General features: G+C 39.3%; 3 protein-coding genes across 7 annotated transcripts; 2 read left to right on the top strand and 1 right to left on the bottom strand.

The window, feature by feature from the left end:
- Positions 1 to 14,936: 14,936 nt before the first annotated feature.
- LOC143863407 (microtubule-associated protein 70-5-like) lies at positions 14,937 to 27,704 on the top strand. 3 transcript variants are annotated; one of them, XM_077374075.1, is made up of 12 exons: positions 14,937 to 15,252; positions 17,162 to 17,210; positions 18,459 to 18,544; positions 18,719 to 18,784; positions 18,886 to 19,056; positions 19,414 to 19,584; positions 19,680 to 19,835; positions 19,964 to 20,110; positions 20,564 to 20,635; positions 20,742 to 21,353; positions 21,473 to 21,624; positions 27,484 to 27,704. In XM_077374075.1, the coding sequence occupies exons 1-12, from the start codon at positions 15,049 to 15,051 to the stop codon at positions 27,524 to 27,526; spliced, it is 1,929 nt and encodes a 642-aa protein (XP_077230190.1). In that variant the 5' UTR covers positions 14,937 to 15,048; the 3' UTR covers positions 27,527 to 27,704. The 3 variants fall into 3 exon arrangements, with proteins under 3 accessions (XP_077230190.1, XP_077230194.1, XP_077230198.1); XM_077374079.1 differs by lacking the exon at positions 17,162 to 17,210; XM_077374083.1 differs by lacking the exon at positions 20,564 to 20,635.
- Positions 27,705 to 31,692: 3,988 nt separating this feature from the next.
- LOC143856068 (Pyridoxal-5'-phosphate-dependent enzyme family protein) lies at positions 31,693 to 60,352 on the top strand. 3 transcript variants are annotated; one of them, XM_077366122.1, is made up of 7 exons: positions 31,693 to 32,027; positions 32,314 to 32,388; positions 39,133 to 39,276; positions 58,024 to 58,413; positions 59,034 to 59,269; positions 59,341 to 59,574; positions 59,694 to 60,350. In XM_077366122.1, the coding sequence occupies exons 1-6, from the start codon at positions 31,818 to 31,820 to the stop codon at positions 59,561 to 59,563; spliced, it is 1,278 nt and encodes a 425-aa protein (XP_077222237.1). In that variant the 5' UTR covers positions 31,693 to 31,817; the 3' UTR covers positions 59,564 to 59,574; positions 59,694 to 60,350. The 3 variants fall into 3 exon arrangements, with proteins under 3 accessions (XP_077222237.1, XP_077222230.1, XP_077222221.1); XM_077366115.1 differs by having other exon boundaries at positions 59,670 to 60,350; XM_077366106.1 differs by having other exon boundaries at positions 59,341 to 60,352.
- A 2,322-nt stretch (positions 60,353 to 62,674) lies between these two features.
- On the bottom strand, positions 62,675 to 65,013 carry LOC143856062 (uncharacterized). Its single transcript, XM_077366101.1, has 4 exons — positions 64,882 to 65,013; positions 64,500 to 64,795; positions 63,475 to 63,514; positions 62,675 to 63,148 (listed from the first exon to the last, which is right to left on the bottom strand). Exons 2-4 carry the CDS (start codon positions 64,509 to 64,511, stop codon positions 62,772 to 62,774), a joined length of 429 nt encoding a protein of 142 aa, XP_077222216.1. The 5' UTR covers positions 64,512 to 64,795; positions 64,882 to 65,013; the 3' UTR covers positions 62,675 to 62,771.
- Positions 65,014 to 72,089: the final 7,076 nt, after the last annotated feature.

The raw sequence follows: 72,089 nt of genomic DNA, 5'->3' as shown, positions 1-72,089 counted from the left end.
TAGTAGAGGATGTCGGCGGAGCTCCCATTGTCGACCAGGATCTTCTTCATTTCCCAATTCGCCACTAGCATGGCGACGACCAGGGCATCATCATGCGGGAGGATCAGGCCGTCAAGATCTGCTTCTGAAAAGGATATCTCGTTTTCCGGCTTGGCCTTCTTACTGCAGGCATGGACGGCGTTGACCTGCCGGGCATAAGTCCTGCGGGCCGATGAAGAGGTCCCTCCCGCGGTCGGCCCTCCTGAAATGGTACCAATAACACCATGAGGTTGAGGTTGAGGTTGAGGTACCTGAGGAGGGAGAACGGCCGGGGCAGGGGCTTGGATGCAGTCGCCCAGAGGTTGGGCGTCTCGGGGGCTTCTGTCTCTGGGCCTCGGGTTGTCCTGGCGCTCCCTTCTGTTGTCATTATTTTTTAAGTACCTCCCGAGGTACCCTCTGCTTATCGGCTGCTCGATCTCCTCCTTGAGATGAATGCAGGCATTGGTGTCATGGCCGTGACTCTTATGGAACCGGCAGTACCTGGACATATCTTGCGTGCCCGCCTCTGATGTCTGCTTCTTCGGCCATCGGATGAAATCTTCCTTCCGAATGGCTGCCAAGATTTGGGCCCTGGATGCGGTGAGCGGCGTGTAGCGCTCCCTCGTCGGGGGGCTCCTCTCCTTTCTGGGCCGGGAGGAGCTCCTATCCTTCCGGGGCGGGCTGCTCTCCTTCCTCTGAGGTCTATCATCCCTACGTTGCTTGGCAGGGTTCTTCTCCTCTGGTCTTCTCTTGCTGACGGAATCCAGGGCGGCAAGAGTTTCCTCGACGGAAATGTACTCTTCCGCCCCGGTCATCAGATCTGCCAGGGACTGCGGATTGCGCCGGGCGACTGCTCTTCTAAAGTCAGTGGACCGGGCTCCGGCCAGAAGAGCATTCGTTGCCGCGGAGGGATCCAGGTTGGGTACCTGCAGGGCCTCCCTGTTGAACCGGCCAACGAATGCTTTTAAGGCCTCACCGTCTTCCTGTCTCAGGGCCATCAGTGAAGCTGTTGTCTTTCGAGGTCTTCTACTGCTCATGAAATGTCGGGCCAGGTCATCCCCGAAGTCGTCGAAATTGTCCACAGACTTGGGCTTCAGCTGCGAGTACCAGTCTCTTGCGGCTCCAGTTAATGTGGTGGGGAGTGCCCTGCAGAGGAACCCGTCCGACGCCCCGTGGAGAAGCATCGTGGTTCTGAAATTCTGCAGATGATCCACGGGGTCGGTGGTCCCATCGTACTGCGGGATCTGCGGCATCTTGAAGCCCATGGGGACTGCCGCACCGAGTACTCTGTCTGTGAAAGGAGGATTGCTACTGAAGATCCTTGAAGCAGGGCGGCCATGATCTCTGGCCAGCTCTTCGATTCTATTGTCGATCTTCTGGATCCTTAGTAACATTGGATCATCCCTCTGCTCGGCCTAACGAGCAGGTCTGCTCCTCATTGCTGATGGGCTTATTGCCGATCCGGACTGGCTGAGCGGACTCCTGCGCCGGTGCCGCGATCCCTCTCCGTGCATAGGGTCTCTCTTGCTGCCACGCTTCTGCACGGAGGGAGATCGTGACCGGTGATGCTGTCGAGGCTCGGGGCGCACGTTCCTGTCCCGCGAGCGGTGGTCTCTTCTTGTGGAGTGTCGAGTCTGATCCCGGGGTGGAGACACGCGTTCTCTGCGGGAGCTCTCTCCCCTCTGAACGGGTCGAGAAGCCTCGACTGGGTGTGGCTGGAGTGCGGGGGCCGCGTTCCTGAACTGCGCAACTACAGCAGTCATTTCTTGAAAAAGGGCTCGCATCTCCCTCGGGGTCGGGGTAGGGTCTGAGCGGTCCGAGTGAGGCGAAGTCCGCTCCACGGCCGCCCCGACCTCTACCTGCGAGGCCAGCCGCTCACTTCTCCCTTCGCGGGGGGCCGTAGCCCGGGTAGCCCGAGAAGTTGGAGGTGCTCGCTTGCCGGTCTGTCCTACCATTGTTTCTTAAGTAAGATGTCGAACAGCTTTTTGTTGCGGCGGTCCCACGGATGGCGCCAAATCTGTTAGGTCTAAAATTGGTAACAGGTTATGGTAGGGCTGGATGGTCCGAGCTAACAAGTCACGACTGAAGGGCTGGTTGAGTCCTGCACTGCACAAAGGTACAGACAAGAAAGAAAAGGGTCAGAGGACCAACCCGGAGTGATACTCCGGACGGGCGCTTCGACACTCAAGTCAGTATGAGCAGGAGTGCAGAGCAATGTCAGAGCAAAAGCTTAGAGTTTTGATTCTCAGATTTCAGGACCCCCACCTTAGTACAAGTGAAGGCTATTTATAGTGATTCTGAGCCACCTGTCTGGGACAGGTGGTAATTCTGAGCCACTTGTCCAAGACAGGTGGTGGGCTCTGTATGGACCAGGTCTCATACCTAAGGAAGGCAGGTGGAAGTCCCTGATTGGTCCAGGTGCCACACCTAGTAGTGGGGACAGGTGTTGGCCTTCCAACGGTCCTTGTGGAGGCCACGTGCCAGCAGCCAATTGGATGCTGAGTTCGGACCCATCGGTGCTGAGTCCGGATTCCCTCAGCGCTGAGTCCGGACCCCATCAGGATGATTTGCGCCCCTTTTTACATTTAAAAAAGCGTTAAAGTCTGGCAAAATTCACGTTAACAGTGGTGCGAATCATCTTACACGGGGTGCGAATTTATCATGCCAAAACGTTAAATGGGGGACATTGATCTAATGATCGTAACGCATGTACGATCTGAATTCAATAGAATAACAAAACAACTGATCATGTCAGCTCCTTCGAAAATAAGGCTTTTGAGTTTTTTTTTGGGATGATGATAAATTCGCACCCCATGTAGGATAATGCACACCCTTGTAAAGGAGGGTATGTCCGCAGGCTTTAATGCTTTTTTACAGTTACAGGGGTGCGAATTTTTACAGTTAAATGTTAGTCATTTTGCAAGCCATTGTTGAATGGTTAAGAGTAGACCTAGCAAGCTGGCCGAGTTTCACCGAACCTGTACAGGTCCGGGTGGTACGGGTCGGGTTACAAATGACCCAGAATCTTACGGGTCACTATTTGGTGAACTTGGATCCCACCTGTATGGGCTGGGTGGTCCCGCGGGTCACCCAATGTTTTTTTTCTGTTTTTAGTCCCACGCTATTATAGGATCATCCAAACTGTGCCATAACATAAATAGGTTGTGCCCAAAAAATCATTTCCGTAGGATGATTCTAGCCCTCCGATCTATAGAGGTTTCCATAAATAATAATATGCACTCCACGATAGATCATAGGGCTAGGATCATCCTATGGAAATGATTTTAGGGCACATCCTATTTACGTTGTGTTCCATCACATGGACAGTGTAGATCATCCTATGATATGGTAAGTACTTTCTGAAAAATACAGGACTGTAATGGCTTTCACCATATAAAATCTCGATCATTTGGGTTTTTAAGGGCACCCGCGGGTAGACCTGGCAAGAATTGACCCGGACCCGCGGGTCGACCCGGCCCGCCCTTAATTTCCGAGTCCGGGTTAACATTTTGTGATCCGTTTCTAAGTTGGCCGCGGGTCAACCCTGCCCATCAAAACCGGGCGAGTCCGGGTGGACCTGCGGTACCGTAGAGGTGACACAAAGTAGCTTCCGTAATTGTCATATTTATATACCTCTTCTTTGTAGTTTTTTCTATAATTGTCATATAAAGGTACCATTTTCGGTACTTTTTTCCATAATTTTTCTACTTTATAGCACTTTTTCCGTAACTTTCCTCCAAAACTTTAGTACCTTATGGTTTTTATTGCTAGCTTCTTTTGCGTACTTATTATTGCTAGTCACCTTTCCAAAATAGTATTTCCCTGTAGTTTTCACCACTTCTAATAAGACAAATCTTTAAACACATACAATTGCAAAGGATGGGCGAGAAGTAGCATTTGAAGAAGTGGCTAGCAAATACCTATAAAAACAAAAACAAAAAACAAAAATTTACTAAAAACAAGGGTTACCGGCTGGGCGACCCGGCATGTACGGGCCGGATGTTGGTCCAAGATTCGTGACCCGTAAAATTTTCCGGATCATTTTGACTCGGCCTGTTTGACTCGGCCTATTTGACTCAGCCCGTTTGACCGGTACCAATCGGGTCAAACCTTGCCCAGCCCACCCGTTTACCAGGTCTACCCGCAGGTCAGCCTGGCCGAGCCCAATTTTGATGGGACCCGTACGGACTGGGTCATTTTTCAATGGGTCACTAAATTAGTGGCCCGGACCAGTAAATTGAGGGAGCACCGGGTGGACCCACAGGTCAAGGTCACTTTTTGCCAAGTCTAGTTAAAAAAGGATTGCTTCACTAGGGCCCACCACATTTTAGTACGATAAGGCATGCCTAGTACGTAGTGGGCACCACGAATCATATCAATAGTGCGAAAATCATGTCAATGGGACAGTCTTAATATCCGAAATGAATAATGATATGGAAACCGATTTGGAGACAGAAAGTAGAACTGAACAAATAGGCTGTTCACACGTTACAAATCATCTTCTTTTGGTTCTTAAAATGACAAAACTAGGCCTCTCATGCCAGGTGGCATGTGAGGATTTGTCCGATTCCATTCTACGTGAACAAAACTTAGCTCAATAACACATTGGGAGAACTCCCTCCATAACGAAAGTAAAGAAAAAGAGAGGCTACTATTAGCACTGCCATGTTTTGATACCTACACAAGCTCATCTTGTTTTTTGCTTTTTAATTGGCTTCCTGGACCATTTTGGGAACTATAATGACCTTTGAAAGCTATTTAAATGGTAAAAAAACAACAGAGTTTGTGCAATTATTAAAACATGGTAGTGCTAATAAATGCACTAACTCGGCTTGTCTTTTCCTTCTTTATTGGCAGAGTAAAAAAATAAGGAGGGAAATCTATTCCTTATTTGTTATTTATTTAGGGAAACGATATCAACGCAACCATGTTTTAATAAATGCACTAACTCTTTTTATTTTTTCTTTCTTAATTGGCTTGTAGAGCTTTTTGGGAACCGTAATAACCTTTGACCGTCTTTAAATAATAAAAGACAAGAAAAGTTAGTGCAATTATGAAAACATGGGTCGCATAGGCATAGCCGAACCACGTAAAACCTTATCCCGTTCGATCTTATGTGTGTGTTTTCATGGTATCAGACCATGATCCACTCCTTTCCACAGATCAGATTTTTTTGTTGATGATTAAATACTGGGGCTTGGATTGAAGAGGCGTGAAATCAGTGGCGAATCTCAGACTTCACCGCCCAACGTATCAGACCTGAAGCCAAACAAAACCCACTTGCTTTCAAGTGGAGTCTTCGCTGCTCAGTTATCTCTGTCCTCGGCACCACCCATTTTTTCCTTTCCGCTGGCTCTATTGCCGTCCTCAAGAAGCTCTCTGTTGTACCAAATATCAACGTGACAAGCAAGAGTAAGGCATATCTGTGATGTGGGTTAGAAGGTGAAAGAACAAAAGGGAGGGGCTGCAGTTTCTATTGCACTTTATCCCCAAGTTAATTTATCTCTTTCATCAAGAGAAGTTCTTGTTTTCACAAACCCCAAGTTATCTAATCCCTTTTCACGTAGACAGCTACTTCAGAACCACCCTCTCGTTAACTCTCATTTTATTTGTGAAACATGGGTGATAAATCTAAGTGTAAAGCCATTGTTCATGAATATGAATACAATACTCGGATAAAACTTACCTTGGTCCCCCCTCCACCTCAATGGGCTAAATTATATTCCATGGTCTAGGACTACATCTTTAGCCCTTTCTGGGAGATTGAAGTCAGATTTTATAAATGAAAAAATAGGAAACACCTAAAATCACTTATCCCAATTTTGATGAATGGCAAACCAATGACCAACAACTAGTGATGTCTTGGATCTTAAATTCTATGGATCCAGCTATAGCCGAAACTTTCAAACAGAGAATGCTAAAGAACTTTGGGTCTCCATTAAAGAGATTTACAGACACCAAGATAATTTTGCTAGAATATTTCAGCTAAAGTAAGAAATATCTCAAGTCAATCAAGAAAATAGGACTATAACTGAACTTCTTGCCACGTTGAAACCTATGTTGGATGAATTAAATATTAATTGTCCGCTTACCACTAAAACCATGCTAAGTTAAAAAAAGAGGGTTGAACAAGAGAAAATTTTCAACTGTTGCGTGCTTTAAAACCTTAATATGAGTAGGTTAAGAGCCAAATCATTCTTTCTTCAGAATTTCCAGGTTTGTCTAATGTGTGTGCCACCTTAATAAGGGAAGAAACTAAAAAAAAAAGGTTATGAGTATTGAAACAAAGTTTGAATCTGAGGCAAGTGAAAAATCTGCCTTTGTTTCAACTAAGGCAAACTCTAAGCACAACAAAAGGGGTAAAAATAATGTCCCTGAAAAGGGAGAATATGATGGAAATAGTGTCTATGGAAAAAGTAAAGGCAACAGGCATCCTCTGCGTTATAATCACTATGAAAAAACTAAGCACACTATTGATAGATGTTGGCAGAAGTACCCTCACTTAAAATCCAATCATAATAGAATAAGTGAATCTTCATAGGCTCAAACTGCTGAAACTAAAGTTACTATTGAAAAATTGGTTCAGCTCCTTGAAAATTATGGGAAAAATGCCTCTTCTTCCACATAGGATGGTACTCGTAAAATGAGTAATCTTTGTGCTCTCCAATCAAGTGTCTCTTCTAATAATAATTGGATCATTGATTCAGGGGCTACAAACAATATGACTGGAACTAAAAATTCCTTAAGTTCTTATCAAGATTTGTCTAATAACACCCATGTTTCGATCGCAAAGGGTTCTCTTGTTCGAGTTAAAGGGATTGGAAGAACTAATTTCTATTCAAAAAATACAAATTATGATGTCCTTTTTATGTCATTTCCCTCAAATCTTTTGTCTGTCAGCAAGCTTACCCATAATATGAACTGTAATTTATTTTTTTATCCATCTATCGTCTCCTTTCAGGATCGGGTCACGGGAAAGATGATTGGTGAAGGAAGAATGTCTCGAGGGCTCTACTATCTTGATTAGAAGAACGACGCTCTGATAGTTAATAATGATGACCTAAGTAAGACTCGGCATTCTCAGCTTGGTCATCCTGCTAATAAGGTCCTACATTACTTGAAACCTGAATTAGCTTTAGACTTTTCTAATTGCGATGTGTATCATTTTTTTAAGCAGTCAAGACTTCCTTTTCAATTCTCTGAAAATAAGGCTAAAAAATCTTTTGAACTTATTCATTCTGATGTTTGGGGACCAGCCCCTGTTGAGTCCTATAAAGGACTTCGATATTTTGTGTTGTTCAAGTTTTCAAATCAAGTTAAAACTCAATATAATTCTAAAATAAAGATTTTACCTCAAATAATGGAATCGAGTATAAAATAAAAAAATTCATGAATATCTCAAGTTATTATTCACCAAACCTCATACATATCTACACCTCAACAAAATGGTGGGTTTGAAAGAAAAAACAAGCACATGTTAGAAGTTGCTCCTTCCATTATGTTTGAGAAGAGTTTTCCGAATTTTTTTGGTCTGACGCCATTTTAATTGTTTGTTATTTGATTAATTGGCTCGATCCCAAGCAAGATTCTTGGAAATAAGTCTCCACTTGAAATTTTGAAAGGTAGAAAGATTGATTTATCACATTTACATATTTCTAGATCTGTTTGCTTTGTTTATAATAATTCTAAAATGCAAGATAAATTGGATCCAGTTCTATTAAATGTGTTTTCTTAGGATACTCCTCCGCAAAGAAGGGATATAAGTGTTATGATCCTAAGAATAAGAAATTTTATATCTCTCGATATGCACAATTTAATGAAGATGAGCCCTTTTTCCAAGAGCACAATGCAAATAAACCTGAAAAAAGGACTCAGGGGAGTATTCCGAGATGGTTCCTAAAACGAATAGTGACAATAAGAAAATTGTTGTTCAAATTCAAGAAGATCAAGAAAGACCTATAAATAATGATGAAGAAAGTAGAGATCACGTAAGACATATCGACCAGGAACAAGAACCTATGGCCCGATCCCCTGAAGATGTTCATCCTCTTGATTCTCCTCCCTACATAGGTATGATCGTATTTCTCATCCTCCTCCTCAATTGAATGATTTTTTTACATATCATGCGAGTTTGTATCGTCCCAGCCAAAATCATCTATCTTATTGCAATGTGTCTGCCACACTCTGTTTATCTTTCAAAAATTTCTGACAAAGTTGAACTCGCATTCTTTCATGACTCTAATTCCCAACCTGTGTGGAGGAGGTCCATGAAAGAAGAAACTTTCTACATTGGATAGAAATCATATATAGGATACAGTCCAATTACGAGTTGGAGAAAAACTTGTTGGGTGTAAGTGGGTTTATAAATAAATTTCAACAAAGTAAAAAATTGGAACGTAAAGAGAAAGGATAAATATGATATTTTATATTTTTTTGTGTATTTTAAATACTTTTATGCAAGAGAGAGAGAGAGAGTCAACATTAAAAACATATAAGTTTTACAAAATTAAAACAATCAAATTGTAAATTCGACATTATTGAAATGCTTAAAAAATTTATATGATTCGTTCAAGAATTGGGTTATTGAAATGCTTAAAAAAATTATATTATTCATCCTAAAATTGGCTTTGTAATCAACAATTACAAATGAAAAAAAAAAAAAAAAAACCTAGTAAGTTTCTATTACAAAACTACATTCAAATAGCAATTATAATACTTGTATATCTTTCTTAGTTAATGTCTTCCAAAGTGGCCTTCTTGTCCCATATGCAATATAAGATTAACTTAAAAGAATCTTACTTGCAAATAAGGATTGATTTTGGTGGTATCCAAAGTGGCCCTAAGTTTCTTAATTAAAACCTAAGTAGTGCTTAATCCCTTTCTCATTAACGGGGTTATTTACCATGGGGATAGCACGCTGGGGTTTATTTTATCCTTGGATAGACTTGCTAACCTCTGTTCACGTCGACCCTTATTCTTAGAATAAAATATTATGAAAACAAAATTGGCGAACAACAGACAAGATAATTTGAAGATAAACGTATTCAAGGATAGCCAATCCCAAGAACAGCCTATCCAAGGATTTCTATCCACTGGTGAGCAGTTCCATCCTGCTATCCAAATACAATTATGCCATTCCAATGTCACTTGTTCATAAAAACATCCATTCATAAATCTCTTGCATGTTTCCAAAATCAACCTTTAGACCACTATAAAGAGAAAGGAACCAAATGCTTTGATACTAAAGCTAAACATGATTCAGCATTTTACTCATGAAGCAAAACAATGTGACCAAGGGATGATCTAGTTCTAGTGTAGCACATACACTGGATCATAGGTGTATAAAAGAATGACCACTATTCTAGTATTCTGAGATGATGTAGTTCTAGTGTAGCACATACATTGGATCATCGGTGTATAGCAGAATGATCACTATTCCTTGCAAATCTATTGGCAATCATTTATACTGAGAACCCACCAATTTTCTATAGACTTAGGAGATCCGTCTGGCAAGTATGTATCCATAGTAGGTAATGGTCTCATCCAGTTTATCCCTATCAAATCGTGATTAGACGGAGATCATTATTCTAATACATTGTTTCATGTATCATTCTTCGCAGTGATGAGGATGCCATTATTGAAATTTGAAATATTTTATATTCTATGTTCTTGAGTTCAAATCTTCTTGGCCGATTTTGATGTCCTTAACTCTAGTTTCCACACTGAAAACAAGAGCAGCCACTTAATTATAAAAGGAATTAACTTGATATTAGCTTTATATCATTGTCGTTAACTCAGAATGTTCAATGCTAGAAATTATATCAGTGGCCCACCATACTAATCTCTTTCCCTTTAGTGTTTTGATGTATATATACTTTTGTGGTGTTTTTTGGGTTATAAGGGGGTGGTGGTTTTGGTGGGTGTTGTTGTCTTTTGTTTGTCAAAGCTTTAGAAGACCACATGGCAAGAAAAGTGAGAGAGAATTTCATATTTCAATCATACTTCCAAGCAAATATAGGGACTAGTTTTGTTTGTTCTTTCAAGCCACTTCAACCTCATCCAAAATCCCAACTCCCACTTTCTAGTTTTTCTCCTGGAATGACTATCCATTGCTCATAAAATGCATAGTTTGAGGAGGGTTTCTTGTTTAAGCAATCGATTAAACCAAACAAGAAGTTTTCATTTGAGAAAGTGACCCCCCACCAACACCCAAATTTTTGGTTGTGGAATGTAATTTGTAAGGACCCTTTAAGATTTCTTTGTTACTGAGAGAATTGACTCAAACCTACTTAAATTACCATATTAGACTTCCAAAGTTGCACTCTTAACCTTTTGAATTGACCCCTTGCACTATTTTTCCTTTCTTATAAAAAACTAGCATGGCATATTTGATCATTTTGAAATTGGTTTTGTTTCACCTCTAAGGCTTAATTTTTACATTTGGGGAAATGACTAGCTCTCCATTTGAATTCATAGAAGGGTGGTTTCAAAACCACTTAGGCACCAGAGTAACGGGTAAAAATGGTCATTTTCCCTCTCTTTAAGTGATTCTAGTACCTAAATTAACCGTCCCACATAAATTTGGCTGCTTGAGGGGTAAATATAACAGTGTTATCCCCATAGATTCTCGTTATTTCATGAGATTTGCTAATTCCTAGTAGATATTCAAGTACCCATATTTGGTAAGTTCCCATATTTCATGAAAGATGGACATTTTCCCTTTCTTATGGATTGTTTGGTTGCCACATGCCTAGCATCCTCAAGGATTTCCCAAGCAAAAAAATACACTTTTGCTAACTTTATGGTGTTTGATTGCCAATTTAGCATCCAAATCCCTAAAGATTAGCATACAAGTTTCAGAGGTAATAATTGCATGACTGGTGATGTGGCATCAATGTCCCCTCCTTATACTATTGTTAATGTATAACAGATTAAATAACACCTTCTCCAACAGCTTAAGCTTTTGGAGTAACAGGTTATTTCACATGGTATCAGCGCCAACGGTCCCGAGCAAACCTCCTTGATAGCAAAAATCCACATGCAATGGCCGAACCCAATAGAGGGGTCACATGTGCCAAGTGTAGTCTAACCCTAAAAAGAGGGGCCACACATGTGGGGAAGTGTTAAAGCATAAAAGATTAAATAACGCCTTTTCCAACAGCTTAAGATTTTGGAGTAACTAGTTGTTTCATAGCTTTCAAAGTCAAATTTGCCAAAAAAAAAGAGAAATTTGGCATGGAAACTCTCTCTCTCTCTCTCTCTCTCTCTCTCTCTCTATATATATATATATATATATATATATACTACTACTACTACTACTACTAGTAATGACACCCTCTCCCACTCCTCTATGAGGTTGGCTACCAAACACTACTTTTCACTATTCAACAAGATAAATCCTAGGTAAATCAAATGTTTGTCTCCTCCCTATTGACTACTTATATCACTAATCTACCAGGTAACTACCTATATCCAAACATATTACAACATAAGTAACACCCAGAGTTTTTTTTAGCATTTTTCATAAATTGATACACATAGCATTAAATAGTTCTTGAAGTTAAAAAGCTAGTTTTAGACAAAGGAGGAACATACAATGCGAGACTGAGATAGAAATCAGCTGCTATAACGTAGAAGTCTTGAAGCGAGCAATCAAAGAACATCTTTTATTTATTTTTTGGGCAGTGATAAATCGACCCCCATATAGGGCAGTGCTGAGAGAGAGAGAGACGTGGGGGTCAATTTATTACTGCCCTATTTTTTGGGGAAATGATATATGTGCCCTTTTTTCTACTTGGGACATCCCTATCTAGTGTGAAAGAGTAGCCAATTTAAATAACATGGGCTAGGATCAACCCCTCTAATGTCCAGTCCCTCTATAGATCAGAGGTTTAGGATCAACCTATGGACCGTTTGGATCATCATATAAGGCCTTTCATCATATAAAAACTCAGCCATAAATAAACTAAAGGGGGGTGTCCCAAGTACAAAAAGGGGCGAATAAATCACTTTCCCTTCTTTTTTTTAATCTGTTTTGGGCAAAAGTTATTACAGTTTTTATGCATTTTGACTGGCTCTGTTCACTTCTTTTCCTCGGAAAGGAAAGGAAAGGATTTCGTTTTCCTTTCCTTTCGAGGTGACATGGCAGAAGGAAAAAGAATCCAGGGAAACTGTCAAGCTCTATTCACTTCTTTTCCCCGGAAACGAAAGGAAAGGAGTTCGTTTTCCTTTCCTTTCCAGGTGACATGGCAGAAGGGAAGGAATGAAGAGGAAAAGGTTTCGTTTTCCATGGAAAGCCTTTTTCCGATATATTTAATCGGAAAGCAAATCTCAAGTAACAGGGAAAAAGTCAATTTCCACGTCCTTTTTAGCCTTTAAATAAGAAATTCCACATCTGATAATAGTTTTCCCTAGAAAAGAAGTGAACACATAAATTCTGTCTTGTCAAGGTCTTGTCAGGGGAAAAAGAGATTATTTTCCAGGGAAAACAGCACCAGGGAAAAGAAGTGAACAGAGCCTCAAGGAAAAGGTTTCGTTTTCCTTGGAAAGCCTCTTTCCGATATATTTAATCGGAAACCAAATCTCAAGTAACAGGGAAAAAGTCAATTTTCACGTCATTTTCAGCTTTTAAATAAGAAATTCCACATCTGATAATATTTTTCTCTGGAAAAGAAGTGAACATAGAAATTCTGTCTTGTCAGGGAAAAACAAAGGCTGTTTTCCAAGGAAAACAGGACCAGGGAAAAGAAGTGAACAGAGCCTAAAGAGAGTTCCCTGAAAATATTAAAAAAAAACCCCTAAAATGGACTAATTTTTCAGAACCGTTGGAAAGAGGGTCCATACTACTTAGACCTGGCAAACGGGTGGGTCGGGCCAGGTCAACCCGCTGGTGATGCGGGTCACACGGGTCGGGTGAGGAAATGACCCGTATTTTTGCGGGTCAGAATTAGGGCTGGCAATTTCACCCGGAAAAGCCGGGATCCGCCCCGCCCCGCTTGGGGAGGGGATTCCCCTATTTGAGTGGGGAAGGGGATTTAAAAAATTCCCCGGTGCGGGGAAGGGGAGGAGAAGGGGATGGAGTTGGCCCCGCCCCGCCCCGCATTAGTGCCATTTTTTTCTTGTATTTTTTTAAGTGTTTTGTTTTTTTGGGAAAACTACTAGAAACCCCTTGGATCAAAACATATCTACAAGATTCTCCCAAAATTTTCATAATTTCCATTAGTACAGTTTTGTCCCTGAAATAGCTTTTTATGTTTTCTTTTACCCATAATCCATTGGGCATTGTCCCTCATTATATTACTATATTACCCTTAGAAATCCCTAAAATCTCTCCATCGAACCATCACTGTAAGGCAACATTAAATTCTTTGAAAATCTCCCTCCTCCAAATAAAGGTAACATCTCTCTGATGAGTGATGAGATTTTATATGGTGTGCGCTCGTATAGTCCATTATTTTTCAAAAAGTAGTGTATGGGCTACACCATAGGATGATCCAAACCATCCATTTGATAGGCTACAATATAAAAGTACTTTACATGCCGCACCATAGATCATCCAAACCGTCCATTTGATGGGCCACAACGTAAATAGATTGCGGCCCAAAAATCATTTCCATAGGATGATTGCAACCCTCCGATCTATAGAAGGTACCATAATATGCAATTCCTCTATAGATCAGAGGGTTGGGATTATCCTATGGAAATGATTTTTGGGCCACAACCTATTTACGTTGTGGCCCATCAAATGGACAATTTGGATTATCCTACAATGTGCCCATCAAGTGGAAGGTTTGGATCATCCTATGCCTATGGTAGTATGGTGTGCCCATCAAATGGACGGTTTGGATCTTCCTATGGTGTGGCACGTACAGTACTTTTTGGCAAGTGGGATTGGGAATTAGGGATATACTAGGGACTATTGATCAATTAAATGAATCTGAGAGCAACCACCTTTGTCCCCATGTTAATAAAATGAATAAGACAAAATATTAGCCTATGTGGGTTGTGTGGCTACTCTCACATGCAACAGCCAAGCCGCATGCCTGAAGTGATTGTCCCTAGCAAATCTTTAGTTTTAAACCTAACATTTAACAAAGTAAAGTGAGAAAGTAAAGTGATTGTCCCCGAAGGATGCGGGGCGGGGAAGGAGAGGGGATGGGGATTAGATATTCCCCGTGGGGAGGCGAGGGGGATTCCCCACCATCCCCGCAGTGGGGAGGGGAAGGGGAGGGGGAAAATTCCCCGCAGAGGGGAAGGAGTAGGGGACCCCAACATCCGTCCCCGACCCGCCCCATTGCTAGCCCTAGTCAGAATTTAGGTGACCCGAGCGGCTCGCGGGTCACCCGCAAATTCAAACAGTTGCTTATTTTGGGAAATGTTATCACTGGATTTTGATGAGGACGGTATGGCCGGCACCGTGGGATGATCCAAACCGTCCATTAGATGGCCCACAGGCTAAATAGGTGTTGCCCCAAAAATCATTTCAATAGGTTGATCCTAACCCTCCGATCTATAGAGGGTTAGGATCAAGTGATCAACCCTCTAACATTCAAATCGGAGGGTTGGGATCAACCTATGGTGCTAGCCATAACCTATTCAGGCATCAAACCCTTAAAAAATAGATTAGCATGACAAAATCACCATCCTTGGCATTAGAAAAAAAAGCCATCTAACTAGATTAGCATAACAAAATCACCACGCTTAAAAAAGCGAGTGCCCGCGGGTTGACCCGACCCGACCCGTGTTTTTGCGGGTTGGGTCACCCGTGGGTTAGTTTTAACGGGTCACAAAAACTCAGAACAGTGCCCGCAAATTTGCGCGTGGGGCACGGGTCGCTTTTGCCAGGTCTAAAACTACTCCTTAGATATCCTTTTTAATATTTAGTTTCAGATAGAATATATTCATTCTGCTAATGACAATATTACAGTGAGTATCAGAGAAGCCGGCTAGCCGGCCACTGATTTGTGCTTTTCGTTTTCGCTTCAGAGCAAGGGAACACTCTCCTTCTCTTTGCGGTCATTTTCTTACAAAATGGGTTGTTTCCCACAAGACCCATGTCTTATATTCCTCCAAAAACCAAGTTTTTTGTTATTGGTTTGGTTTGTTCATTTGGCCAGAGGAGTTTTAGACACAAAAAAATGGTGGGTTTTGAGGAATATGTTGAGGGGGAACTCTATTTTTCTTCCTCAGACCCAGTTGTGGTTGAACTCAACCATTTGCAGAATCAGCTCAAAGGTAGATATCTATGCTCATTCTTTCAAGTACTTTGAATGTTTTTGTATTTGTCAGCTAGACTTCTTTATGCTATGCTGTGAGTGTAGCAATTGGGATTCTCTTATACTTTTCTTTTTTCACTTTTACTCAAGGAACTAATGTGGGTTTTTTTGCACAGTTTTATTGTGGCTCTAATGCTTGTGTAAATTTTTATGTGTTGGTTATATTAATAGATTGTAGCAATTGGGATTCTCTTATGCTTTTTTTTCTCCCTTTTAGTCAAGGAACTAGTCTGGGTTTTTTGCACGGTTTTATTGTGTCTCTAATGCTTGTGTAAATTTTAATGTGTTGGTTATATTAATAGAAAGCAAGGAAGAAGATTTTCAGTACACTAGATAAGTGCTCTTTCATGTTGTTTGTTTGTTCTTTTTTTTTTTCTTGTGTGCTCTTTTTTATACATTAAGTAGAAGTTGGGTTTCTCTTTTCTCTTTTGCTTGTTTTGGTCTTGAAATTTAATTGGGTTTTGAATATGTTTTGCTCTATGGTCTGTTGGTGGCTTTATTTCTGAGAGTATATAATTTTCAGTATAACAGGCAGCGGATTTCTTATTTCATTTTCTTTGCGTGTTTCTTATGTCTTTCTTTTATATGTTAAGTTGCAATTGGGTTTCTCCTTTTCTCTTTGGCTTCTTTCAATTTAGGAGTTTTTCTGCAATTATGTTTTGTAATTTGGGTTGATGGTGGCTTTAGTCCTGATGTAGATTTAAAACTTTAAACGGAATATTGGGCTATCCAAATACTGAGTAAGGAAGAGTGTTCCTGTTCAAGAGGCAGAAATGCACTTCCTTTAATTTTGCTTGCATGTGTCTTTTGTTTGTTTTATAGGCAACTTAGCAATTGGGTCTCTTTCCATTGTTTGTTTCATTTTGTCATTGAATTTTACTGGATTTCCTGGTTTCATGGTGTCTTATTTCTGTATAGTTTGAGTATTTAGTTAACATCAAGTAGAGAAGAAGTACGGTGACTTAATTAATTCTGTTTGGTTTGAGTATTTATTTATCTTAACACCAAGTTGAGAACAAAACATGCATAAATTTTTGTATTTTTTTCATTGTATTTTTTTCCTGTTTTTTGTGCTTCTATTTTCTGATTGAGATTCTGGGGTCTTAAATGGCATTTTAAGTTCTTGTGAATATTTATTTACTTTCAGTTTGGTGAACTGGAATCAAGCCTTAAAATTGTGATATGAAGCAATTAGTTTGGTTGTTGTGCTATTTGTTATTTTATTTTCTTAAAACCAAGAAAAGAACATTGTTTTAAAAAAGAAAGCATTAGGATGCTTAATATATTCAAATCCACATATCTAGCAAGAGAAAGGATGCTCAATATATTCAAAGCCTATATCTGTTATATGCTACTCATTGCCAAACTAAATTCAACTCAGATTTCAAGGGAAGAATAATTTGAGGGCAGATACAAATTGAAAGCTGTCTAAGAATGTCCTTTTATGTGTGCATTTTGGTCTTCTTCATATAATCAAGGTTTAAAATTTCGGTTTCGGTACCGGTTTCGGACCTTGAAATTTCGAAATTTCGGTTGAAATCTGGTACAAAAATCGAAACAAATATTTTATTCATTATTAAATTTCAGCCGAAATTTCGGTGAAATATTAAATTAATTATAAAAAAAACAGATTTTTTGGGTCAAATTTCGGAAAAACCGAAATTCCGAAATTTCGGCCGAAAGAAATGACCATTTCGGTTTTGGGTGGTTTCGGTGTCGGTAATCTGGTATTAAAATAAAGTTTCAAAAGGACTCTTGGAAATTTTCTCACGTCATTGAGTTGATGGATACCTGTTCTATAGTTATGTAAGAAGAGACGAAAACAATAATTCAGTAATATAATTCAGTTGATCCTCGACATTGGTTAGCTGGATTATGCTGGGAAGGAACAAATCTGTGATGAGTGTCAGTTCAGCGGTACGTTCTTATTGACATTTTCTTGCACTTTTATGATAACTTATTATGTGCTGGCATAACTTGTTTATTCATTCTGCAAGATTATGTACTGATGTCTCTAGAGGGTTAGATAAATACACTAGATGGATGTTATCGTTTAAATATTTGAAGGTTTGCTGAAATATAATCCCATTTCCGAGTACCGTAATTTCATGACTCCCGCATAACTGTTGAAACATACATGATCAGTGAATTAAAAAAGGAAGGGATTTGAGAAAAAAAATAAACAAACGACTTGGTGATGAGGAGGTTGTTTTTTAATGTAAGTTTCCTAAGTCAAGAATCCTGTTCATCATATAGAGATTACAGAATGATATTTTGACAATAGAATTTCTTTTTGTGTGGCTTTTGATTTTTTACTCGCTCCTGAAGTTTCCACATGGCCTATAGCTTTTCTCTGCTTCTATTAAGGCATTTCACCAATTATTTGTAACCTGGTTACAGTTTAATCCAAGAGTAATTGAGAAAATGGTGATGTGTTGAAGATCAATAGAATTCTTAGAGTTTGTAACCTAGACACGGATGCCTGTGTCCGTGCCTGAACCGAAATGAGGTGTTAGACACAGCTAGGCCAGGAAACCTGACATACATATCTTTACAGTTATGTGATAAAATTGCAACATATATAATATATACATATACATTATGGGAAATTATCTTTAGATAAATAAAAATAATACTACGAAACAATAAAATATCATTTAGGAATTTTTCCTAATAGCTGTGTTGTCATGTGTGTCCAACCCATGTTTCCTGACATAGTAGTTTTTTCAAAAATGGAGTGTTATTGTTACCTATGTTTGACTATTTTACTTTTTATACCACACCAACTGAATTTTTTATTGAAGTTTGCTCCGTTTTAATATTAATCTTTCCATTGGCGTTTCTCATTTAAAACATTGTCTTTTTGTGTAAATTTCCAATTTACATGATCTAAAAATTGCATATCTATCACCTATCATACTTTCCTTTGACAAAATTGGAAAATAAAAGCCACTTAAATTGCCATTTTGTCAATATAGTCTCACATGTGTTTCCCTGAACCATAATGGGTAGTTGTGAAACTTTTGGTATTTGCGATCCTCTGTCACTACTTTGTTCTGAAATCATCCTGGTAAAAATGTAAGATAGTACGATCTTCATTGTGTAACATAAATAATATTCTTAATCTCATTTGGAACATTTCCATTTTGCCTTACACTATCCCAGATAAAGACAGGGAGCTTGGAATTGCCCATAGTGAAATAAAGGCCTTGAGAACAACAGAACATCTGAAAGAGAAAGCAGTTGAAGAGGTAATTAATATACACACACTCATGTATGTATGCACACACATACATACACACAGGTGCCACACACACACACACACCCACACACCCTCTTTATTGATAAAGTGTTTTGTTTCTTATATACATGTCACTTTTATTACCTATCAACCCTACCAAATTGTTTTATGATTATTTTTCCAGGTCTGCAATGAATTGAATAAAGTAGATGCGAAGCTCCGAGTATCTGAGAATCTTCTTGAACACAAGGTTCCTTGATGTGTTTATTTAGATTCTTTTGCCTTTGAAATTTTTCTCGATTGACCCAATATATAGTAGTTGTTCTCAACATCCAAATTTGATGAATGCAGAATCTTGAAATCAAGAAATTAATCAATGAGAAGAAAGAGGCATTGGCTGCACAATTTGCCGCAGAGGCAGCTCTCAGAAGGGTTCATGCAACTAAAAAATATGAGGAGTTTGTTCCAGTAGAGGCGATTATTGCACCTCTGGAATCAGACATTAAATTGTATAGAAATGAGGTACGTAGATGATAAAGTTCTGAACATGGTTTGAAATTTCAGCCGACATACCGAAATTCGGATTTCGTCCGGGACCAACACTGAAAGTACATTGAATCAGTGTCAGTCTAGATTTCGGCCGAATTTCTGAAATTTCAGCCAAATGTATTTTTAAATTTTTTTTCCAAAATTTCAAATTTCGGCCGAAATTTCAGATTGTAGAGAATTTTTTTTTTACAGAATTTCAGCCCGAGATTTCATTTTTTCGGCCGAAATTTTAAACCTTGGTTCTAAAGGCCCTTCTAAATGATACAAAAGTAGGATCGAAAGTATGATTCCTTGGATTCCTTATGTAATAGGCTCTCCCTTTTCCTTTAGATTGCAATGCTACATGAAGATAAGAAGGCTTTGGAACGTCTCAATAAGTCAAAAGAGGTGGCCCTTGTTGAAGCTGAAAAGATATTGAAAAGTGCTCTGGAACGGGCAATGATAGTAGAGGAAGTTCAAAATCAGAACTTTGAGTTAAAGAGAAAAATTGAGATCTGCCAGGTACAGTCTCAGGCTTTTAGCTGATTGTGTTTTGTACTCAAATGGATTTAGGAGTTGAGATATTTACCTATTTGAACATGTCTCTGATGGTCCAGGAAGAGAATAGAATTCTTGATAAAACTAATCGCCAAAAGGTTGTGGAGGTGGAGAAGCTTAGCCAAACCATTCACGATCTTGAGGAATCTATTCTTGCAAGTGGTGGTGCATCCAATGCCATTCGCAATTATCAGCGTCTGGTTTTTGAATTAAATGTAAGACCATCGCATGTATGATTGCTTTTTTTAATTAATTGGCTGTTCTAATAATGTTAGATCTAGCATTTCCATGGGGAGGATAATCCTTGATTGATTGTGAACCTTATTCGTGCTCGATGGTCTAGGAAGAGAAGAGGGCTCTTGAGAGGGAGTTGGCAAGAGTTAAAATTTCTGCAAATCGAGTCGCGGTTGTGGTAGCAAATGAGTGGAAGGAAGACAATGAGAAAGTCATGCCTGTTAAGCAATGGCTGGAAGAGCGAAGGTTCTTGCAGGTACTATTTCACTCAAAAACTTTTTAGCCCTCTCTAATTTTCTTCCACACAAAAATTTACCTTGTTATTTAAAAACTCAAAATACTTTTGATCTGTTCAAATTGTGGTGGTAGTCAATCGACTCAATCATCGTGCAAAAAAAAGTAGCGGGTAGTAGAAGCTTCAAACATTACACTACTGAGTAATTTTCTATTTGGCGATGATATCCCCCCCCTATAACGTTATTTGACGTCAAAAAGCGTTAAAGTTGTCCACTTTTGACGTCAAATCGCGTTATAAGGGAAGCGCATGCGTAATGCAGGGGGAGTGAAAATATCATCTCTCTTTCTTTTTTCACGAGAGATTAAATACCCATGGATTATTAAAGAAAAAATCCACTATCTTGCACAGACTTTTTCATGGGTTGGTGTGACTTCAAAAGTTTTCCGTATTTAAAATGTAATGAATCTGTAGGGGGAGATGCAACGTTTAAGGGACAAGCTAGCTTTGTCAGAGAGAACAGCTAAGGCCGAAGAACAGCTCAAAGTATGAAAAGTGAATGAATGCTATTCTCGTCATATACCTTTACTTCTATTTTTTCACCAACAATATCTTGATTTCTCCATTCATGTAAATTTTTCCTACATTTCAGGATAAACTGAGATTGAGGCTAAAGACATTGGAAGAAGGTTTAAAGCATGTATCGAGTTTCTCAGTCAATACCAATACATCTCTGAGGTCCCAACAAACTGAAATGTCCGAGCACGTCTTGGGATTCTTACCGAATAATGCAGGACAAAGGAAGAGATCAACATCTCAGCCAAGGGCTTCTCTTAGTACTAATAAAAGCTCTGTATTGAAGCAACCAAGTGTGGCGTTAAAACCTCCCAATGCCACTGGACATCTTAAACGAGTGAATAGCTTGAAAATGAAATGTGTAGCTGGAGAAAATATGGTAAGAAAGAATTTATGGGCTCCTAGAAGTAAATTTTTTGATGATATTGGAAAAGAGAATGCTGAAAGCAAAGTGAACTCAGATGTGAATGCCACTGGTTTTATTCATGGTGAAGTGGCATTTTCAGAAGAATCTAAAATCAAAGGTATGAATGACACGGGCTCTCAAAATAAGGGAAGTTTAGATTTTGAAAATGAAGATTCTGTTTCCGGGACTCTGTACGACAGGCTTCAAAAAGAGGTTATCAATTTAAGAAAATCGTCTGAGGATAAAGATAAGACTTTGAATGCTAAAGATGAAGAAATAAAGGTAATGAATTGCAATCTTTGTTCTTGAAGGATCGTTATTTTGAATAGTCTCTCCCGAGCTTGCATAATTTTGAATGGTGACGCTCTCTCATGTTATGAGCTTGTATTCGTTGTCCCCAGATGCTCGTAAGGAAGGTTGATGCGTTGACAAAGGCCATGGAAATAGAGGCGAGAAGGATGAAGAGAGAGGTGGCAGCTAAAGAAAAGGAAGTTATCTTGGCTAAGGTGGAGGATAATAAACAAAAGAGCAGAACCATGAATGTCTCTAAAAGGTATGCAAATGGTCCAGCCTTTTCTAATGCTTTAAACCATTCTTCATTCCGCTTTATTCCATGTCTTAATCGATATGCTTCTCAAAGGCGTGACAGAATGTAGCTTGTGATGCTAGTGCTTATCTTCTGGGTAAAAGATGCAAATAACATGGGCTCTTCCACTGATTTTTTTTTTTTTGGTATACCGAAAAAAATGTCGACATCTCAGTTTGCTTAAGTATTGGTTTGCTATGTCCTATCCTGATGTGGGTGCACCAAGTTGGAAGATCTTTTCTATCACAATAATTAGTGGCATTTTATCAGTTGGGAGTTAGATGCACAATGAGGAGCAAAATTGAACCCTCAATGCTTAGAACATTGTTCCAAAATTAACACATACTCTTATGATATTTTAGGCTCCCAAATTATAATCCTTATAGATCTATATTGACCGTCCCCTACAATTCAGTAGGCCCCAAAGCAACTAGTCTACTTTTGATTGAACATTGGATTTTCAAAATTCCAATAAGTACTTTGGCCCCCAATTAAGTCTCTCCTACCTTTTATGAAAATTCTCAACGGTGTAAGGAGGTGATAATTTTTTTTGAAAATTGACATATTTCATTAATATAAAGATAGCAATAGGGACCAGTAGTCCCATCCTGCAGTACAAAATATTAAGGTGGACTAGACCGATATGCCGACACCAGTCCAAAGGATAAACTAAGCAGCATCCGGACATCTATTCAAAATTCAATCACCATTCAGGTCTTCTTTTTTCCACTTCTTTTACCCAAAAACCACTTAAAGTTCCCCAAGCAATCCATCCAAAAACTATTATCCTAAAGAACCCCTTCTACTTCCTTGCCCTCTTTACATTTTCCCCAACCATTCATAAACTAATTTCCAGAACCCCGGAAAACCCCAAAAAACCGTCTATCAAGCCCCCCCCCCCCCCCTTTTAAACAAAACATCCAAACTAACTCTAACACTAGACTATCACGCACAGTCGCGCAGCTCCACCAATAGAACCCCAATGTCTAGTTCTTGCAGATAGGGGACCTCTTCTATCTGAGACATTCGGATTTTAATCAGTTCGGATATCTTTTGAATGCAAGTGTTTACTTCGCTTCCCACTTTAACCGTCTCTGGTTATTTGCGAACTCCAAACAGCCTCGAAAGAAATGAAGTTTGTAGATTGGAATACATATTTCCGTCAAATTGCAAGTACATGTCACCAGAAAGAATTCTTCGGCAATCATCCTATAGTCCTCCTGAAACTGCTTCCATTGCCTTTTAATAATACTTTTAACTTGCTCAGGGGTGGTGGGAACTACCGCCGAGGCTTTAACCTGATTGTATTTTAAGCTACGGACCCACCGGCGATGTTGGAACCACTCAGAACGTCCGGAAATTCTCTCATTAGTCTCTTGAAAGTTCGAGGTTGCGAAGGAGAAAGAGTAGCAGCCATATTCCTAAAACAAGATAAAGATTACCTTCTCTAAAGAAGACCAAGAGACCAGTTAGACTCATCTTCATTATCATTACGTCGTATAATGAAATAAACCGCCCATAACTCCATATCTTTGGGCCCACAACCAAATCTCAAAAAAGTAGTTAATACGAGACTAGGTGACTTCCCTAAGAAGGCAAAACATTAAATCGACCAAAAAGAGCCATCACCGCCCAATAAATAAAGAAACACCTGTACCAAAAACCAAGGATAATACGGCAGTGATAAGACTTATTCCTTGCCACAGACACACCTCCCTAGAGATCTGTGTTGCGTAAGCTGGAATGCAACACGAATCAGCCTTTAATAATCATAATCCAACCAAAAAGTTATATTTGGAGGGAGGAAAAGGCCTTTCTCCAAGCCTGAGGACCCATCAAGTGATGCAAAGCCTAACACATCCGAATCAGCCCATATTTTGGAGGCGAGAATGGAAAATCTTGGCCCAAGAGATTGCTCAAGAAACTTCCCATTATTTTGTTTGTTTTTGTTTTTCGTAATTTTCTGATATTCTGACTTTGATATCCCCTCTGCTGGCCTTTCATGACTATAGTAGTATCCATGATGCTTCCCCTGGGCTTGTCCTTGACTTGAGAGGTGGAGCAACCGCCTTGTTTAGGCGGTTGGATTTGAAATTTGAAATTCAACGGTAACCCAAAGGATTCACCCTGGTTAGGGTCACCCGGTTGACTCGACTTAGTTAAAGCCGCTTCCGGATAGCTCCACCATCAACCATCTTTACAATGTCTGTATCCTTGCCCAGGGTGGAAACGGATCGAATTCGAAGCGGATATGGCTATATCCGAATTCGATTATAGTATACACTATCCGAATTCGGATTCGGATTTGAATTCAACGGATATTTAATATCTATTACCAAATTCGATTCCGGTGGATATTGTTCGAATTAGGATATTATCCGTATCCGTTTATCCGGTAAATTTGAACATTTTACTGCATCACTTTATCTTTCTTCTCCTTATTACTCCATTTCCTCCCCAAAACACTTTTTTTTTTCTAAAAAGAAAATTCACTTTTCTTTTAGAAACAAAAGATAGTGTGTCATTACTAAAAATAAATATTAATGATATTATTAATAATAACTACAAATGATGTACTTCTCGGATTCGGATGTTAAACGGATCGGATATACCATTTTCCATATTCGCATCCGCTAAGAGCCGGATATCTCATAAACGGATTTGGATAATATCCGCTTGAAACGGGTTCGTATAATATTCACTTTAAACGGATTCGGATGCGGACGGTAATCGAATTTTCGAATATCCATTTACACCCCTACCCAGGCTCTGCTTCACAACAGACACCGTAGGCCAATGGTCATGAGACAAAGGTTCCAAATCCAATCGATCAACCACGGAAGAAGAATCCTTAATCAGTGAGTCCAGTCGCTTAGGAGGTCTAAGACCTACACCAATTCTGAAGTTAATGTCCTGGACACGGATATGGCCAAAAGGCTCAATCTCTTCCGATTTCGAGCGAAGGACCAATGTTGAGGCAAGGTTCATTCCTTCCAGGTTTTCTCTTAATACTTTTCCAAAAATCTGGCCTAAAGCTTCAACCGTTGATAACGCATTTACATGGAGAGGGATCCCTGTAAAATTGATCCAAACCGCCTTCTCCTCCTGATTGATAACCGGCCTCCAAGCAGAGAGGGAGGAGAGGAAATTTCCGCAAGCTTTGGCTTCCATCTCCAGGACCTTGGTAGCCATAGCTTCACTGGTAAACATGAATAATATTGTATTTAGACCAAAGAGGCCCGGTTTAGGGAGAGATGGAATTTTCCAATGAGTTTTAGCACGGTTCCAAATGTCCATCAGATTCCAAATAGCCCCTTTTGGCCTGGCAACCAAACAGGATTTGAGAAGGGTGCTACGATCCTCCACCTCCTTTCCAGAAATAGTGAGGGTTGGAATCCCTCCGATGGAACTAGATCTTATGTCCCCAGAATCCAGCCAAACCCCATCAGATCTTTCCTCCGAAGACTTTCACCAGGATTTGCCTTTCCATTTTCCAATCTTGCACCGCCTACGTCTGCTTCGCCATATGAAGTTAAGATAACCACAATCGGTGCATGTCCAGTCTCCCTTGACTACCATCTCTAACTTTAATTCTCTCCACATGTTGTTACTTCTAGAACCCACTTTTTCCTTTTCCCAACCCATCGCTCCCTCTTTCTTTCTCTCATAAGAGAGAAGAAATGTAAGGAGGCGATAATTTAATTCCATAATTCTTATAAAACCTCTATTGTACTTGATTTCCAGGTTATTCATGGTTTGACCCTTTTGAGGTTTCTAAAGTTTTAATTACCTATCTGCCCTTCCCATTTTTTGAACATAACCAACTTACGGTTTTGGATTTATGGGATCTTGAAACTTCCCAAAACCCTATAAATCCTTCCCTATGTGCTTTTATCTCTATCTATAGCCAAAACTCCCGAATCCTTAATTTCCATTTTCCTATAACCAATCCAATTGGATCAGACCCAATTGAAGGGCTCCCCATCTATGAGTCTTTCTTAAAAATCCTGTGCATTCCATGTGCTTAGTTTGTTTGAGTTAATTGTGATCCTTGAGACATAGTCCAATGGCCCAAAACTTGTAGGAGCATACCAACTAGAAACTAGCCTCCTTTTGCTTAACTGCAACCATTAAGAAATCTCCGCACAGTCCTAGCCTAGGAAGCACGGCTACTCTCTCGGGGCTCCCGTACCCGTACCCGACACGTATGGGGTATGGGTACGCCCCGGGTACGTCCTGGGTATGTACCCCAATTTTTTTTTAAAAAAAACCCCAATTTTGGTTGCTGGGTGCATGTCGGGTGCGCACCCACGCGTACCCGACACCTCCTGGTTCTCTTATCTGGTGTAAATCCTTCATGTGCTTCTTCTCTCTTGTACTTAGTATTTACATGTAAACCATTTACCATTTAAGTAAATGTCTTTACTATTTTATTGTCCATTTACTTAAAATTTATATGTAAATAACGGAATACCCCCATTTGGATTTATTAAAAATAGTTTCAAGACCCAAATCTAAAAGGAAAAAAAGTCAACTCTCCTGTTGTAGTACAAAATCTGAAGAAAAATGGTCGGGTCAAAATTTTAACTTTCTAAACTTCCAAACGGTGGGGTATTTTTCAAATTTTAAAAATTCATAAAATCTATCATGTCCAAACATTATTAAATCCCAAAAGTCCGGTATAAAAAATCTCATAATTTGGTCTCTAAAAATAATTCATCTTGTCAGGCACTGGTCAACACACTGGCGACAGACTTTTTTTCTAATGAATGATGTATTGATGCCTCATGTTATGAAATATGGAACTTAATCACTTGTGAAATGAAGAGTAATATTAGAATTTTCCATTTTGGTGATGTTATTGTTATTTGATTGCTCTCCAATTTTTTTTTTAAATTTTTATAAATATATAATAAAATATTAAAATATCTTATTATATTCGGCGTACCCGAACGTAGCCGCACCCGGTTTTTTTAGAAAATCACGTACCCACGTACCCGTGTTGTGTCGTACCCGCACCCCGTACCCGTACCCGTGCTTCATACGTCCTAGTCTTCCATGCGTTCGAATTACCTGAGGGACACCAATCCAAGTCCCTGGTTGAATTGCGTAATTACTCCAACCCATCTCCTATATCTAATAGGATCGTCTTCAACCTCTCTTCAACAAAAGAAAGGATCAAGCTCCTAAAAAACTGGAAGGTTTGATCCAGTGTTCAAGTAAAGGATTCCCCTCCTTTGGAGGATGTCTCAAAAATGCTTGCACTCCATTTCCTCTTTGTGAAAGCCTCTGTGAGCAAAGATCGAGGACACAAACCTATGATTGCATAAGAGAAGACAAAGATATGTAGTTCTTTGCAGCATTCATAAAAAATAAAAGTTTCTAATTAGACTTCCAAAGTATTTTTGTGCTCAATGTCAGGGGTGAGTGGGCAATGAAAATTTAATGGGTACAACTGAAAGGGGCTATAGTGAGTAGGAAAGGCAGGAAACTGTTTTGAATGATCATTCTTATACTATCGAGCTAGTGAAGACTATTTAGAATTCTTGCTTAATTGGTCGGAATTTCTTCCAAGAAATACCAAATTATGTTGATGTTTATAATTTACATCCATAACTTTGCAAACTTATGTCAGACTGTGAAGAGACCAACATGTAGTTCAAAGTTCTTAAACAATATCTTGAACTCAAGATGTAAGTGTTTTGCTGTTCTACAACTTTCTGACTGCTAGTTTTGAATGTGTCGAACTCCATCTTATTTAAAGTAGGATGAGAAGCCTTTAAATTGGTGTCATTTATTAATTTCCACATGGTTGCATCTCAACAGGGCTGCAAAACATCTCGAAGCCTCTGTAAATTCAAGAAGTTAAGGATAGACTTCATCACCTGTATCTTCCATGTGTTTCTTCTGTTTATATCGGAAAGGTAAAGTGATATTTGTGAGTTGAATGTTTGGTGGTGAGGAACTATGAATATAAATTCAGGAAATTGAGAATTTGTTGATAGAATTGAGTTCCATGAATAAAGACAATGTAACTTTTGTGTGAACTGTTGTTTGGAGTTTTCCTTAGACTGTAGCTGGTGATCAGAGATAACTGCATTGGAGGGATGAGCTGAAATTTTCACTTTAAGAACAGTGAAAGGATTTTCATATTTTGAAAAATAATGGGAAAAAAAAAAAAAAAAAAACTGATTTTCTGTACTGCCTGAATTACAAGGTTACAGAAATGAAAGAAATAAAATATTCTCTCAAAAGCTGCACTGTCCACTTAAGAATCACCTCTTTGAATGATCATAGCCCAAAAGTTGCACCGATATCGAATGATCCTAACCATCTGATGAATGAACTCTAATTTTAGAACCATTGTTTCACTTGCCACTTAAGAATCTTACCATCAGATGACCCTAACCATCTGATGGTAAGATTCTTAGGCCCTATTTGTTTTGGATTTTGAGAATCGATTGTGAGTGATTGTTGGACTCAAATTTAAATGCAAATTTGAGTCCAATAATCAGCTTTGAACTCACAATGGGTTCTCAAAATCCGAAACAAACTGGGTGTTAGAAATGACCGATTGAGGTGATTGTCCATTAATTGGACTGTTCAAATCGAATGCAGTAGTTTATACACCAAGTTTTATTGCATACTAAAATTTCATAAATGCTCTGTTTCTTTCGATGTAAAATGGGCGTAAAAACAAATTTTACAACCATCTCTACACTTAAAATGAGCATAAGTTTTGGTTAACGCCCTTTTTTACTTTGAAAGAAACGAAGCTTAATTAATTTTAATTAATTTTAATTGAATGAGTCCTGGACCCTAATCTAGGTGGCGACTCTTTTTTCATGACTGTAAACTTTTTTGGCAACCAATGTGGGAGCCCTTTCACCTCTCTTTTGCAAGGGCTCCCTTCAGTCTAGAATTCCTCGAATGATAATATCTCACTACCATATCACGAGTTTTTATATGGGGTAAGGAAATATAGTCCAGTATTTCTGAAAAAACACTATACGGCTTACACAATACTATGGAAACCTTTATAGATCGTTGGGCTGGATCATCCTTTTTGGACACAACCTACTTACGTTGTGGCCTATCAAATGGGCCGTTTGGAATTTGGACCATCCTATGGTGTAAGCCGTGCTGTACTTTTTACACTGGACTATTGTCTTACACCATATATACATATTTATATAGTATGTGGCTGTTTAGTATATTATATTTCAAACAGTAGTGTACGGCCCGCTCCATAGGATGAACCATCCATTTGTTGGGCCACAACGTAAATAGGTTGTGTCTCGGAAATCATTTGCATAGGATGATCCTAACCCTCGCATCTATAGAGGGACTGCACATTTTATGGAGTGCTGTACGGTACTTTTTGAAAAATATTGAACCATACGACCATGCACCATATAAAAACTCAATAACTCGAGAAAGAGGAATGCTAGACTCATAGGTGCCCTTGCAAAAAAACAGGGAAAGGGCGACCTCATTGGTCAAAACCAATTTAGTATGCGCAGAAAATCACGGTCATAACTGTCATAAAGCAGTTTTGACCTATGAAAGCGCCCTTTACCTTATTTTTTGCAAGGGCTCCTCTGAGTCTAGCATTCCTCCTCGAGAAATTATATGACCTGTGAACGTATAAACTTATATTTTTCAAAAAGTACTGTATGGCCCACTCCACAGGATGATCCAAACTGTCCATTTGTTGGGTGACAGCATAAATATGTTTTTTTTAATGGTAACAACATTAATAGGTTATGCCCCAAAAATCATTTCCATAGGATGATCATGTAAGGATCTTAATCAGTTCACCCCAAAGCCCGGACTGATGTGGAAGGCCAAGGATTCCTTACAAGGGAACATTACAATCCCCCATGCCCAGAGCCCGATGTACTCAGTGGGCTCACTGCCCAGTCGCGGGTGCACTACCTCAGGCCCACTGCCCTTGGTTCTCTACCACAATCACAGGTACCCCCGTGACTCAAACCCTTCACGTGGTTTGGCTCTGATACCAATGTAAGGATCTTAACCAGTTCGCCCAAAAGCCCGGACTGATGAAGATCTCCAAGGATTCCTTATAAGGGAACATTACAACCCCGCGCCCAGACCCTGATGTACTCGGTGGGCTCACTGCCCGGTGGTCCACTGCCATGTGGCTCTCTGTGACTCGTGCACTACCTCAGGCCCACTGCCCTTGGTTCACTACCACAATCACAGGTACCCCGAGACTCGAACCCTTGACGTGGTTTGGCTCTTATACCAATGTAAGGATCTTAACCAGTTCACCCAAAAACCCGGACTTATGGGGAAGGCTAAGGATTCCTTATAAGGGAACATTACAGATCCTAACCCTCCAATCATAGAAGTTTCCATAATGTGCAGTCCTTCTATAGATCGGAGGGTTAGGATCATCTTATGGAAATGATTTTTTCAGGGCACAACCCATTTACGTTGTGGCCCAACAAATAGATGGTTTGGATCATCCTATGTAGTGGGTTATTTCCCCCCTAAATTTTTCATCATATGGTCAGAAATGAACCAGAAAATGATTTTATTAGAAATGGTTTTCTTGCAATCGAAACTAGACCGAGTCCCTGCTTGGATTGCAAGAAAGACTTTTCTGACAGATTTTTTATTTCTCGGGAATATTTTTTCTTTCTACAATTTAGAGAGAAATGATATGATGAAGATTGATTTAGAGGGATGAAGAATGATAGAATGAAGGGTGCTCTTGCAAAAACTAGCTTCAAGGGCGCCCTTATCGGTTGATTTCTGCAAAGTGCATTTAGGGTGGCGCAAAAAAAAAAAGAAGAGTGGGTGACGCTGAAAAAAGTGGAAACATTATTGACTTTGGAGAAATCAACCAATAGGGGTGCCCTTGAAGCTGATTCTTGCAAGGGCGCCCTTCATTCTATCATTCCTCATGAGGGATAAAAGGATTTGCTAGCATCCATCGCAGAAGGCATTTCGCGGATGGTCTGTTGCATCTGACAGCAGTCACACATGCTCACTTTTCAGCATATTTTGTCTTCATTCCTGAGGTGGCTGCTGTCAAATGCCACAGACCATCTGCAAAATGCCTTCTGCGATGGACGCTAGCAAATCCCAAATAAATTGAGGCTCTTTCTAAGTAATCATGGAATAGAGTTGATTGAAGTCAATTTTTTTTTTTTGGAAAAATTGCAAATGGGGACACCAAAATACGAGAATTGCTAGTGGGGGACACTCTTTTGAAAAATTATAAATGGGGTTGAAAATGGAATTTACGGGTTTTCCCTTTACCAAAATGCCCCTAGGGGTTAGCAAGTCTAAAAGGGGTTATCCTGAATTTAAGACTTTCTACACCAAAAATCTTCTCTTAAACGAAGGTATTCGTGCTTGGATGACGCGAGCAGGTAGGTATGGATGAAGCGGAAGCGAGAATGTCAGCTCTACCATGCAAGAGGAATCTCTTTCTCTTAGCCTATCACTGACGAATGAAGAGGGGCAGGGTATCCAAACGAATAAAAAAGCCTTCCTATCTTTATCTATGGATAAGCCGCTAGAAGGCGTGCCCTTGTTCTTTGGTTGGATTGTCTTTGTCTTTAGTGTATTCCCTCTTGGGGCAGGTCTAAATACGATTTAACAACATTAACCTAAACATAGTTATCAAATCTCGCCCAGGGATATAAAGTTTTCAATAGGGTTATCGAGTCTGGGTTATCAGGTATGTAAACAGGGATTATCAAGTCTAAACATGGGTTATCAAGTCTTTATGAACTTGATAATCATTGTTTACATACCTAATAACCCCTTTTTAGACTTGATAATCCCTAGGGGCATTTTGTTCAAGTTTTCACTCTTTACCTACTAAATTGGTCAGGTTTTCATTGTTTACCTACTTGATAACCCCGTTTTAAGACTTAGACTTGATAACCCGTTTTCGACCCCCTTAATAATTTTTCAAAAGAGTGTCCCCCGTTGGCAATTCTCGTATCTTGGTGTCTCCCATTGGCAATTTTTCTGTGTAAAAACAGTAGAAAATTTAGAATCATCTCTCCTTTCCAAAATTCTCCAGCAAATTCTTAGAATCCAAACGAATCCAGGTCAGAGGTTCAATCCCAACTTATAAAACTGAAACACACAGGTGAAAGCTTCCATTAGAAGCATAAATGGCCCTTATGAAAGCCAAAGACACTGTTTTTGCAGCTCTATCCACCATTATAGTCTCTTATTTCTTCTACAAATCTCTCTGGAGGATTTCATGGCGAAAATCCCACAAACCCATCTGCAAAAACAAAGTAAGAAACAGCCTTATTGATGCCATTGGCAACACCCCTTTGATCAGAATCAACAGCCTTTCTGAAGCAACAGGTTGTCAAGTAAGTTTTTTTACTCTATTGATTTCTGGGTTATTTTTTTTCCTATGAATATTCATGGTCTTTAGTGGGTTTTTTTCTTTCTTTCTTTTGTTTTTTTCCCTCACCCACAAAAAGAAAAAAATGGAAGGAAAAGGGGGAAAAAGGTGAAAAAGTGAAGTATTTTGTTTGGTGATTTATTTACACCTTCACCCTCAAAAAGAAAATTGGAAGGAAAAAAGGAAAAAGAAAATTAAATGTGAAGTGGTTTGTTTGATGATTTATACTGTTTTATTTGTTGCCTTTTCAGATTCTCGCGAAAGCCGAATTTTTGAATCCTGGAGGAAGTGTTAAAGATAGAGTAGCAGTTAAAATCATCCAAGAGGTGAAGAGCTATTTGACACTTTTGAGCATTTCTCTTTGTGAAAAGGATGAAATTTTCTTTTCTTATATTGATTTCCTATAGTGATGATTTGTAGGCTATGAACATTGTATACCCTAGAATTTTATGCATCAAGACTCGTCAAATTAGTACTTTTAAATCTTTGGCTAATATTAAATATGACATAATTCTCTGAAGTTTAAACTGAAAAATCCTTGAAATTGTTCCATTGTATGAAACTCAATTCCTAATCTCCTTACCCAAGATATGGGGATTTCGGCCAAGCCGATAAATTTTGTTAAAGACCTTCGATTTCTAACACCAAATACATTAGTAAACTCCCCTTTCATATTTTTTTCCCTCTTTTAGCCTTTCACATGAGTTCTAAATTATTATTTGTTGTTTTTCATATTTGTTTAGAGTTTAGACACATGCATTCTCTATTGTACTGAAATATTCAAACTGCTAAATGCCCAACGACTATTGACTAAGCTATATCTATCAAGTAAAAGTTGTAGTACTGATAGAAAGTTCTATAACTTTATAGTGGAATCAGGTGCTTAGGGATCTTATGCTTTTTTTTTCCTTCTTTTTTTTTGATCCAAAGAGTAAGCTAAGAACAACAAGGGGACAGCATTAACCCCATAAAGAAAAACGATCACTACTTCAAAGATCAAACATAATTACAGAAGAAGAAAAAAAGCCCGCAGGAGCGCTACAAAAGAGAAACCTAGTGTCCACAGTTAGGACTTGCCTATCCACTCCTTCCCTACCCAGTCAATTTGCTGTGCCATTGCATTCCACGGGATATGTATAAAGGAAAGGGTAAGATCTCTACTCAAGTCCTAGAACTGAACAATTTTAGCAAAATTTAGCATTTTTTCTTAAAATATGTTTTAAATATTGACATTTTCAATAAAACTTCCAAACTTTGAAAATTAGGAAAACTCAGTTTAATGCCTTTTTTTTTTTTTTTTTGAGGAAAACTTATGAGTGGAAGAGTGGAAGAGTATCTCTCTCGTTCGAGTTCCGCCCGTTGATACTTCTCCATCTTGAAAATTAGGAAAACTCGGTTGAATTCAAAACTTTCCAATCAAATCAGGGTTTGTGTTTCCCTTCCGCTCTTTTCCTTTCTTTCTCCTATCTCTCTCGTTCGAGTTCCTTCTGTTTGTGAAATTCATTGAGATCAAGGGAAATAAAAGTTTTTTCAAGCTCATAATATTTTCATTGAAATATGAGATGTGCTGAAGTGAGGTCTGGTGTTAGATGTAGAAAAAGAATGTTGTTGGAGGGATGAATTTTATGTTTTTTAGCCTATGAAAAAAAGGTCATTCATTCATCAGTCATATGTAGGCATGTCCTGATTACACAAAAGGAGAACCCCCTTTTTCCCTATGTTCTGTTGTTCTTCTCCCTCCCTCTCTCACTCTCTCTTATATGTCTCTTACATCCTTATGTGCATATTTTGATGTTTCGATGTATTTTGTGAATATCAAAGATACTTGTATCGCATGCCCACTTGGTGTGCGTTCTGGATGGTTATATTTGACAAATTATGTTCATGCCCACAAATTTCCATGCCTGATTACTTAGCTTTCGAGAATCGAGACTCCTCTCCATCTTGGAGGCTTCATCTTATCTTTATTGAAATACCTAATCTCCCCATTCTTCAAATTCTTAAGGAATCTGATGTGCGTAGTGAGATGATTTCTTTAGAATCTCTTCTGACTTGCCATCAACTCATTAGTATTTGTATTTAAAGGCTTTGCTGCCTTATCATTCTACTGTGCTCGAGAGGAGTTACCCTTGTATTGGGCAGGTTATCATTGATTAAAAAGTTCCTGACACTTGGGGAATCTGATTTGATGATTCATTGCAACTTGCAGAAATCTGCCTCAGCCATTGGCTATTTTGGGCACCATTGAACACCTTAAGCTTATAATTTTGAGTGCCAAGCTCCCGGCCTTGTAGACCTACAAACCCTCTCCCATCCATTGGCATTGATGGCATCTTAAAGACTCAGGCATCTTATAAATGGGGATATTTGTGAATATATACCTGATGAGAGTCCCTCTTATGGGAAGAAGAGAAGCCTACGCAGAAGCCTATTGTTTTACTTAATAGTGGGAGCAATACTTGACTAAAATGTCCTAAGTATACTTTGGAATTTGGATGTACTAATACAGAGTTAACTTGAAAAAGTGTTGTCTGACTTGGTTCATATTTCTGGTGGAACTTGTGTGACCTAGCGTCTTGAAATTGATTGAGCCTTATGTAGATTTCTTGACAATGTAAGGCACCCAGACGTGAGGCTTGTTCATTATGTAAACATATTAGGCTTTGCTAGGGCAATGGATGGTGAGATAGTGTTCTTTTCATTGGATATAAGAACAGTCTCCCAGTTATTGCTTCTTGTGGGCCATGTGAGGCCTAATATTCTCTTTGAAGTTGATTGGGACTTATAGATATTGTGAAAAATGTAAGGCAGTTCTTGTTTCGTTATATAAATGACAATGCACAAGCTTTGCTTATTATTAAATAGGTATTGTGGGAACCTACTAGGCTTTGCTAGAACCATGAGTGAGGTGTTTTTTTTTTCTGTTTGTTAGATATAAGAGATGTCTCCTATTGGTTGCTTCTTCCTATAGTTGTCTTCTCTATTTGGATTGGTTGGGTTATGGTTATTGTGACATCTTGTATTTTCTATGGCTAATCTGTTTGTACTCTGTCAGTTTTGATTGGATCTAAGTTATGAAATGCTATGATTTCTTCATATTACTGGGACTCATGCTTGTCATCTGTATTAGATTGAAAAACTGTTGAAAACGGCTTGCGTTGTGAGGCTTACACCTTGAGAACAATGTAAGACTTGAGGCTTGGAATGAGCCTCTCAATTAAGACAATAAAACCCTAATTAAAAATGAGATTACTTATATAAATCCCTGATTGTAACAACAACAGACCTAATTAAAAATTGGATCAAATCTTTTGAGGGATACTCCATCTGAGAGTTTTCCCCATCGTTCCCGTTCTAGAACGCATGGTTTGTGGGCAGAGCCGCAGAGGTTCTTCACCATTTCTTTTCAACCACTTGCCAAAATCAAAATCCATGAGTTGAAATGGATATCTGTCATCACAAAGGTGTCGTTAGATAAATCATGTAGGATCAAAGCTTTTGAGGGATACCCCATCTGAGAGTTTTTCCCATTTTTCCCGTTCTAGAACACATGGTTTGTGGGCAGAGGTTCTTCGCCATTTCTTTGCAACAACTCAACAAAATCAAAATCCATGAGTTGCAATGGATATATCTCAGCAAAAAGGTGCTGTTAGATGCAGTTTTCTTAGTGAACAGCCATATGAAGTGACACGTGAGTGGAAAGTTCATGTCCTTGTGCTGTGAGGCTCATACCTTGTGCCTCACGATTTGCTCCTTGCCTCACCAGAGGTGTGGACCTCCCCCTAACACTGGTTGGATGTTGGAGTTAGCGAAAATTAGTGCACTCATTGCACAGTTTTCGTAGTGAACAGCCATATGAAGTACCAGCCATATGAAGTACCGTAAATGGAAACTCCATTTCCTTGTGCTGTGAGGCTCATGCCGTGCCTCAAGATTTATGCCTCGCCTCACAAGGGACCTTGACACCTCTCCCCCTAACACTGTTTCGATGTGGAGTTAATGAAAATTACTGCATTCATTAGTTAATGAAGATTAATGCATTCATTAGTTAATGAAAGTTAGTGCATTCATTGCACTTTTCATCTTATTACAACTAAAGGAGTTACTGAGTAATCATTCTTCCTTTTTTTTTTTTAGAGATTCTAATATGTTGAAATGCTCCTTGTTAGCTTCAGCTTGTTGGATGCGTATTTAGACCCTGTTCGTTTCAGATTATAACAACCAATTCCAAGCCCAAAACCTATTATTGGACTCAAAATTACATTTAAATTTGAGCCCAATAATAGGTTAGGGCTGACAATTGGTTGTCATAATCTGAAACGAACAGGGCTTTAAAGTTTGTCCCAGACATAGGCACAATAGAGAGGGAGGAATACTGTTAGAATATAAGGAAGAGAAGGAAAAGAAGAAGAGTGGGGGAGAAGATGGTGAGATTCTCCACTAAGGAGACCTCCTATGTAAATGATGTATATATAGGCCCAACTAGGGTCTAGGGCAACATGCGTACAAAGACTACAATACCCCTCAACATACATATAATTGCTAAACTACTGCCTAACACACTCTTCAACACCCCCTGCAAGCTGGACTGTATATACTATGGAACTCTAGCTTGCTACAAAGAAAACATCATTAACAACCCATACAACAAAAAAAGCAATAAGCAATAATCCCATGCACACAACCAGCTTGGTACAACACTCCCCTTCAAGCTAGTGTGGTGAATACATAATGAAAAACATAACAAAAAAAATACCACGCTCACCATGAATAACAGCTCTTGCCTAACTCAACATGGCGGCGAGAGCGATCAGCACATAGCGTCCCCCTGAATCAGAGCAACAACGAACAAATCTGCACACCAACGATCAATGGCTAATTGCGAGATCAACAACCGAGCAGAAGCGCCTCAGCAGGTAAACAAGCGAACAACGGTGAAGCACGAGTAGAGATAAGGTGAACAACACATCGCCAGAAGAAGAAGTCCAATCACCAGAAAGATGAGAGGAACCAACAACCAACCAACAAATGGGCGATAGAAAATCGGCCCATCACAACAATGATCAACAACTACAGCTCAACAAAGGGGTGCACGACAACCAACCAACAACGGTCAAATAACACGCCCCTTGGATAACAACAAGGCCGAAAGTAACACCAACGACTGGACATATAGCCACCAACAACAACAAGGGCAAATGCAATGCAGACAACCGGACATATAGCCACCAACAACAACAAGAGCGAATGCAATGCAAACGACTGGGCATATAGCCACCACTAACAACAAGGCCGAATGCAACACAAATGACCGAGCATATAGCCACCAACAACGGCAGGGCCGAATGCAACACAAACAACCGAGCATATAGCTACCAACAATGACAAGGCCGAAAGCAACGCCAACGACCGGGCATATAGCCACCATCGATGTGGATTGCAACGCAAACCACTACAACCACAACAAGGGTGTAAAACTACTCGAAGCAACTACACTCACCATGTAGAAGCATCAACAAAACAACTTGCAATGTGAGTCCAACAACAACCAACCACAACAACAAGCCAGCCAACCAACAATCCAACCAAACAACCAACCAACCAACCAACAACTAACCAAAAACAGCAACCCAACAAACCAACAACTGATAGATCACCAACAAAGAAGGGTGAACAACATTATTAAAAAAAGAAGAAGGAATAACACCAATAACACACCACTAAACGCCAAGTGGAAGGAAAACAACTAATAACACGAAGAACTAACAATACGAAGAAGCAACCAAGCAATGAGAAGACACAACCAACAAGGAATGATGAACAACATAAAAGGAGCCACTAACAATGAGAAGAACTAGCCAACCAACCAAGACAACAACAAGACTACAACACTAAGACAACACTCCATCCATGGAACTACATGAGATCTTCAACACTCCCCCTCAAGTTGAGGCCGAAGGCCTTCAACTTGCAACGAAAAGAAGACATTCAAAGCGCAACACCTCTCTTTGACATTTCACCAAACACTTGGTGTGCACCTTGGAGATCGAGACAAACACCATGAAACACAGCGAATATAGAGAAGGAAAACAAAGAGTATGATGGAGTGGATGGGGGGATGAGACTCAATAAAGAAAGGGATTAAAGAACTAGAAAAAGCTCAAATATGGACTAAAATGGAGAAAGAAAAGGATTTATGTAATTAGAACACGAAAAGAACAAGAAAAGAACTTATGGATGGAGAAAAAGATGAAAAGAATATACAAGAAGGATCTTTTTCGTGGTTATGGATGGACTTACAAATGGTATTTGCAAAAGGGTTTGGGGTTTAGGGACTCACAAGAAGGGGTTAGGGTTTAGGAATTTAGGGTTGTGGAAGAAGGATTTGGGGTTTTGGATGGAGATTTACAGTTTGGGGATGGATTTAGGGTTAGGGAGGTTAGGGATTCACAAAGGGAGGAGAACCCCAGAGTGGGTTTGGAAGGTGGGAAGGCAATAAAGACAGTCGGTGTGGTGGGTTAGGGCGGGACTACTAGTGGTTGTAGTTTGCGGCGGAACTACTAGCGGTAGTAGTCAAACTATGTGGTGGCTAACAACTGTAGTAGTCGATGTGAAAGAGGATGGCGTGAGGGACTCTTCTTCCTTTCTTTCCTCCTTTCAAGATCTTGGCTCTGATACCATGTTAGAAGATAAGGACGAGAAGGAGAAGAAGAGTGAGGGAGAAGATGGTGAGATTCTCCACTAAGGAGACCTCCCATGTAATTGATGTATATACTAGCCCAACTAGGGCAACATGCGTACAAAGACTACAATACCCCTCAACATACATATAATGACTAAACTACGCTCTAACACACTCTTCAACAAATACATTGTCGATACACCAACCATTTACATTTCATTTTCATTTACCAATGTGGGGAAGGCATGTTGTTGTTGTTGAATGGTTCATATGTCTTTCAATCGCATATGTATTAAGTTGAAAATGCTAGTGTCTTACATTATTAAATTTTTTTATATTTTTGCTCTTGCTTTTCATTTTAATCTTTCAAATGTGTGACTCCACATAGGCTTTGGATTCTGGTCATCTTGTTCGAGGTGGTATCGTGACTGAGGGAAGTGCTGGAAGCACTGCTATCAGCCTTGCTACGGTAGCCCCTGCCTTTGGATGTAAATGTCATGTTGTTATCCCAGATGATGCTGCTATTGAGAAGGTATGTTTGAGTCTGCCCAAAATGTTTCCTTTTTCTTGTATGTAATTCCATTACTACCTCTACATCTCCATCTCTGTTTATTCAAGACAGCAAGCCATGACAATTTGCTTAGGTTTTGACCTCTTCCCTAGATTGTAAGCTATGATATTAATGTATGATGTGATTGTTGGAACCCAATATCCATTATGGAATATCATTTTGGCGAACTCTAATACTCAAGATCCATAGACTCAGCAGTATATTTTAATCTTATTTTAAAAGTTTAATGTTCTTTTATATAATAATAGGGTTATATAATGGAAATTTAATTGGTTATGTAAATGTAATGTTTTATCTTCCATGTAAAAGCTATTTATATAGATGAGTAGAACTCAAAACCTGTGTTTAACATTAATTATGTTATCTATATTCAGAAAAAAATAAACCTAGAGTTCCGTTCCTAAATCCATGAAGTGATGGAATCTGACATTGGCTCTGACACAAGCACTTTGCACCTTTTAAAGAGCCCCTACAACATATTCTATGTTCTAACAAGTCCTAATGATCCTTTATTTCTCATAGAGAAAAAATGGCATGCACAATATATGATGAACACATGATTCATTAAACAAATATGGACTGTTTGACTAGTTTATGATGGGGCCCATGTGTGATGTGCTAGCACAACATTTAATTAATGAACATTATTTCGCTAATTTGAAGCGTGGCCTGCAGCTGATGCATGAACGCAATGCATGCAACCGATCTGCATCATATGGCCAATCTATTGGTGGACTCCATGCATGAGCAAAGGGATTTGGGTAAGAGGACTGGCTACTTTCAAATTATTCTTTTGTAGAACGTCATTGAAAAAGATTATATTAAAAGGGGAAACATTACAATACAAAAACGGGATGAATTCTCCCAAGATAACAACAACAAAAACAAAAATACATGAGTTAGTCCTTACTATACAAGGGCACCACTTAACCTTCTCGAATTATGTATAGTCAAACTCTTCTATCTAGATTATGCTTGTTAAGCTAGAAAACTTAACAAAACAAGGAGAAAAGTAAAAATCCTTAGTAAAAATAAGATTGGTCGCACGTCTATGTCTTGGCTCAAAAAGAGATTCTTAAATTCAAGGAAAATAGAAAGAGGAAAGCAAAATAAAAGGCTTTAATAAAAAGGGAAAATTGATTTTAAACCTAAAACTAAATCTAAGAAAGGGAATTCTTAAATTTAAGGAAAAGTAAAAAAAAAAGTTTAAAAGGAACTTTTGTGACTGACTGAAAGAGAGAGGGGGGGGGGGGGGGGGGTGTGGAATACCTCCATCCTTTTGGGAAAAAAGCTACACTCAAGGAGGAGAGAAAAGAAGAGAAATATAAGAATAATTATAACTAATTTCTTTCTTTTGCTTTTGTAGTTTCCTTGCGTAAAGACTCTTCTCTTCCGGGAGAAAAAATGACTTTATCTAGAAAGAAGAAGACACATCTTCAAAGCCTTTTTCTTCTGGGAGGACGCTTTACAAAAGAAGAGTCAAGAATTAAACTCAATAGAGTTCCTCTTCTGGAGGACTATCTATCAAAAAAAAGGAAAAAAAACAAAGTCAAAAGCAAAGTTGTTTTTCTATGACTAAAAAGAGTTGCTCTTTCGAGAGGACTCTTTTACAAAAGGAAAGTTAAATTTGTTAACCCTTCTAAAACTCAAAGGATTTCCTCTTCCCGGAAGATCCTTTACAAAAGAAGAGAAAAATATGGCTTAAGGAAGTTCCTCTTCTGGGAGGACTCTTTTGCAAAATAAGAGTTAAAATGGTTAAACCTCTTCGACTCAAAAGAGGAAGGACTCTTCTACTAAAGAAGAGTCAAAATTATTAACTTTTTTTTTACTCAAAAGGGTTCCTCTTCTGAAAATACCTTTTACAAAAGAAGAGTGAAAGATACGACTCAAGTGAATTCCACTTCCGAGAGGACTCTCTTTTTAAAGCGGTCAAAAGCAAAGCTGTTAATATTCTCTGACTCAAAGGAATTTCTCTCTTAGGAGGACCCTTTTATAAAGAGTCAACTCAACTCAACTCAACAAAGCCTTTGTCTCAAACTAGCCGGGGTTGGCTAAATGAATCCTTTAGGCTCTGTTTGGTTGCTTTAGGGTGTTGGGGTTTGGGTGGAATTAAAAGTCAAACTGGATTTGGGTGGGATGTCAGTCAAAAAGGAGAAAGCTGGGATCTTTGAAAAGTGGTGTTTGGTTGTAGAGGCAAAAGGTGGAAGTTTGCTGGAAATGACAGACATTCCTGCATTTGGTTGCAAGAATATGTTGAGGAGAGGTGTGGGAAAGTTCAAAAAGTGGCATTTGGTTGACGGAATTTGTAGAGGAGCTTTGAGGAGAAGTTATAAAAGTTGCATTTGGTTGGTTGAATATAGGTGGGAGACTATTCAATGTTATGTTTATTTTCAATGCTTGGGCTTGGTTATATGAAAAAAATATCGGCCACACTAGAGGATGATCCAGGCCGTCCAGTTGATGGGCCACACCATAAATAGGTTGTATGTTATGCCCAATAATTCATTTGTATAGGACAATGTAAAGAAACCTGTGATAATTACTTGATTTGTTTTGGAATAATGATCACATCTGATTCTTTAATGAGACTGCACTTTCCACAAGGTCCTGTTCGAATTGCAGAAATTTTCTGGAGAAGTTCGGAAAAGAAAAACTTTTCTAAAATTATTTTTCATTTTCATTTATTTTTCCTACAAGGACCTTCAATTTATAATGATCTCTCTAAATAGGCTGTAACCATATCATTTCCCTCAAAATCGTGGTAACAAAAAACTTTCCTAGGAAAATCTTTTCCAGAAGAAATGTTTTTCTTGCAATCCAAACATGGATGAATTGAAATGATACCAAAATTGCTCATATTTTCTTACCCAACAGACATAAGAATAAGCACATGTTTTGCTATCTGGCAAGATCAGTTGGAATTCAATGAACAAAACTGTCAGTAAGGCATGGAGTAACTGGTAAAATTTTCACATAATGGCCATGTTTGGTTGCCATGAATTTTTGTCCATGGAATTTTAGTTTTAGTTTATCAAGTGCTGAGAGAGGAGTAGGGAGGGTGGGAGAAGGAGAGACTAGAAAGGACATGAGGAGAGGGTGAGAGAAGGCTGAAGACAAGGAAAAGAAAAACTCTAATCAAAATACAATTTATTTTTCCCTGCTTTTTAACCTCTTCTTCTCTGTCATGCAATCTCTACTCTCTCCTTCTCCCACCCTCCCTGGCCCTCTCACATCACTTAATAAACAAATATTCGATGGAAAAAAAAAATCATGGCATCCAAACATTACCTGAAGGTAATTTTTCGTCATAAAAGATGATAAAGATACTAAAGCCAAACAATCAAATTGTGTGACGAAAACATGTATACTTCAAAGACATTCATCAAACTTCCTTTGTTGAACCCAAAAAAAAAAAAAAACCCTGCATCGTTCAGTAGGGCTCAAGAGCAATCACCTATTGGAAATTCTGGAGAAGGTCACTAATAAATGCACTGTTAATGGTTTCTGTTGGTACCATAGAATTACAAACACTAGATCTCAAGCTTCAAATATTATAAATAGAAGGCTCTACTGGGCCTTGACATAAGCAGCTATATTTTGGGGTTCACATTGAGGACTAAAAAGGCGGACAAGCAGAGCTGTCGTCGAGCTCATGGATACTGCTCCACAAGCAGCCCACCGAAGACTCCGTGGAACTGTTATTCTGGGACCTGCATAAGTATGTAAACCATATGCTTGATGAGGACTATAAGCATTGAAAAAAAAGGGCTAAAAAGGATAGTACATATCAAACTGTATGATATAAGCATTTAAAGATAAGCGTTGCCATCCCTACTATATAATTGGTTCACATTCTCATTGATCCTAACCATCCAATTGAAGGGTCACCTAAGAATAAGCACATGTTTTGCTATCTGGCAAGATCAGTTGGAATTCAATGAACAAAACTGTCAGTAAGGCATGGAGTAACTGGTAAAATTTTCATAAACAAAGAAAAAAGGAAACCCTTTTCCTATTTCATAATCCATTGTCAATCTCTGCATACAACACATCTTGAATACATCTTTCTCCAATGTTACCCACTGTCATCCACTTAACAAAGGCTTATGAATTCTGTTGCCATAAAGGGTGGAGGCTGTGGAGCTAGCCATTCTATTAATCTGCTCCCTCCCAAGTGTGCTGAAATCTGTTCCCTTCCATTGCACGATGTCCAATCTGATAATTTTGTGCATTTTTATCTGTTTACACCAAGCCTAAGCATATTTTTCGTATGAAGTATAGCTGAATCATGTGTTCTGAACTTTCTAAGTATTTTCCAAGTGTACTCGAAAATATGGCACTGCATATGGCTTGTGATAACTGTCCGTTCACTTAATACGTTGTGTGTGTTAGCATCTTAGATCTGATTGAATGCTGCAATTTTTTAAAAAACTATACCATAAAATACTATATGCATAGGAAAGTACATGAAAGGGCTTCAAATATTTAAAACAGCTGTACTGAATTAGTTTCCAATGGAACAACTTTGTTGATACTTGAGTACTGTTAGTTCAGCAGAGACAATGGTTTCCTTATTCATTGATGCAAATATGGTCTCTTTGATGCAAACAACTCAAATGCTTCCTTCGATACACCATCTCTAATCATAACAGCCATTGAAAAAAAAAAATTCTAATCATAACACCAACAGTGGGAATATCCCAACTTACGAAGCGCATAGGAGTAACAGTAACTTCATTACATATGATATAGAAATTGGAGATTTGAGGCAAAACAATATAGAATTAACATTCAAGTGTATTTAACATTCGAAGTAAATGATTTCCAGTAAATTCAAGTGCAAATGATTTCCATACAAACCCAAGTATATTTAACATTCGAAGATTAAAATAAAACAACTACTAAAGCTAAAAGCCACGATGCAAGATCAAAGCTGTCCTTCAAAGGTGATATTCTTCCACTGTAACTGATCCTTCTGTAAGAAACAACACAGTGCAACTTAAGTGTAAGAGGAACTGGGCACAACAGAACTTGTTGAAGCTTGGGAATCCGCATGAATGTTCGTATCTTTTTTTATATCTTTGGTACGGCCACTAATGCCATGGAAAAACGCATTAAAGTCAGCTTCAACCTCCTCCCTACTCCTATAGGAACGAAAGCACGCTCCACTAAACCCGTTAACTTGAACATGACAGTGTTGCCAACTGTCATAAACGCCTACCTGCCTTCCCTTAAAAACGACATAGAACTTGTTTTTCGCCATTAACCTGCAGAAATGCACATAGAACATTGGAGTACTACTACATTAGTTGAAGTGTTCTTTTATACCCATTCCTGACTGTGCAACCATCCCCGTCCTTGGTTATTGCTTCTGGTAACTATGGAATTAGTAAGTTGGTTTTTTTCCCACAAGATTAGAAGATTAAAATCTAATCATAACAGCCATTAAAAAAAAAAAATTCTAATCATAACAGCAACAGTGGGAATATCCCAACTTGAGTTACAGTGACAATATCCAAAACAACAATGCCAATTGATTTATCTAGTATAGAATTTCAATAACTAGAAAGACTGAAAGAGGGTTTCATCATTTCTGTCATCAACTTTTAGAGCCAACAGTGGGAATATCCCAACTTCCTGAATGATAGGAGCAGCATTTTCAGTGTAAAAATACAAAGCAGTTTTCAGTGTAAAATTTCAAAGTCCATCAAGCAACAGTATCATGGTCATTTCAGTTTCTTACCAATACCCAATTGGACCAATTTGATGGTTATGATCGTCTGATTGATACAACTTTTCGATCCGCAAATGGACTAAATAATTTTTACTTTTGCATTTCAGAACATCAAATATAACCAAAAAAAAGAAGTGCAAATAAAGAAAATGCAGAAAAACTAGCAGAAACACAAGCCAGAAAAGCATCAAAGATACTAGCAGAAACCCAAACATCCGTATCTCTCAAATGCAAACAAACAAAACATAGTACCTACGAGTGCAAATCCACATAATACATAAACATGTTCCATGGCATATCCAAACAAACAAAGCATAGTACCTACGAGTGCAAATCCACATAGTACCTACGAGTGCAAATCCACATAATACATAAACATGTTCCATGGCATATCCAAACAAACAAAGCATGGTAAACAACATCTACTGATAATAGCAGCATCAAAGACCATAGTCGGAGGAATGGCGGACAGTAGAGCGACGATGAAGGAACTTGTTGACAAACAATACACCCATGTCCTTCGGGCGGTTCAGAAACCCACGACCCTCTTTTCCGTTTACAACCAAGTAGTCATAAATGTCACAAATGTCACCACGTTCAAGGCCCTCTATCTCCTGTAATGCTTCCATCACCTTCTGGCATTGGATATCACCCCTCTCATTCCTAGCATGAAGGGCGGAAGCCATGTCCTTCACGCTTTGAGTGAAATCCAGTACACACTCCTTCATGTCAGACACATCAGACTTCCTCTTAGAAGAAGCAACATATTGACTTCCACCTGCAGCAGCACTTGTTTCCATTGGAGTACGTGTCGGAGTGCGCTGCGACCGCTGCCCGACCTCTGGTGGCGAAGTCCTACGAGGGGAAGGTACCTGAGGTATTTCTTCGGTCGGAATATAACTCGGCATGTCGTCGTACTGAGACCCAGTACCAATAAAATCAAATTGAGACGAAGTGTGTTCAGTGTATTCACTCTCCTCATTGGCCACGTTGACGACGTAGGCCTCCTCCTCAGAAGGCCGCATAACATTCTTATTCGTTTTTTTGTAGGTTCCATGTGCATATTCATCTCCAAATATTTCAGCCATCTCCTCATAAAAATCATGACGCTGACTGAAGTACCTCTTTCTGTTAGGATAAGACTAGGAATAAAACAAAAGCAGATCAGTTGAAAGCTAGCGGTTTGCATTATATAACTAAAAACACCATGGATATGCTTATACTTAATACCTTCAAGTACTCTATGGCAACGTCCCTTGTAACTACGATTTTCTTTTTCTCTTCATCCCATCCAAAGCCACTTGTGGCAAGCATCTCAGCCACAATTCTGTAGTTGCCTTTCATTGTCTTAACATGGTTTTTCACTTGTTCAAACGTCAAATCGGTACCGCATGCCTTATTAACTTCAAGTAGTGCATACTTATACGCACTCTTCTTGAAGCCGTTGGGAATTTTGCCCCCCTCTATGGCCTCATGCCTAAGGGCCTGTAATAACACCAAGTCCATCTCAGATGTCCACGACGCATTTTTTCCCTTACCTTCATCAACCGCATATTTTCCCTTCCCATCATCAGCCGATCTTTCCATTCCCTGCCTCATGTAACAATATCATATCATAATCCATAACAACATTCATATTACCTCAAAGAAACACATTAAACCTTCCACTGGAACAATAAAAACAAACATGCATGAAATCCCATTACAGTACCATAAGTAATAAGATAAAACTTAGAGAACCACAACAGTTTACAGTAGCATAAGTAATAAGATAAAACTTAGAGAACCACAACAATTTACAGTACCATAATTCCCATAAGATAAAACTTAGACAATCACCACAGTTTAGTGTTTGCAGGACCATAACAATACTTCACTTAAGAGTATCAAATTAACTACACAATCCAAATTTCAAAACAAAATAAACAGTTCGACATCAGTCGGCCGTGCCGTAATCATTCCACATGTCACTACATATCTGCTCCAGAATTCGATTTCCTTCCCTAGCATCGGCTGTTCGGCCCAATCGTGGTGCACTTTCACGTTCTTCTGCCTCTGAATCATCTTCATCGGGAGCTTCTCGGCGGCGGCGGCGGGCACGTCTACCTTCTACTTCAGCTACTTCCCTATCAACCTCAACAATATACGCATCATTCGGCATCACCCCTCGTAGGAAGTTGTGCACAGCACAACATGCCATAACAATGTCAACTTGCTTTCCATAGGCATACATTTGTTCGCATGTTAGGATGGGGAAACGCTTTTTCAGAACACCAAAAGCACGCTCAATAACATTTCGGGCTGAGGAATGCCTGTAATTGAAAAGCTCGTTCTTTGTCCGGGGTGCGCGACCTCTCTGTTCACTTAGATGGTACCTTGTAACGCGGTAAGGAGTGATAAAATTGCTTAGTAACGGGAAGCCTGCGTCTGCAAGGTAGAACTTCCCAGGGTGGCGGGTAATTCCAAAGTCGTCAGCGATGGCGTCCCCTAAGATCCTAGAGTCCGACGCAGACCCTTCCCATCCCGCGAGAACAAATGTGAATTTCATGTCAAAGTCGCACGCGGCGAGTACATTCTGCGTTGGGTGGCCCTTACGACCAATAAATCGCTTCTTAATTTCGGCCGGTACTTTTGCAGGGATGTGTGTCCCATCTATCGCGCCGATGCAGTCCTAAACAATTACAAGTGACGGTGTTACTGTTATGTGTTACACTAGAAATTACATATAATTTTAACGGAAGGAGGTTACCTTAAAATAAGGGTACCATCTTGGATTTTCCGCAATTTGCGTAGGTGTCTCAGAAGAAGGTGGTATTATAAATTGGTCTACCATAGACAGAATGGCACGGAGAACCTTATTAAAGTAACGACTTATGGTTTCTCCAGACCTTCGACAATAGACTTTCATGCAACGGTTCCTCAGGTTGTGTGCAACTGTGTGCAGGAAAATCGCAACCTGTTCGTCAACATTGCAGTGGATAGTGTCCTTTAGGGTGCCGCTCTCCTTAAAAATATTCACGAATCGTCTAAAGCATTCGACGTTCATCCTAAGGAGATTATGACAATGCTCATCGCTCTCTACTACATAGTTCACGAAACCCCGATCAGTGAGATAGTGGTTCTGGTAAGGACCCCTTTCTATGAAAGGCCCTTGTTCGCCCATTACCGTCATTAAAAATAAACACGCACCAACACAAACAACTGAGGCCACTTCGTCAACCATATCATCTTCATCGTCACTGCCTCCACTTCCCTTGGTATAGACATCAGCATCTATTTCCCAGTCATCGTCCTCCATCCTGATGTCTTATCGCAGTTGGATCAAGTCTAACATAAATAATTCCGTCAAAATTACTGCCGTGTTAGTAACCATTTCATGAGTAAAAAATCGAACCCAACATAACCGTGTCGTGTAGTAGTTGCAAAAAATCACAAACCCACAGCTTCCCGTGTGTTGGATCCATTGATTAAAAATATAAAAAAAATCTAAACAATGCAATTCATGTGCACATTCGCATCAGAACAGCCGTAATAGCACAAACCAAACTGATTTCCTTATTACGGTTGAGGAAATGCGAAAACATCTAGTAAACAATACCATTAAAGCCCAAATTAAAATTTTCATTTCACCAGAAGCCAATCAGAGGGGAACAGGGGAAGAAATGATTACCCCAAAACTCCATTGAAATAGTACTGGAACAGGGAAGAAATGCGGCAAAATACACTAACAAATAGCAGAAAAATCCAAATAAATAAATGCATTTCGCCATTTTAGGGTTTAATATGCGGAAAAACCCGAGAAGAGCGGGCACGACTTCGCCATTTCGACCAAAAAACCCCACAAAGCAAACTGATTTTTCTCACTAGGGTTTCAGATGCATCGAACAATAAAACCCCCAAAAAAAATTAAACTAGTCGAATATCAGACATGCAAACCAAGTTATAGCAAGGGTTTCGTCATTTTTTTTATGGGTAGGGTTCCAAAGAACAACAAAAAAACCCCAAATAGAGAACCCAACACTTCACAATGCAAGAAAGCCCTCAAATAGATCTACCATCACAAACCTTTGATTCAAAGGGGGGAAAAATTGAAAAACATGAACTTACCGGACTGGCCTTCCGCTTTTTGCTCCTCGACTTCAGTGGAGAGGGGAACGAAGAGGAGCTTGAGGAAGAGAGAATGGTGGTTGTGGCCATGAATGGTAGTCTCCTCTGTTTAATTTTTTTTTTCTGCCCTCACGTCCTCTCGGCTTTGTTCGGAAATGCCTCGGGCAGAAAGAACGAATCTTTTCGTCATTCCAAATCCCTTCTAAATCCCATTCTCTTCCCATTCTATACAAAAAAACCCCATTTCTGGGTTTGCCATTCGGCATGGTGGAGAACGCCACGTGGGCCGACAAGCATCCAACAAGCCCAGTGGTCAAACAGAGAAAACACATCCAAACGGTGCTCTCGAACTTCATTCGGAAATGAAATCCCACCCCAATCCCACATTTCATAGCAACCAAACAGAGCCTTAGAAAAATGTCATGAAGAAGATGAAAGGAATCTACCTGGCTCTAATCATGACTCTAGTTGGGTTCTTCTACGTGGATCATTTTCTTCCATTCTAATCCTATCCAAGGTCATGTTCTTTGTTATGTTCCTAGCTATCAAGTCTTTCCTCACTGTTTCTACCCAAGTTGTTTCTAGTCTGCCCTACCCCTTTTTACTCCATCAATTTGGCACGAGTTGCCTCTTCTCACCGGAGCATCCAAAGGCCTACGTTGGATATGCCCAAACCATCTTAAGCGGTGCTCTCTCATCTTCTCCTCAATTGGTGCCACCCCACCTTTTTACGAATGTCTTCATTTTTAATTCTATCTAACCTTGAGTGGCCGCACATCCATCTAAGTATTCGCATCTCCGCTATACTCATCTTATACACATGCTGCTTCGTGGTGGCCCAACATTCTGAGCCGTACCGCATGGCTGGCCTCACAGCCGTCTCATAAAACTTTCCCGTCAACTTGGTAGGGATTTTACGGTTGCACAGAACGCCTGAGGCAAGCTTTCACTTCAACCAACCTGCTCTTATTCTATGGTTAACATCCTCTTCAATCTGTCATTCCTTATGTAGAATTGAACCAAGATAGCGAAAGATATCCCTCTTAGGTACCTCTTGTCGAATCATATTTACTACATACTCGTCCCGCCTCCTTACATTACTAAAGTTGCTTTCCATATATTCTGTCTTAGTCCTACTCAATCTAAAACTTTGGATTCCAAAGTAGTTCTCCATAACTTTAACTTAGCATTTACTCCTGCTTTGGTTTCGTCGATTAATACTTTGTCATCTGCAAATAACAAACACCATGGCACCTCATCCATGATACCCTCCTCCGTAAGCTCATCCATAACTAGCGTAAAAAGATAAGGGCTTAGAGCTGATCCTTGGTGCAGTCCTATTGTAATTGGAAACTCACTAGACGTGCCATCCGTGGTTCTGACACTAGTTATTGCCCCATCGTACATATCCTTAATCACATCAACATATTTAGTAGGCACTTTTTTCCTTTCAAGGACCCTTTTATAAAGAGTCAAATTGTAAAAAATTTCTATGACTTAGAACAAGCTCCTTTGCTGGGGGGATTCTTTTAAGGGAAGAGTGGACATTTATATTTAAATATGGAACCTCTTGATGAATAATTAGGGGTGTTTTCTTTATTCGAGGAATGTAAATAACGACAATTAGAGTCAGAAGTATACGTCCTCACCAATTTAATAAAACTTTTTTTCGCAAGAGGAAAATTTGATCTTAACATGTTTTTTATGATTCTCATTTTATATTGTGAAATGACCAATTACTCCAAAAGCTTAAGCTGTTGGAGAAGGCGTTATTTAATCTTTATACTTTAGCACTCCCCCTCTAGCATGAGAAATCCCAGACCAGCCGAAATTGGGGGGGTCCTGAGGGACTCGAGCGGTGCCACAATATGGTCATTCTCAGGGCCAGCAAGTTCGGCAGATGATAGTGAGGCAGAAGTGAGGGCTGCCTATCAAGGCCTAAAATGTTTAAGTCTTGAACTTTTGGACAAGACGATCGTGGAAGGTGATTCCATTAATGTCGTTCGGTGGTTAAGAGGATCGGTTGTCCCTCCTTGGAGATTTGCTCATTTCTTTGATGAGATTCAAGACAGAGTGGGCGCATCATCTATCATTTTAATCATATTAGGCGATCAGCTAATAGTGTGGTGGATGGCCTCGCTCGTCAAGGAGTGGGGAAGTCGGTTTTAGAGATTTTTGACTTCCTTCCCCCATGAATGCTTGTTCTTTTCTTATCTTTTTTCCTTTGTATTTACCTCATGTACCCTGGAATTGACCATCTCGGCCCTTTCCCTTTTCTATGAATGAAATTGCAACCATTCAAAAAAAAAAAAAAAACCATCCCTACCCACCCCCCTTTTCTCTCTCATGTGTGACCCTTCTTTTTTAGGGTTGGCATACACGTGGCACTTGTGGACCCTCTTTGGGTTGGCCGTTTGATGTGAATTTTTAATATCAAGGAGGTTTGAACACAAAGCCTTGGTTCTGATACCATGTGAAATGACCAATTACTCCAAAAGCTTAAGCTGTTGGAGAAGGCGTTGTTTAATCTTTTATACTTTAACATATATAATGTAATTTTTTTTTTTGCGAACATTGCTCAATGTCACTGGCACTCTTTGGAGTGTGTTTGAAGGATTGGGATGCTTTGCCACTAAGAGAAACCATTTCCATGATAAAATTTGGCAATTTCCACAGCCTTGAGGATGCTCTCTTACCAATCTACCAGATTCATCTCCGTCCGTCGAAAATGTTCTAGGCAGCTCCTCAAATATACATAGATTGGTAAGGAGTGCCCTTCATTTAATGTCCAAAATCCCAATAGTCCTGGAAAAAACTTTAACTATCTCCCCTCAAATCACTTCTAGATTTTATGTTAATCTAGAGCCAATTCACTGAGTGCTTGAAAAATAGTCAACAATGAAGATCTTGATTAGATGTTTGTGATGAAATCAGTTGTATAGTGATTAGGTATTTAAAAATTGAATTTTAGATTCTTAAAAAATTAAAAAATTCTTTAGACTTTGTTGAGAGAGGTAGAGAAAAGAGAGAAAGTAAAGAGTGAGAGAAAAGATTGAGTTAGGGTTCCCCCCCTCACTCATGTAATATAAATAATAAAGAGTGAAGTACAAAGACAAGTATGCCCTTGGGCATTACAATAAAGACATAAAGACCTGTTAACGCTCCCCCTCAAGCTGGAATGTAGATATCTAACATTCCTAGCCTGTTACAATTATCAACTAACTTAGCTCTACGTAGAGGCTTCGTGAACATGTCTGCTAATTGATCTGTAGATCTGGTAAACACGGGAGATATGTAGCCTCGCTTAATCAAATCTCCAATGAAATGACAATCCACTTCAATATGTTTGGTCCTCTCATGGAAGACTGGATTCGTGGCAATATAAATGGCGGATTTGTTGTCACAGTATAACTGAGCTGGAGAAGAAGGAGGAGGAAATCCAATCTCTTTAAGTAAAGAACGTAGCCATATGAGTTCCCCACTCGTATGAGACATAGCTCTATATTTTGCCTCGGCACTGGATTTAGACACGACATCTTGTTTCTTACTTCTCCATGAAACAAGATTACCTCCAATAAAGGTGCAATATCCTGTAGTAAACCGCCTATCAGCCGGAGATCCTGCCCAGTCTGCATCAATGTATCCTTCAATTCTCTGGTGCCCATGCCTCTGAAATAACAACCCTTTACAGAACTCTTCAGATATCTCAATATCTGAAGTACAGCAGCCCAGTGTGAAGTGCGAGGTGAGCTCATATGCTGGCTAATAGCGCTAACTGCAAAGGTAATATCTGGATGTGTAACAGTAAGATAAATGAGCTTACCAACTAACCGTCTGTATCGCCCTGGATCTTCTAACAAGACTCCTTTCTCAGGGAGTAATTTCATATTCTGGTCCATAAGAGTTGAGGCAGGCTTGACTCCCAAACAACCTGTCTCATCAAGAAGATCCAGAACATACTTCCTCTGTGAGAGGTAGATACCCCTAGTCGAATAGGCAACCTCAATGCCCAAGAAATACCGAAGACGACCCAAATCCTTAGTAGAGAACTCTGTCTGAAGGAAGGATTTGAGCCTCTGAATGCCACCTGTATCGCTACCAGTGATAATGATATCATCGACATATACTATCAACTGAACACAACCAGCCTGAGACTGAAAACTGAAGACGGAGTGATCAACTGCGCACTGCTTCATGCCAAAGCGAATAAGTGTAGCACTGAACTTCCCAAACCAGGCTCTCGGAGATTGTTTGAGACCATAAATGGATTTCCTCAAACGGCAAACAAGAGAAGATCTCTCCCCCTGAGCAACATATCCAGGAAGTTGCTCCATATAGACCTCTTCCTCCAAATCACCATGAAGAAATGCATTCTTTACATCCAACTGATGAAGATGCCAGCCATGATTCACAGCAAGGGATAGCAGGACACAGACAAAAGGAATTTTCGCAACTGGTGAAAAAGTCTCGCCATAATCAATCCCATATGTCTGCGTGTACCCTTTGGCAACAAGTCGAGCCTTAAGGCGCTCAACTGTGCCATCAGGAAGGTGCTTGACTGCATAAACCCAGCGACAACCAACGGGGCGAGCACCATATGGTAGAGGGACCAAATCCCATGTCTGATTGGCCTGAAGGGCCTGCATCTCAAGATCCATAGCCGCCCGCCAGCCTTGATGATCAAGTGCCTCCTGTAGAGTCTTAGATTGAGAAATAGAGGACAAAGACGAAACAAAACTACGAAATACAGGGGTGAGAAAGTCATAAGACACAAAAGAGGAAATGAGATTAGCAATACTGCGAGACCGAGTGCGAGAGGCAATGGGAGAGTCAGAATATACCTCAGAAGTGGGGATCTCCGGCTGAGATGATGATGGCTCGAGCGGGGCTGAATGAGCAACAGATTTGGTCTGACGTTGATACTGCTTCAATGGTGGAGGTAGAGGGACTGCACAAGGCGCTGACGTCAGCATAACAGTAGAATCAACTGTAGGGGAGGAGCTGGACACCGGAGGTGTAGAACAGGGATGGGATCAGGAAGAACCGGAAGAGGAAGAACATGAGTATGCGAGGAATCCTCCTGAAGTGTAGAGGGGGAGGGATCCAACGAGATGGACGGACTATGATGAGCAACAGCGTTTCAGGTCTGCCAGCCGCCCTCCTACTGCTGGTCTTGTTCAGCCAGGTAGTTCTCTTGCTTCGTTCCTCTCTAGTTCTAGCTCCTGGATTATTGATTCGGGAGCATCTCATCATGTTGTTTCACGTTCTATTACTCTTGCTGATGGGAGTACCTCTCCTATCACTAGTGTTGGCAGCTGTTCCCCTTCACCAGGCATTACATTATCATCTGTGCTCTGTGTCCCCAATTCACCTTTCAGTTACTTTCTGTTAGTCAATTAACAAAGCATCTTCATTGTTCTATCTCATTTTTTCCTTCATATTGTCTTTTTCAGGATCTCTCGACTGGGAGGACGATTGGCTCGGGCCGTGAGGTGGATGGCCTCTATCGTCTCGACTGCACTCCGTCCCATCCGATTCTACATGGCTCAGTCGATGCATACCAGTGGCACTACCGTCTAGGTCACCCGTCTATGGAGCGTTTACGCAGGATTCTCTTCGTTCTTTCTTCATTTGTTAGGTCTTTTCAGTGTGAGGCCTGTGAACTTGGGAAGCATCATCGTGTGCCATTTCCCTCTAAGACTGTTAGTCGGGCTTCACACCCTTTTGCTCTTGTTCATTCTGATGTATGGGGTCCTGCGAGGACTACCTCTTTCTTTGGATTTCGCTATTTTGTGGTCTTTATTGATGACTATTCACGTATGACATGGACTTTAATAAAAGATCGTTCTAAAGTTTTTTCTGTGTTTCGTGATTTCTATGCTGAAGTTAGTAATCAATTCTCATGTGTTATCCAATGTCTTCGCACTGACAATACAAAGGAATATTTCTCTTACTCAAATGGTTTTCAGGAATTCGTCTCTTCACGAGGCATTCTTCATCAGTCCTCATGTGCTCATACCTCTCAGCAGAATGGAGTGGCTGAGAGGAAGCTTCGCTCCTTGTTAGATGGGGCCCGGACACTACTCTTTCATATGCGGGTCCCTAAGACCTATTGGGCTGATGCTGTACTCACAGCATGCTACCTGGCGAATAGGCTTCCCTCTTCGGTCCTTGGTGGCACCTCTCCGTTCTCGATTCTCCGTCCTACCTCTGACCCTTTCCCTCTTACACCTCGAGTTTTTTGCCGTCTCTGTTTTGTCCACGTTCTTGGGTCAAGATTAGATAAGTTGGATCCTCGGGCCGAACGGTGCATCTTTTTAAGTTACTCTAGGACCCAAAAGGGTTATCGTTGTTACAGCCCTCACCTGCGACGATCATTTGTCTCGGTGGATGTTACATTCTTTGAGACTCAGTCATTTTTTAGTCCGTCCATCTCGTTGGATCCTTCCCCCTGACGAGGATATGGAGTGTGACGCAGTTCAGGATGGAGATCAAAGCATGTCTCGTGATAGTGACCCTCACGCCTACAATGAGTACAATAGGGCCGAGCTCGACCTCCACGGCCACCCTCTCGGCCGCCGCCATGTCCGCGACCAAAAATGCCTCCTCCTCGGGACGGGCGGTCAGCGGCTCCATAAGCAGCAGTAGTCGAGACATCCACGTGAGTAGGAACAGTAATGCCAAGTGCACATTGCTGAGCTCGTAAAAATACCTCCTGAAGAGTGGGTACAGTACCAGACCCAAGGATGTGCTGTCGAAGATGAGTGAACTCTGGTCCAAGACCCTCAAGGAAATGAACAACACGGAGCTGATCCCGCTGTCTGGCTGCCGTGGTAAGATCAGTGGTGAGAGGCATAAGAGCATCCAGCTGCTGGCAATAGGAGGCAAACTGTCTGTAGTAATCATGGACTGTAGAATCACCGCGCCTGTGACCCATCCAGTGCGAATAAGTATCGCAGAGACGGGCGACATTCCCCTCACCAAAATATAATGCCGCAGTGTGCTCCCATACATTTTTGGCAGTAGGGAGATCCATCATGGTGCTAGCAATGGCAGGGGTCATACTCTGCCATAGAAGTGTACGAACAAGGGCATCATCTACATCCCAATCATCAAAGGTAGGGTCAGTCTCAGGAGGGGGATCACGACGAATAATAGAAATATTTCATCGGGCCTTCAGATATGTCTCCACAACAATCTTCCAAGTCAAATAGTTGGATCCATCAAGACGGGAAGTGGTAATCGGTGGGAATGACGCATCCACCGAAGACAAAGACGACGACGCAGCCTGACGCGGCTGGGAACTAGTAGCCATAGCTGGAGTACGAATAGTAGGGTCCTCAATATGAGGGGTATCTTCCATAAGAAACTGGGAAGAAGACTGAAGAGGACCAACAACGAGCATGTAGAGACAAGGATGAAGACTATAAGCAAGCTAATAGACCGCGGCTTCGTGAGGACAATATATGCATAAGGGAGGCATGAGATAGCCTCATGACATAAAGACAAAGTCGAGACAACTCCGAACCACAAACATCGCAATGATGTAAGTACAAATCCAGAACAACACCATGAATATAGTGATCAAGCCGAACAAGAAAATCTAGGGCATAACTATGACCCAAAAGAAGAAGAGATTATGATGGATCAGATTAGGGCAAGGAAGAGTGGGGAAAAGAGGGTACTGTAGCGATGCACTGTAGCGATTTACTGTAGCAGTACTGTAGCGGGGTAATGTAGCAGTACTGTAGCAAAGAATGGAGGGGTTATGGTTAGGGTTAGGGATGGAGAAGATGGAGGTGGATGTTAAGGTTAGGGTTAGGGAAAAAAGAAGGAACGAAAAGAAAAGAAAAGAAAAAAAAATGGCCCTAGGCATCCATGCCCTAAAGCTCTGATACCATGTTGAGAGAGGTAGAGAAACGAGAGAAAGTAAAGAGTGAGAGAAAAGTTTGAGTTAGGGTTCTCCCCCTCACTCATGTAATATAAATAATAAAGAGTGAAGTACAAAGACAAGTATGCCCTTGGGCATTACAATAAAGACCTAAAGACCTGTTAACAGACTTCTCATTGAATCTTGAGTAATTATCATTGCACAATTATTTTCTTTAAATTGAATGAAAAAAAAACAGCTTGGTAGATACATGTTTATGCTATTATATACTTTTTATGATTAAAGTTACAAGGAAGAAGATAATGGAAAAGATCTAGATGGTAAATAACGTGGGTATGCCCATGGAAACAAATGGCTCTCTTTATAAAAAGTATAAATTTATAGAAATACAAATTTATTCTTGCATGTACAACCCTGGATGCATATAGCTGGTAGTCCTTCATTTTAATATCTCAACCTTTCCATTCAGGTTCTGTTTTTGGAATACTTACAAATCTTATAAAACTATTAGCTATAAGAAGATAAAATTTCCATGAGGCTCTCCTTGAATGAGAGATGGAGAGATTCATACATGGAAATATTGTCCTCTGGAGGAGGACTCAAAGGTTGATCTTGGGAAAAAGTTGTCTTGCCCTTTCATTTATGGGAAATAATCTGATACATTTAATCATCCAAATAAGACGTCGTTTTGGATCACCTGAGGACAGTCACAGGAGGCTATGGAAAGCAGAACGCTACGGACTAACATTCCAGGAAAAAGAACAGCCAGTTTGTGTATCTGGGAAATGATTACAGATTGGCAATTACCACTCACTTTAGTCTGAATACTGATTGTTTACTTTAGATGTGTATGATAAGATGGCGGGTCTTCTTCAAATGAATAATAAAATAATAAGGCTATTCAGTTTTAGTGACTCCTTTATTTCCTTCTTATGGACACTTTGTTTTCTGGTACTTATCTGTTAACTTTTTTCAGTCTCAAATACTTGAAGCTCTTGGAGCTATTGTAGAAAGAGTAAGACCAGTATCAATTACACACACAGATCACTTTGTCAATATTGCAAGGAGAAGGGCATTGGAGGCGACTGAATTAGCATCGAGACAAAGAGAAGCTGAGAGAACTAAAGCCAAAGATTCATTGCACATCAATGGTCATACATTAGACAATGGAGAACATCTGTCCAATTTCACTAATGATTGTAAAGGTGGCTTCTTTGCTGATCAGTTTGAAAACTTGGCAAACTTTCGTGCTCACTATGAGGGAACTGGTCCTGAGATATGGGAACAGACTGGTGGAGGTTTGCATGCTTTTGTGGCAGCAGCAGGTACAGGTGGTACTCTTTCTGGCATTTCACGGTTTCTTCAGGTTGATTCATCTTCCTCTTCCTCCCTCAATATTTGGTTCTAGTTGTTTTCAAGGATTAGGTGATGTTATTCAATGCATGGTTTTAAATTTCGAATGAAACATTTCGTTTTGGCCGAAATATTTTGATTTTGGCTGGTACCGAAACGAAATCCACTTGGATTCGGAAAAGCAACAGATTTCATCTGAAATTTCGGGTTTCGTGAATGTTTCGGTCAAATTGTGAAACATGCAACTTTTCAGATAAAGAAAAAAGCAATTCTATCGAAACATTGACATTTCGACAGAAACCTTGACAAAAATCAACTCCACATGCAAAAAAGAGGATAACAATGAACTTCCTTTGATATATTTCTAAAAAATAACAAAAAAAGTGTTGTATAATCTTACCTAGATTTCAGCTGTGATTTCATACCGAAATGTATCCATGATTTTACAAGATTTCAGTTGAAATTTCGTAACATTTCATACCGAAATATTTCCTTGATTTTGCAAGATTTCAGTCGAAATTTTGTACCAAAAACAAAATGTTTCTGTTTCGCTAATAATTGAAACTGAAACCGAAACCGAAACTTAAAACCTTGATTCAATGTTACATATGTGCTTTGTTACACATTCTACAGGAAAAAAATCCTAAAATTAAGTGCTTCTTGATCGATCCTCCTGGTTCCGGTCTGTTCAATAAGGTGACAAGAGGAGTAATGTATACTCGGGAAGAGGCCGAGGGGCGAAGGCTGAAGAATCCTTTTGACACGATAACTGAAGGAATAGGAATAAACAGGCTAACCAAGAATTTTATGATGGCAAAACTGGATGGAGCATTCAGAGGTTCAGATAAGGAGGCTGTTGAAATGTCAAGGTCAGTATTGTTCACCGCCATTTTCTTGTGCTTGTTAGCATTCTTGTTCTCCGATCTGAATTTCTTATCAGGTTTATTATGAGGAATGATGGGCTATTTGTTGGGAGTTCTTCGGCCACGAACTGCGTTGGAGCCGTTCGAGTCGCACAGTTATTAGGACCTGGGCACACGATCGTGACAATCCTGTGTGACAATGGGATGAGGCATCTGAGTAAGTTTTATAATGAGCAGTATTTATCTGATCATGGCTTGACACCTTCTGCAACTGGTTTGGAGTTTATGGGTCTTGCTTGAGATGTGAGCTGGTAAGTATCTATACCATGTCTATACTTGTCTCAATTAATTTCCATTCAAAAGTTTTGATCTGAATATGTGCACTATATTTTGTTTCAAAACACGGATGTGGGTCAAAATGTGGCCAAAGCAAATACTAGTTGATTTGGCTTGACGGGGCGAGTACTCGGTTGACGCGGTCATAACCCGCAAGAGTCAAAGGAGTTTTGATTGACTTTATAGGGCAAAACGCGGACTCAGACAAGAACGTGGTAAGAGGGAGTTGACTCGGGGGAGTTTTGAAACTATGGTCCTATGGGCCTGTTTGTGGGGCTTTCACAGATTCAGCTGCCAATCTTGTAAAAATGAGGTCATTCATCTTATATAACAGTCTGAAAAAAGTTGTTCAGATTAAGGCATTTATGGCTGTTACAAGAAGATTAAAAATATTTAACCTAATTTTCATCACTTCTCATCTAATCATTCGTCAATAAGTCATTATGCTATTCAGGATACTAAACTTCGCAAGCTTTGTCAACACCATTCATGGTCCATCTAAAGATTAAGTGAAACCAGGTCCATGATGTCCATGTTTTTGTATAAACAAATAATGGTTTCAGTGAAAAATCATCTTATTATGTAAGCAGTTCTTATGCTTAACCATTCGTCCAACTATGATGGGGCAATTTGAACATTCCCATTGCAGTAACAGGCAATTCTATCGGTAGATTTTCTGGGTATGTACAAACTTTAAAATTGAATTTCTCCATTACAGAAAAGGGGAAAAAAGGAGATTGAAAGATATTAAATGAGCATTTTCTTTGTGAGTTTTTGTTTCCCTCTTGATTAGTTAAGCTTTCTGTGCCTATTGGAATCTATTGAAATTGGGTTAGTTGAATCAATGACACCCAAAACGAAAATTTTGTTTTTCCCTTTCTTGATTATATGTAACCTTGGATGAACTCCTACTCGGGTCTAGGCCTGACTTGGATGTATTCATTGGATCTGACTCAAATGAGAGACAGATGAATATTTGCTGTAGTACTCAAATATGATATAGATGAATCTGTTAGGGGCCGTTTGGATACACGGGTTTCAGAATCCAAGTTTAGTTTGAAAACAGCATAAAAGGAGGTCATGATCAAGCTGCTGGTCTGCTGTCATAGCAGCATTTCTTGGATTTTAAGTAAGAAAACCAAGTTTTTGAAATCTCTCCCGCATCCTACGATTTCTAAAACCTGGAAACATGGAACGATCACCAGCTCTCTTACTGTCGGAAAGAAGGGCTATAAATCAGAAAACGACGACTGCTCTCTTTCTTCTCTTGTCTCCCAACTACAATTTTAAGAAAATCCAGGATTCTAAAATACGTGTATCCAAACGGCCCCTTAGGGGTGTTCTTCTCTCATCTTCTATCGAAATCTAGGATTCTAAAATCCGTGTATCTAAACGGCGACGCGGATTTTAGAAACCAGGTTTTAAGTTGAAAATCGGGTAAAAGAGAGTTCATAATCAAGTTGCTGCATGCTGCGCTAACAGCGTTTCTTGGATTTTAAGTAAGAAAACCAGGTTTTAGAAATCTCCCCCGCATCCTGACATTTCTAAAACTTGAAAACATGGGGCGATCTACTACTCTCTTGCTGCTGGAAAGAAGGGCGAGAAATCAAAAAACGACGGTTGGTCTCTTTCTACTCTCGTCTCCCACGTACAATTTTGAGGAAATCCAAGTTTCTAAAATCCGTGTATCCAAACAGCCCCGGGGTTGTTTGGATACGCGGATTTTAGAATCTGGGATTTCTTCAAAATTGTAGCTAAGAGACAAGAGAAGAAGCATTTTTGACTTGTTTTTGAGTTCTCGCCCTTCTTCCCGTCAGCAAGAGAGTAGCACTCGTTTTTTACTTCTCGCCCTTCTTCCCGTCAGCAAGAGAGTAGCAGATCCTTCCATATTTTCAGGTTTTAGAAATCTTAGGATGTAGGAGAGATTTTAAAACCTAAATTTCTCACTTAAAATCCAAGAAACGTTGTCAGGACTGCATGCAGCAGCTTGATCATGAACCATCTTTTACACTGTTTTCAAATTAAAAACCTGGATTTTAAAATCCGCGTATCTAAACGGCCCCTTAATATATTATACTTGAACAACTTGAGACTTGGAAGATGACAAGCAGCTGAAAACAGGGCTTTTTCAAAATATAGCTTATTTTTTACTTAAATACTCCTGAAATAATATTTAATATTATAAAAAAAAATGGAAGTTGTTTTCATAAAATATCATATTAAAATCGAATTTAGGATTATCCCAACTAGCCTCCGTTAGTTGTCCCAAATGTGTCTACATCCTGATAGAACTACCTGTCTTGTCAGCCACCTCTCACCCTCACTCTCCTCACCCATACCCTCTCAATTATCTCCCTATCCAATCCTCATTTCCCTTCATTCTTCCACCTTATGATAAACTAATATTCCATGGAAAAAAAATTCATGGCTGCAAAACAAGGCCTTAATCTCAATCTCGTGACCAAGGTTTAGATCACCTCTCTAGATTAGACCTGACATAATCCCATATCTGTCGCAACAGCTAGCCCGCAAAATGCCTTCTCGATGGTCCCTAGGAAATCCTAATTATTAAATAATCGGTTTGGGCCCACAATCGGTTGTCACCATTTAAAACGAACAAGGCCTGAACGTAATTCTGAGTGCAATACCCAGTTTTTGACTCACAATTCACAAAATCCAAAACAAACTGGGCCAAAACAAGGCTGTATGCATTACAGACAAATGACCATTCATAGAGAAATTCATTGCATTTCGCACTATAGAATCAAATTGTGAATGGCCACCGTTTGTTTTAGATTGTGACAACCGATTGCGAGTCCAAAAACTTATTATTGAACTCAAAACTTAATTTTTTAGACTAGAATTTAAATTTGAGTCTAATAATCGTAATCAGGTCGTCACAATCTAAAACGAATGGCGCAATGTAATTTTGAGTACAATAAAAGATTTGGGGCCTACAATCGGTTGTCACATAAAACAAACATGTGATAGCGGGGACAAAGAAGTGATTGTAAACAAACATGTGATAGTGGGGACAAAGAAGTGATTGTATAAACTCATTCATAAAACTGATGATACCACAAACAAAAACCTTTAATAATAGAGTCTCTATCCAAATACACAGCCATCAAGAAGAAAAATACAGAATTACATTCATCACTATAGAGATTCATCACTTAGGTTTGCCATCAGCTTTCTTTCGTGGGTCCGCCGCCTTAGGTTTGACATCAGCTTTCTTTCGTGGGTCCGCCGCCTTAGGTTTGTCATCAGTTTTCTTTCGTGGGTCCGATTTAGGCTTCTCTTCTTTGATCTTAATCTTTTTAATGGAGTCACCAGCTTTGGAGCGTTTCTTGGGATCGAAAGGGCCCGAGATTGTTACCTTCTCTTGCTTCATGTCAAAATTCTGCCTTCTGATTACTGTCGTTCCCAAAGGGCCCGAGATTGTTACCTTCTCTTGCTTCATGTCAAAATTCTGCCTTCTGATTACTGTCGTTCCCAAAGGGCCCGAGATTGTTACCTTCTCTTGCTTCATGTTCTGCCTTCTGATTTCTGTCGTTCTCAAATGGTAAAAATGCATAAATAACTCAGTTTTATAAAAAATTTATTTGGGTTTTTCTCTTTCTTAGAGAGAATGTAGTAGTTTATATAGGCTACTGATATTGGCACTACCATTTTTTGATACTTGCACGAACTCACCTTGTCGTTTACTATTTAACCTAAAAGTTATCACAATTCACAAGTCCCAAAAAAGTTCTCAGAAGCTTATTAAAAAGGAAGAGACATGTTGATTTAGTGCAATTATCAAAACATGGTAGTGCAAATATCAGTTACCTTCATATATTTCACAAATAGAGAGAGGGAGGAAGAGTTCTCACCACAGAAATTGGAGGGGGTTCTTCTGACCTTCTCGCAAACCTGTAACAAAATTAAGAGAAGAAAGATCTATATATTTAGCCACTGTTTGAATATCAGGAATTTTCTGGAAAAGTTTGGAAAGGAAAAATATTTCTAAAACTTTCTACTTCTTTTACACATGGAAAAAGATAACTTGAACCAACCCAATTCAATTTTTATTTAGAGGGGACTTCAAATTATGATGATATCCCTCTAAATTAACCATGATCATATCACTCCCCTCTAAATCATGGAAGTATTTTTTTTCCCATCAGAAATGTTTTTCATGCAATCCAAACAAGTTTGAGAGAGAGAGAGAGAGAGATGGGGTGAATGGAACAAAGAAGAAAAGGGAAAGAGAAGGAAAACCCAAGCTCTAATTATGAATAAATTTGTGGATTTAAAGGAAAGATGAGTGGAAATTATGGTTTTTAATGTGGGGAAAGACAAAAGAAGGAAAACCCAATTGTGTAAAAACAAAAAAGAAGAAAAAAGGTGGCTGAGATTAGAGAAATAGAGAAGGAATGAGAATAACAATCACAAGACTACACACTAGAATGATAAAAATATGGAATAAAAAGATGGGATATCCCAACTTTCTGATATGAGAAACTCAAAAAGCTAAACCCAAATGGATTAGATGAGAATTAGTTAATTTTATCAGAAAAAAAAAAATTATCAGAAAAAACTTGTGGATCTTAAATTGAAATTTCACAAAAAAAAAAGAAGGTGGAACCTAGGTTGTAAAAAGAATACAAAAACAAAAGTGGGTTTAGATCAAAACAGAGAGAGGAACCCAATTCCAGATCTGAGAAAAGATAAAGACAGTAATAAGAAAAAAAAATGCAAGAAAAAAAAAAAAATGTAGTCCTTAAAATTGAGAATTAGTAAGAATCTAGAGACAAAAATCAATCAAAAAATAAAACCCAACTCTGATATATCATGAAATAATTCAAATCAAATGATTGAAGCATTAAAAACCCAAGTGATAGAGTGAAGAATAGACCTTCTCTGCCATTGTTGAAGAGAGAGAGAGAGATCAAGATCTGAATTCCAGAGAGAGAGAGAGAGAGAGAGAGAGAGACTGACTGAGAGAGTGAGAGACGTTTCAATGAACACCCATTAATTAAATACATGGATTGAAATAGAACGTGGAAATCTGAACAAATCGGACTGTAAGAAAGACGGGCGAGAAGTCAAAAGCGACGGCTGGTGCGCTTCTTCCCTTGTCCGTCTTGCTGTAAGAAAGACGGGTGAGAAGTCAAAAGCGACGGCTGGTCCGCTTCTTCCCTTATCTCTTACCTACAATTTTGAAAAAAATCCCAGATTAAATGGTATAAATATATTTTGTTGAAAATTTACAATGATGGGATTGCAGATTTACAAACATTTAGGGCCTTTTGGATACGCGGATTTTAGAATCCGGGATTTTTAATAATTGGGTTTTGCTAGGGACCATCGAGAAGGCATTTTGCGGGCTAGCTGTTGTGATAGATATGGGATTATGTCAGGTCTAATATAGAGAGGTCACGAGATTGAGATTAAGGCCTTGTTTTGTAGCCATGAATTTTTTTTCCATGGAATATTAGTTTATCCAAAGGTGGAAGAATGAAAGGAAGTGAGGATTGGATAGGGAGACAATTGAAAGGGTATGGGTGAGGAGAGGTAGCTGACAAAACAGGTAGTTCTATCAGGATGTAGACACAATTGGGACAACTAACGGAGGCTAGTTGGGAGGCTAGTTGGGACAATCCTAAATTCGATTTTAATATGATATTTTATGAAAACAACTTCCATTTTTTTTTATAATATTAAATATTATTTCAGGAGTATTTAAGTAAAAAATAAGCTATATTTTGAAAAAGCCCTGTTTTCAGCTGCTTGTCTCTTTCAAGTCTCAAGCTGTTCAAGTATAATAGATTAAGGGGCCGTTTAGATACGCGGATTTTAAAATCCAGGTATCTAATTTGAAAACAGTGTAAAAGGTGGTTCATGATCAAGCTGCTGCATACTGTCCTGGCAGTGTTTCTTGGATTTTAAGCAAGAAATTCAAGTTTTAAAATTTCTCCCACATCCTAAGATTTCTAAAAACCTGGAAATATGGAAGGATCTGCTACTCTCTTGCTGACGGGAAGAAGGGCGAGAAGTAAAAAACGAGTGCTACTCTCTTGCTGACGGGAAGAAGGGCGAGAACTCAAAAGCGAGTCAAAAATGCTTCTTCTCTTGTCTCTTAGCTACAATTTTGAAGAAATCCCAGATTCTAAAATCCGCGTATCCAAACAACCCCGGGGCCGTTTGGATACGCGGATTTTAGAAACCTGGATTTCCTCAAAATTGTACGTGGGAGACGAGAGTAGAATGAGACCAACCGTCGTTTTTTGATTTCTCGCCCTTCTTTCCAACAGCAAGAGAGCAGTAGATCGCCCCATGTTTCCAAGTTTTAGAAATGTCAGGATGCGGGGGAGATTTCTGAAACCTGGTTTTCTTACTTAAAATCCGCGTAAAATCCAAGAAACGCTTTAAAGTGGGCCTTGAGTTTAATTTTGATTTCAAACTCTTAAAGAATTAACTAAATGCCATGGAGACCCAGTTATGCAAAGTTTTGATGTTATTTAATGATTAAAACTCAGTCAATGAACACCTTTGGTTTCTAATTCTTAAGTTAAGAACCCCTATATGTTGTTTATATGCTTTATGTTTTGCATATAACTTAAGGGTTAAAATGATTAGTTGAAATCATATATGGGACTAAACTTTTAACTTGAATGCACAATAGTTCATGCCAGATATGCTTAAAACCCAAGCTTATGGTTATAATAAACTGATAGTGTGTATTTTCAAAACCTAAAACATTGAATTTTGTTTGATCATGGAACTTGAAAGTTGGTTTTGTATACACAAGTTTATTACGTTGTTCAATATTTTTAGTTGAAATTGAACTATATCTTGTTATGATTGGTCACTAAATGAATGAACAAAGAACTACGATTCCGACTGGGAAACGAAATCGCTTAAGGTTAAGTGGTTAATTTTGAGAACCGTGTCGCGTACAATGACACATTTATGGACTATGAACCACTTTCAATTGCGACTATTTGTCCAAGAGCAACACTTAGCCCAACGGATGACTGTTGTTTTGCACAAATAGGCGGCGTGAGAGGGCTAGGCCTGGGTAACCTGGTTTGGGGTTATGCTTCTGCCTAACGGTGATGTGCGCCTCAAGTATAGGGTTATCTGGCTCTAGTTGGTCTCATGGGAGAGACAATTGTGTGCTGTGGCACGGCCCAACGGATGGCCCACGGTGACACTCCTGGTGTCTCGCCAGAATCACAGTATTGTGATTTCCTGAATTGAAAATCGTTTGTGTGTTGTGGCACGGCCCAACGGACGACCCACAATGACACGTCTGATGTTTCGTCGGGGTCACATTTTGTGTTTTTTTTTTGTGATTCTGGGCAATCTAACTAATTTTCCCTTAAGATAGATTGACTGAGTATTGTATGTGAGAACCAATTGTGTGTCGTAGCACGGCCCAACGGACGACCCACGGTGATACACTGGTGTCTCTTCATAATCATGGTATTGTGTTTTCTAAAGTAGAAACCAATTCTGCATCATGGCACAGCCCAACGGAAGGCCCACGATGGCACATATGGTATCTAATTAGAAGCACACTTATGTATCATCATGATTTTATACATTTTAGTCATTATTTTCAGTTGGATTGATTAAAATCGTGGATTGAGTTAATTAAACTCCATTTGTGGATTGAATAGGTGTTATAAGAAGTGAGCATGTTTGGAACTGCAAGTCTGTGTCTGTGACATTGAAGTTGTTGGTATCTTAGTGTCTTTTCTAGATACCGATTATGTTGAGTACTTTAGTGGGTCAGAAACCTTAGCAAGTGATGGAATAGATCTGCATAATTCAAGACTACAAAAGGCTAGACTATGTATCATTTAATGACAGGCTCACTAAACCCACATCTAAAAGATGCTTATGAATAGTGGGAGTTTAATGTTAGTATCACTATAGTAGTAATGGTATACCTCCATTTTTTATGCAATTCGAGATGTTTTTAAGACTAAAAAATGCAAAGGAGTTCTTGAATGTAGTTAGTGAATATTTTAGAGGATCATTGGAAGCACTTGCAAATACCCTTATGATGTATTTTGATAACCTTAAAGTATATTCACCAAAGTTGTAGTTTTGAGCACACTTTGAAAGGCTTTAGATTCCAAAGTTGTAGTTTTGAGCACACTTTGAAAGGCTTTAGATTCAGAACCTTGGTTGTGCTCACTTTCGACACACCTCTTGGTTATTTTAAATGGCAACATTAGAGTCCTGAAGATATAGACTAGTCTTAGCATTATCAATTAAAGAGAGTGAACTTTGTATCAAGTGCCATTATCTTGAACAATAAATGACACATAAAGTATGGATCCCTTAAGTTTGATATGGCCTGGAATAAATACCATATCTTTGTATATTATGATTTTCGTAAGTACTCCAGAAAAAGATTTGTGAATAGATTAAGGCATTACTATTCACATTTAGAATTCTATGTGAGGTCTTGGTGCGAGTTAGGTGCTTAGTAGAGGAGAGTATACCATTATATCGGGAAATAGAATAAATGTGGCTGTTGAATCCATTATTACTCGCCACTCTTTTCTGAAATTTTGGTTTCATATGAACTAGAAACCTTATTCTAGAAAAACTTGATTCCTTTGGCTATAAGTCTGGAAGTATAATGGATTCTCTCTAGTTTTTCATTTCCCATTTAGTAATTTTGGTTCTCTTCAGGGCAATCCTTATTGACTTGGATTGCACTTCTCTCAAGGTCAGACTTGGCCCATCTTGCATTAGAATGAGATAATCAGTATTGTTAGAAATAAATGAAATCGCGTGAACAAGAATTTATCCAATCAATGGCTTAAGTTTTTTAACCACATATCTGAGGATAGTTGGGTAAAAGAAGAATTCTAGATTCACTTGATTTTACCGATTTAAACAATGATACGGGGTACATTGAAGGAGAAATATACAAAGATTAATCGGTTTAGGGTGTCACCAAGAGTATTGATCTACTAAAGGTCATTCACAATGACATCTTGGATCTTTAGACTCTGAAAGTTGGTGGCGGAAGGTGTTACCCTTTTGGTTAAATTTTCTAGCCATATTTAAATGTGTCACTCTAATCAGAAGTAGGAGGCCCTATCTTTGTTTGTGATATATAAGGTAAGAGTCGAGAATTAACTTGACATAAACGATCAAAACAATAAGGGTCATTTATGCAACTCTCTGTTGCCTAAGATTGTGGGTTAAAACTCTTAAAACACCCATATATTTTGTGATCCAAGTAAGGCTGTGCCTAAGACCTTTTAAGATTTATGGGTCATAAGGGAGCTGAAATTGGGAAACATGCAACTTTGGGTTGTTTACATGAGGCAAAAGTTTATAACCCACGAATATAATAATTAAGCTCTATGACCATAAGTTGCAATTTTATAGATTATCTTAAAGTATTTAAGGGTTTTAGGTTCTGTTGATTGACCCATAGTACGTATATTGTCGGGATTAAATGTGCCAAGACTTCTAAAGGATGGTGACCTTAGTGGGAGTGTAGTGTCTTTAGTAAAATCACCTTTAAGGAGAACCAGATTGTAGTACCGGTACTGGTGATCCAAGAGAAGGTGGTACCAATGCTCATTGGAACATTAAAAGACACATATAAGTTAACAACCCACATTATAGATATTTTGGTGGTGACGACTACCGAACAATCCTTGAGGCTAAGGAAAGAGGCACATAGTCTGTAGACTTAGAGATTCTGCTTAAGGTTTAGAGCAGACTTCCCGACAATTGTACATAAAGTTTCATCAAGTACTCTCTATGTTAAGTTTTAAGGAATTGTCACAGGATAATGGATATGTCTTAAGGTCAAAGGAGTAATATTATTTTCCTCGTGTTATGTGTTGATGGTATACTACTTGCTAGTAGTACTTCGCCATGTTCAATGATATTCATACAAAAGAATTCAGGTGAAGCATCCTACATAATAGGAGTTTAGATTCACCTAGTTGGGACTCGAGGATTACTGAGATTGCAGAAAGCCTATCTTGGTAAAGTCCTAAGTATTGAACATGGATAAATTACTCCATTTGTAGTGTTCCTATAGTTAAGGGTGATATATTCAGTCAGTTCCAAGGTCCCAGGATTGATTCATTATAGGAGCAGATAAAGAGGTTCCCTAAGAGTTCCGCAATTGGGGTCTATTGAATGTTTAAATCTGCACCTATCTGTTTATAACCTATATGGTGGGCAAATTTAGAAAGTACCAATGTTATTTATATATGGATCATTGAAAATTTGCCAAAAGGTTATATATTGTCTGTAAGGGACTAAAGGTTTAATGCTCACATAAAGTAAATGAGATAACCCTAGTGTGATTGGTTAATCTAATTCCGACTGTTGTCGGAACACCTAGAGTTCTGCTCTAGTATATTTTGCAGAAAGTCCTAAATCGTGGAAGAATGTCAAATTGACACTCAGTTGCTTCCACCTTGGGTACGGAGTTTATTGTGTACTTCAAGGCCTTGTACTATGCCTTGAAGTCACGGAATTTTGTCTCAGGGTTTTATCTTGTTGATAGTCGACAAGTTACTGAGAATGTATTGTGATAATGCCGCTGCGGTTTTACAATTCCAAGAACGACAAATCAAGTAATGGGGTCAATGTATTGACATATTGTCGTGAGGAAGTTCAGAATCAGTGTGTATCTGAAGATTACATAAGCACCGCACTTATGTTGGCGGATCCTTTGACTGAGGGCTTGTCACCAAAGCTCTTCAGAGAACTTGTAGCGCGCATAAGGTTGGTTGACACTTTTGATAGCATATGACAGTAGGAGTCTGCATTAGGTATTAAGATACACTGTTGTGATCACATTTTATTTTATGATTATGATATATATTATTTTCTACCGCTCCATTTTGTGCACATTACGTAAATGGATTGTGAGTAAGAGGTAGAATGTCTGTAGACTGTTTTGGACCATATTTACATCTTATGCATGTATGCGTTTACATTCATGTTAGTAAGTATTACTAATGATATAATCGTGGGGTAGGCTATTGGGTAGAGTTGGTGACCCAATGGTTACATGGTTTATTGTTAGTAGTTTTTGCTGAACGGAATGTTGTGTTTATTATCAAACTAACTTAAAGATATGATCCTTATGTTTGGCTCAAAGATCTTGCTGGCCAAGTGGGAGAATGTTTGGAAACTATCCTAACGGTGGATGTGGCATGTGCAAGATCAACGGCCTAGATCATTTTATTAGTTGGTTTTGTGAAAAGGCATTAAGTGAAAAGCCATAAAAGAAGGGGTGTAAATGTAAGAGACTTTTGGGGATGGAACCAGCGTGATGAGGAGTTGTGTTTCTTCCCATAAATGTCTATTTATTCTCTCATCCGGTCCCTACTTGCACACAACAATTTCTACATCCTTCTCTTGGCAATCCACGGCAAAAAGAGAGAGGAAGTCGGTCCCCATCACCGTCTGTTGTGGAGTGAGGAGAAATACCGGAATGGAGTCCTTCCAGTGATAGCAAAATGATATTTGGCTTTCGGTATGTTCCCTTTACTGTTTCAATTTCAATCCATATGGTTAATTGTGATTTTCTCAAAGTTGGACCGCCAAAGATCCGTTGCCCGTGTTCCTTTTATGATGAACACTTACAGACCCGCCATCTTATCATACACATCTAAAGTAAACAATCAGTATTCAGACTAAAGTGAGTGGTAATTGCCAATCTGTAATTACTTCACAGATGCACAAACTGGCTGTTCTTTTTCCTGAAATGTTAGTCCGTAGCGTTCTGCTTTCCATAGCCTCCTGTGACTGTCCTCAGATGACCCAAAACGACGTCTTATTTGGATGATTAAATGTATCAGATTATTTCCCATAAATGAAAGGGCAAGACAACTTTTTCCCAAGATCAACCTTTGAGTCCTCCTCCAGAGGACAATATTTCCATGTATGAATCTCTGCATCTCTCATTCAAGGAGAGCCTTATGGAAATTTTATCTTCTTATAGCTAATGGTTTTATAAGATTTGTAAGTATTCCATAAACAGAACCTGAATGGAAAGGTTGAGATATTAAAATGAAGGACCACCAGCTATATGCATCCAGGGTTGTACATGCAAGAATAAATTTGTATTTCTATAAATTTATACTTTTTATAAAGAGAGCCATTTGTTTCCATGGGTGTACCCACGTTATTTCCCATCTAGGTCTTTTCCATTATCTTCTTCCTTGTAACTTTAATCATAAAAATTATATAATAGCATAAACATGTATCTACCAAGCTGTTTTTTTTTTCATTCAATTTAAAGAAAATAATTGTGCAATGAGAATTACTCAAGATTCAATGAGAAGTCTAAAGAATTTTTTAATTTTTTAAGAATCTACAATTCAATTTTTAAATACCTAATCACTATACAACTGATTTCATCACAAACATCTAATCAAGATCTTCATTGTTGACTATTTTTCAAGCACTCAGTGAATTGGCTCTGGATTAATATAAAATC

This window comes from Tasmannia lanceolata, unplaced genomic scaffold (genome assembly GCF_043159265.1).
Source record: "Tasmannia lanceolata isolate RefF3 unplaced genomic scaffold, GAP_Taslan_0.1 ptg000003l, whole genome shotgun sequence".
Taxonomy (NCBI): domain Eukaryota; kingdom Viridiplantae; phylum Streptophyta; class Magnoliopsida; order Canellales; family Winteraceae; genus Tasmannia; species Tasmannia lanceolata.
The sequence above is the reverse complement of the archived record's forward strand: the minus strand, read 5'-3'. Positions and strand labels throughout refer to the sequence as shown.

Excerpts from the sequence above, each read along its gene's own strand:
- LOC143863407 (XM_077374075.1), top strand. The coding sequence starts at position 15,049 with ATGGGTTGTTTCCCACAAGACCCATGTCTTATATTCCTCCAAAAACCA. Across the intron at positions 19,057-19,413 it reads TTAAATTGTATAGAAATGAG|ATTGCAATGCTACATGAAGA; the intron begins GTACGTAGATGA and ends CTTTTCCTTTAG. Across the intron at positions 20,636-20,741 it reads AGGCCGAAGAACAGCTCAAA|GATAAACTGAGATTGAGGCT; the intron begins GTATGAAAAGTG and ends CCTACATTTCAG.
- LOC143856068 (XM_077366106.1), top strand. The coding sequence starts at position 31,818 with ATGGCCCTTATGAAAGCCAAAGACACTGTTTTTGCAGCTCTATCCACC. Across the intron at positions 32,028-32,313 it reads CTGAAGCAACAGGTTGTCAA|ATTCTCGCGAAAGCCGAATT; the intron begins GTAAGTTTTTTT and ends TTGCCTTTTCAG. Across the intron at positions 32,389-39,132 it reads CAGTTAAAATCATCCAAGAG|GCTTTGGATTCTGGTCATCT; the intron begins GTGAAGAGCTAT and ends GACTCCACATAG.
- LOC143856062 (XM_077366101.1), bottom strand. Across the intron at positions 63,149-63,474 it reads AACCCCCTCCAATTTCTGTG|AAATCAGAAGGCAGAACATG; the intron begins GTGAGAACTCTT and ends TGAGAACGACAG.